This window comes from Zea mays, chromosome 5 (assembly GCF_902167145.1).
Source record: "Zea mays cultivar B73 chromosome 5, Zm-B73-REFERENCE-NAM-5.0, whole genome shotgun sequence".
Lineage (NCBI taxonomy): Eukaryota > Viridiplantae > Streptophyta > Magnoliopsida > Poales > Poaceae > Zea > Zea mays.
The window spans coordinates 29251831-29323919 of NC_050100.1; the positions used below are offsets into that span (position 1 = coordinate 29251831).

General features: G+C 47.5%; 2 protein-coding genes and 1 long non-coding RNA gene across 5 annotated transcripts; 2 read left to right on the forward strand and 1 right to left on the reverse strand.

Annotated features, from left to right (window-relative positions):
* The first annotated feature begins 5402 nt into the window (after window positions 1-5402).
* On the forward strand, window positions 5403-6924 carry LOC103628099 (uncharacterized). Its single transcript, NR_157257.1, is given in 2 exon segments — window positions 5403-5584; window positions 6509-6924. It is a non-coding gene; the product is annotated as an uncharacterized lncRNA (long non-coding RNA).
* Window positions 6749-14362, reverse strand: LOC100278729 (uncharacterized). 3 transcript variants are annotated; one of them, XR_002262214.3, is made up of 4 exons: window positions 13947-14362; window positions 13777-13865; window positions 9339-12244; window positions 6749-9229 (listed from the first exon to the last, which is right to left on the reverse strand). XR_002262214.3 is itself a non-coding variant. In XM_008646554.4 (3 exons), the coding sequence occupies exons 1-2, from the start codon at window positions 14136-14138 to the stop codon at window positions 13800-13802; spliced, it is 258 nt and encodes an 85-aa protein (XP_008644776.1). In that variant the 5' UTR covers window positions 14139-14355; the 3' UTR covers window positions 11863-12244; window positions 13777-13799. The 3 variants fall into 3 exon arrangements, 2 of the variants coding, with proteins under 2 accessions (XP_008644776.1, XP_008644777.1); XM_008646554.4 differs by lacking the exon at window positions 6749-9229 and having other exon boundaries at window positions 11863-12244; window positions 13947-14355; XM_008646555.4 differs by lacking the exon at window positions 6749-9229 and having other exon boundaries at window positions 11863-12244; window positions 13772-13865; window positions 13947-14355.
* A 5102-nt stretch (window positions 14363-19464) lies between these two features.
* Window positions 19465-22144, forward strand: LOC100382117 (uncharacterized). The gene is made up of 2 exons (NM_001174878.1): window positions 19465-19565; window positions 20204-22144. Exon 2 carries the CDS (start codon window positions 20504-20506, stop codon window positions 21866-21868), a length of 1365 nt encoding a protein of 454 aa, NP_001168349.1. The 5' UTR covers window positions 19465-19565; window positions 20204-20503; the 3' UTR covers window positions 21869-22144.
* Window positions 22145-72089: the final 49945 nt, after the last annotated feature.

The window sequence follows — 72089 nt, forward strand, 5'->3', positions numbered from 1 at the left end:
GTTTTGGTAATCATAAAATTATTCTCCTATATTTTAGACAGCATGAATCTTTCAAGTGCTTAGATTTTTTAAAGCTCTAGGGGATGTTTTAGTGGCTAAAATTAGTTAGAAACATTCAAACATCATAGCTAAAATTAGTTTTTTTAGCACTTCCAACTTTGTATTGTCGTTATAACGTTTAGCTGTGAACTCCGATTTCAATGATTTTGTACTTTTTGGAAAACTGGTAAATTTCTCTACATCTCAGAGTTGAATCCATGTCAGTTTGAATAGATTTTAAATTGTGAAACACTTCAAATTTAGTCAACTCTTTCTCTCAACTTTGTCAACTTCACTTTTGTTTTGTGGCTTTGCATCCCACTTCTACTTCTTCATATGTTGGACTCTTAGTATGTATAAAGTGTCTTCAATATAACTTTGTAATGTATTCTTTGAGTCTTATAATGTCTTCTTTGAGGTGTTACTTCCTTAGTGCCCCAGTCCAAATCACTTTGCATCCTATAAACTACAAACACAAACACTAGCAAACACATTAGTCCACAGGTTATGTTAATCATCAAACACCAAAATCTATTTTCCTTACAGAAATGATTGAGCCAATGCTTTGATCTTGATTACCTGCAAGAATTTTTTTAAGTGCCTAACTTTTGAGAAAGTAAAGGGATTTAAATTTTAGAATACAATTAAGTTATTTGTTGATATACTGCCGTCACAATTGCAGGAATCTGGTGTCAGAAAAAAGTTAATACAATTTGGAAAATAAAATAATGGAACAACATCGATGGAAAAAAACATATGGTATATGATATGTGATTTTCATTTTACAAAAACATATAGGATTTAGTTGAAGGACATGTTTAGCTTTATTAAAAATTTCATAATATTCTCTATAGATATACACAAGCAATCTCTACCTAATAAACATAATTTTGCTAAAAGAGTTCATACTGTAGGCAGATCTAGCTCACCCCGCTACAACAACAATGGGTTTGAACATTATTTATTTAGAGGTTCTATTCTTGTTCAATTGTAAATCAATGCAAGAAAAACAACAAATTTGTAGTGCTCATTTATGATCTTATTGAAAAGTTGAGTGTTCATCATCTTCTTAATCGACTGCATTTGTGGCGTGAACAAAAAAAGATGAAAGTTTTGTGAGAGATACTCAATTAGGTACTGGGGCCTACAATTCATAAATATGTCACACTTTGCACGATTTTGAAGCATATATTTAAACCAGTATTGAGAGGTTCTATTCTTATATTCAATTGTAAATCAATGCAAGGAAAACAACAAATTTGTACTGCTCATTTATGATCGTATTGAAAAGTTGAGTGTTCAGTATCTTCTTAATCGATTGCATTTGTGGTGTGAACACAAATAAGGATGAAATTTTTGTGAAAGATACTGAATTAGGTACTAGGACCTACAATTCATAAATATGTCACACTTTACTTTACACGATTTTCAAGCATATATTTAAACCACTATTGAGTGTTTCTTGATCTCCAAGTCTTTGCAAATCCAAAAATAGATAGAACCAACTACTGGAGACATTCAATATCATGATTCCATGGAATGGAAGTAGCTTCTCAACTGGCAGGTTTATAGGTGTCTACTTTTAGGAGCTAAATTATGTTCAAAGTGTTAGTTACAAGGTCTACCCAATTTGTGGCTATATGTTTGATAGAATAGAATATCCATTCAAGAAATTTATAAATTATATCTACCGAAAAGGCTTGAAGCAAAGAAAAAGCGGGGAAACGTTTTAGATTTCATTCACACTAGAAAACGACGTGTGGTGTTGTCGCGCCGCCATGCATCTGGTAAGATGATCCAGTGTAAAAAAAGATGACGTTAGATATTAAATCACATACATGGCACCTTAGTAGGTCATTTGCAAAATATTAACGATCTGATTTAGAGTTTACTACTTATGTCTTGCTGGTTTAGAATGTAAGATCAACACCATAGCTATATGCTTATATACATCAAAAGATGTATCGTTATTGGTGTTACATGTTTATATACATCAAAAGATGTAGCGCTATCAATGTTTAACGAAATAGAAAATATAGAGATATTACCCTAGTTAAGACCTTCTAAAGTCTACTACTTTATTTTGTCTTCTTGGTTTATCCTGCAACATTTTTGCTTTTCCCTTCGGAGTGGGTACTCCTGATTTTCTTCTGTTGTGGAAGATCACCATTGTCATTAGTTGTTCCATGTTAAGAAAGACTTTTGTTAGTCATAATAACCTAATGAGATTATGAACGGAGACAAGCCAAATAAAACTGTTGGCAAGAATAATTTTTATTTTGAAGGATGTTTACTTGTGGCATGGTGCCCAAGGGGGATGACAATATAAAAAACAACTATTATTAGATATTCTCTTTTTGAATATATGACGATCACATTGGACCATTACAATCTTTTTGGCATGCTATTGTGCTCTGGATAACTGGCAAATTGAAAGTGTATTATTAGTCCTATGAGCATTACAATTAAAATTTTGCAATTTACATATATCCTGCATATCCATTTTTAATAAGATAAAATATAGCTACAGATCTATGATATTATTAAGAGTTTACCGCAAAACCATATAGATTATTTACAGTGCAAGAAAGCTAATTTGCAAATCTCTAAAACGATTGTTCTGACAAAAAAAATCTATGTGATGATATTAACCGTACTACTGTATCTGGACATGAGATATGTTCACTTTGATAAGGCTAAGGAGCATACCTCTTTGTCATAGTCGGAAGCCGCAGTGGTGTTGGACGCCGGAGCACCACCGCTGGTGATGGGGCGACGATTAATGAAGAGGAGAGGCCGAGAGAATCACTTACCATGTGTTTGGTTGTCTTCCCTATGAGTGCAACTGTATCTGTATATACAAAATATATTGTTTGTTTGGTTCGCTGTATTGGGAGAGACAGTCTAGCATGAACCTTAAGGCCTTGTTCGTTTCCGTCGGATTACAACCGAAATTGTTCTAGCTAATTAAAGTTTATATAAATTAGAGAAGCAATTCGGTCAGAAATCGTTCCAACCCATCAATTCGGCAGGCCTAAGGCCTTGTTCGTTTCCGTCGGATTGCACCCGGAATCGTTTCAGCTAATCAAAGTTTATATAAATTAGAGAAGCAATCCGGTTAGGAATCGTTCCGACCCACCAATCCGACAGAAACGAACAAGCCCTAAAGCGTCGCGAGCCAGGCTCGGCGGAAACGCCCGGCGCGGTCCCACACGCGCGGCCAGGCTTAGGTGAGCCGCTGTTTACTCAGGCACGCAAATCAAGATGTTGATTTTGTTGGTTTTTTTGTTATATCTTGTAATTAAAAGATTTAATTACCGAACCGATTTCATATATGTGTTTCTGATATTTTTACGAACGAAACTAGACCCCACATGCTATGTATATTTTAAATAAAAAAATTTACGTGATTAAGATTAGTATATAATTAGTGTTTATTAACATGTAGTTAGCGTCTATTAAATAATTTTAACATATAATTACTGTCTATTAATATAATTTTCATTTATTTAATAACATTTTTAACTCATACAACAAACATTCATACCAACAATCAAACAACATCTCTCATAAATCAGACTGATCGTATGCAGACAACCAAACACAAGTGTGTCTAGTCAGACCAGTCAGAGTAAGCCTCACTAGATATGAGACATGCTTAGCCAGGTTAGCAGATAACCATGCAGGTAACCACGAACTCACCGAGGTAGTACGGTAGCAGGATGGAGATCTGGATCTCCTGTAGAACAGCGAGAACCTACAGGAGTCTTCTTTTTTCGATATCTTTGTTTATGTGGCTTGGCTTATACCGAAAGTCTCTGGATATTGATTGAGATCGGACAATTAAATCATCGTACCATATTTCTTGTTGCCTCCATGCATCGGACATTAGAGTTTTTATGGTTGACGCGGCCTGGCTATCTTTCAAGGAAACCCACGCGTTTTAGATTGTTGAGATTCACCATTTTATTTATTAGTTTTCTATATATATTTTTGAAATAAAAAAATACATATTACCGATCCTATGTGTAATAGCCATTATAAAAAAAACCTAAAATTCAGGCGAGGCACCTGGATTTCAGCAACGCGTGCGTGTGCCTCTACTTGCCTCCGATCCGTTGCGTTGTGATTAGGGGCGTGTTCGGCTGGCTACAAGCCGACACTGTTGCAGCTGTTTGGATTGCTGCAGCTGCAATCCATAGAGAGAAAAATACTGTAGAAGCCGCAGCCGCAGCCGGATTGCAGCCGCAGCAAGCCGCAGCGAACAAGCTGTAGGGCAGGATGAAATGCTCGTGGCTCACTGACTCGCTCGGTATATGGTCAGTTCGGCTCGTTTGAATTTTTTCACAAGCTGAGCTGACATCCTAGCTTGGTTCGTTAACGAGCCAGCTCGCGAGCTAAACGAGCTACCATATTCTAGCAAAACAAAACTATACATATCATTTACAGAATAATTGATGAACATGTTATATATATGTGAGGTGTCTATGCCCTATAAATTAACATGTTATATATATGTGAGGTGTCTATGGCCTATGAATTAAACTAATGATTAATGAACTATGTCTATGTTTTAATTTGGTCTATGCAAATATAATTATGGGTTAAACTGATGAACATGTATGTGAATTGTGAATTAATGAATGATGAATTATGCTAATTTGGTGTTACATTGACATGGTTTGTGAAACTATAAGTATAATTACTATTTTCTATTGTTAAATTAGTTTAAAATTAACTAAAAATAATTATTATGTATATATTATTTTTTTCTGCTCTGGCTCGCGAGCTAAACGAGCCAGCTCGAGCTCGTAAACGAGCCGAGCCTAGCTGACTCTGTGGCTTGTTACCTTAACGAGCCGAGCCAAGCTGGCTCGTTATCCACCCTAGTTGCGATTTGGATATTGATTGGTTTTAATTTGGTCCTTTCATGTCCTTTTCCTTCTTTTTTTTCCTTTCGACTCCAGAGACATCAGACACCATTGAGTGAGTGTGTGGACGCTGTGCATGTCTGCACTAGCTTGTCTTCGTAACTAAGCAACTAGTATAGATTTATCAGGCCGTGGAGTTTTGGTCTGTCCGCAGATATCTGTGGGTAACCCTCGTGGCCGTTCACTGATGGAGTGACGAAATGGGCTATAGCTACCGCTGGCTGTCTTTCATCAATCATTCAATCTCACTGTGAACTGGACTGTGAAGCAAAGCAGCAGTGAGCACCGTCCTCCAGCTAGACTCGAGGCGCCACTGGGCCACGTGGCACGCGTAAACGCGTTTTGGCTTTGCTTGCCTGGCCGATTAGAATTTAATAATAAATAATAACGGGCTCTCGGCTCTCCTCCCCCCCCCCACACCTGCCGCAGCCGCACACCACCCCACCGGTCGGTCATCGGCCATCGCCTTCGCGTTCGCTTTATCGGCTCTGGCATCTTCTCGCCCAGCTCTTCCGCCAGCTCCATCGCAGTCCCCATTACTGCACTGCGCTCTGTCGCCTCCTCTCTTCCCCACCTCGCTGCTCCGATCCAGCAAGAGCTCCATCCGCGCGCAGGTACTGGTCCGATCCTTCCACTCTCTGCCCCTCTCGCCCGCCGATTACTTTCCAGTCCGTTCGCGGGCTCTGCGGGGCCCCCTCAGCAGTCTCAGGGGCTCCGCGCTCGATCCTGTATGGATCAGGTATCAAGGTCGTCATCGTTCATGATCTGGTGCGCCCCCACGCATGGAATCTGGGGTTTGTAGCCGCGGCTTCTCCCTCCGACATGCATGCTCTGCTCTTGTTGTCGCGACAAATTCGATCACCATTCGATCTTATGGCGACTCTAGCTAGCTTAGTAGTCCGGCCTGCGACGCTGAATCGCTGATGCCTACGTATGCCGTCCTCGCTAGATCAACGCTGGTACGCGATCTCATGAACTTTACATCGATTTGAGTAGCTTTTTCAGCAGAAACCAAAGCAGTTGTTTTCAGCACAGCAGCATATTATTTTTTTATCGCCTTTAGGCTTTAGGTTAGGAAAATGGAGTAGTTGAGGGAGCACGCCAACTGTGCCTCGCTGGTATTCTGGACGAAGCTCCAGACGCAAGAGTCATCTGTTGATGTTGACTAAGGTGAGTGATCTAGACGAGACTGACTTGGTGTCCATGTTTGACTGCATCCAACTACTCGCAATCGCAGTAGTGAACCAGCACCACCTACATACAGCCTCTCTTCTGGGAAATCCAAAGGCAGGTTATTAGTTTGACCCAAAGCGCCACACTGATCAGGAATCGATTCGTATATAGTGGCCAGCGTGATCAAGAACTAACACGGATGCCGTTCTGAATACAATAGTACGTACAACCCATTGTGCTACCGCTACCTGCAAATTGTATAGTCTGGCCAGTCTGCTGCACTACTGTAACATGCTAAAACCACCATATATGTGCAGATAGATATGGCGGCGTTTTTACTATTTTCCATCTCTCGTTTTTTGCAGGGAGGTCGTCAGATGGAGTTCGTGCTCATCATCTCGCTGCCGCTGCTCATACTCATCATCATCGTCGCCGTCGTCCTCTGCATCATCTGCCGCTAGGCTCGCTGAACGTCCACAGAGAAGAAGAAGAAGGTTCAGCCCCGTCCGTCTCTGCAGTCTGCACTCTGCTAGCTGTGATCCTACCATACCATGTGTTAGTGCTGATTTGACATTGTACGTACAGCATGACCTGATAAACCCTCCTCTCTCTCTCTCTCTCTCTCTCTCTCTCTCTCTCTCTCTCTCTCTCTCTCTCTCTCTCTCTCTCTTGTCTGCATTGCCGTACGTGAGATTAATCCGCTGTAGCTCTCTATACGTTGTTTCTTTTCTTCATCTCTCTTTTCCTAAAAGAAAAAAAAAAAGAAACGGCCGTTTGTGCAGAGCAACAAGCAAACACAAGGAGAAGCCGCTTTCCGCGTGTGATCAACTGCTGATGCTCCAGTCATGCAACAACGCGTTGCCGACACTTTTGCAGTAGTGTACCGAGCTATAGGCTGCCACATGGCGTGATACAGCCAGAGCCAGGCACATACGGCACATGGCTCTTGATATATATGACGGCTATGGATCTGGAACTGAAGATTAAACGGGGGAACATCCATGTCAAGGCACTCGCCTTTCGGGGTCCAATGTGCTAACAGCGAGCACCTAAACATATTATATATAGAGATCCAAATATGTCACCCGCTAAAAAGGCACTTTTTTATGTGCTCCTTATATATGACCTTATAAATAGAGCATGTCTAGGTTTTGGGTGAGCATTATGGCTTCCTAACTTGATATACAACCTAGTAAACCCAAAAATATCTTTGGCTCACTTCTAATGGTAGTGATTCATCCATAAAGAGATTGAAAGTGATATCTAGTGATTCACATTGAATTGTTGCATTTAGTAGTACTAGTGATCATATTGAGTCGTGTGGTTCATGTTACTCCTGGTGGTTGTTGCTACCTAAATGGCTTCGAGGCACCAGATGATTGTTGAGTGGCTTTGGTGATTATTGAGAGCACCTAGAGGGAGGTGAATATGTGATCCTGCAAAATAGTCACTAAAAACACAAACTTGGTCTAGAAATGAGAGTTCACACAAAGGAATTTTGTTTCTTTGAGCTCCATGACACCAGAGACCTCCCTAAAAAATGACATGTCCCCGATATGCTCTGCCTATCTACCTTGCACCCGACATAATCGAAATCCGAATATCCAGTTAGGTCCAAGGTAGACCCCTTAGGATACCATAGCTTGAAGTGAGGCGTATGAACGAACTAGCTAGATAGCTTAGAATTCGCTTCACTGCCACAATGTGACATTCCTTGGGGTCGGATTGACATCTAGCACATAAACATATGGAAAGCACAATATCCAGTCTACTTGCACATAAATAAAGAAACCTATCATAAACTGGTATACCTTTTGATCTACGGACTTACCTCCCGCGTTGAGATCCAAGTGTCCATTCATTCCCATCGGCGTCTTGATGGGCTTTGCATCCTTCATCCCGAACTTCTTAAGGATGCCTTATGTATACTTCGTTTGGGAGATGAAGATGCCTTATTTAAGCTATTTACTTGAAAGTCGAGGAAGTAGGTCAGCTCACCCATCATCGACATCTCGAATTTCTGCATCATCGCCTTGCTAAACTCCTCATAAAACTTGATTAGTAGAACCAAATAGTATATCATCGACATATATTTAGCATATACACAAGTCACCATTATAAGTCTTAGTGAAAAGAGTTGGATCAACTTTCTCGACTTTAAAAGCATTTGAAATGAGAAAATATCTAAGTCACCCATACCATGCTCACCGATGGAGAACCGATCTCTGCCCAAGGGAACGAGGGCCGACGGCGGACCCTGCCTCGACATCGGCCGGGAAAGCAACATGGTCAGGGTGGTGCCCACCCGACCAACTTTGTTTGAAGGCCCCAACACCGCATCGGAGGCCCTCAGCGCCCTCAGCCTCACACCGCATGAGCAACATGGAGGTCCCATGGTTGAAGTCGGAAAGGTCGCTTGACGCGATGCTTCCGGCGAAGCATGTAAAGCCAAGCACGAGGGAGGCTCATTGTGGCCAAGGCATGCTGCGTGCCCCACGAATCCTATCATTGTCAGCGAACAATATTCAAACGATCAACCGTGTTCTGGTTTCGAGATCGTTTAAGGGAAAAGTCACTCTCAAGGCGCTGGTAGGCACAGGCGAGTGTGAGGAGTCTCATATGACACAAGGAGAGAAAGGCCCTCTTTCTTCTCCGGTAGTCATCACGAAGGCGAGGGCCACCTTGGCTCCCCCAGGTAGAGCACTCTCGAGTAGGGCTGCACCAAGCTCACAAGCGGAAGGCTGTTGAGCCTTCACCGTGCCGGCAAAGTCTGAATCGCTCCAAGCGTCGCAATAGCCTTTGCTCAACTCCTTCAGCTTGATCCCCCTTCATAGTGAGACATTACGACGGCGAAAGCCTGGCAGATCCCATGGCAGAAGGATTCCTTCTCGAGCTCCTAGAACCAACCGACGAGGCCCTCAAGGTGGGAGACGACCGATTTTGACTCAGGCGTGGGAAGCACCCTGAAGCGTCCCTGCATCGCATTCACCACCTCCGATAAGAGAAGCTTCTCCCTCTCCGGTTCCTCCGAGCGGTGCTACATCACGAGGAAGTCCCTTCGGTGGCGTCAGATTTCCCTTGCATGTCTGAATGAACAAAATATAAGCCGTAAGAAGAAGGGAGTTGACGACGAATGTCTCACCCCAGGAGAAATCATTACAAGAGGCTACCCTATAGAGAGGTCATGAGCTTCACCTCTTTCTTGGTTCGGCCATTCAACTCTTCTTCCAGGGCCACGACCCCAGGCCTTGGCAACCGCTTTTCCTCACTCCAGGATGCGAAGATGAGAGTTCGCCTTTGCTCTTTCAAGGCAGGCGAGGGTCGCCGACTACATGTCCCTACTCGTCGCACCGACCAGGTTTTCGTAAGCATTCTAGATCAACGTAGCCACGAGCGCGGGCTTCGGTGGCCTCGCTTCTCGCTACCAGAATATCGCTAGTGGAACGCTCCCTTGCCACATTTTGGTCCAGTAGGAGGCGGAGCCTGTCTGCCAGCATCCCCGCGAACGATTGAAAACGTGAAAGTCGGATGACAGGGGATTAGCAGGAGGAACGTTTCCCGCACCCAGCTACCCACACACGGCTTACCACAAGTTTTCGGTACGTGGTTGAAAGTTGATCGAGGTTGTCTCACAACGCCCTCTCACACGCATCGCCCTCCTCACACAAATCTCTGCACAGGGCTAGGGGGTCGTTGCCCTCAGTAGAGAGATCTAGAGCAAGTCGGACGCAGCTCGATCATCAAGCCCCGACGACACAATCTGAGGCTCCCCGCGAGTAAGGAGAGACAATCTCCCCCTTCGGTCTCCATCGTGCCGGCGAGGTCGGCTAAACAGAGGGAGAGAAAATAGAAAGGTAAAGCTCGATCGCCCTCGTGCTAAGCCCAAGTAGCTCGGGGGTGCCAAGCGAAACAAACCTAGGGTCTTGACCCTAGGGGCGCCTTGCGGAAACATTGGTAGGGAAGAACTTGACGGCACCACCGCACTCCCTGACGGTGGGCACTATCCTCCTCTTGGAAATCACCTTTCGCACGCACGATAGTAAGGCGATAGGCTGGGGACTGTTAAAAAAGAGAAAAATGAAGGAGACCAGGAGTTATGACGACATAAGAAATCAAATCGCTGGGACCGATAAGTCCCCGCCCGACTGATCACGCGCCCACGAACCTCTGCCCCACGGAAGGCACCGTGCCTCTGGGGCATCTGGGCGGAGCGATGGTCCCACTGCCTGCTTCAGAAGTAGGAGCAGACATCTCCAGAGGTGCGCCAGCTAGAGTCGCCGACGGACCCGAGGCAGTCAAGCTCCCCGTGCAAGCAGCCCCGGATGGACGGTCGACCAGAGGATCGGCGGGTAAGGAAACGAGTGCCATCGAAGCCATCGACCCAAAGAATAGGGCGGGGAGTTCCGGGAAGTCGTCTTCCTCCATGATTGGGAAGTCGCTTGTCGCCCCGCCTAAAAAGGCCGAGACGGAATCCGGTGTCGATGCAGCAAGGGACGTATCCGGAATGGCCCAGAATTCGGAGCCTGCACTCGCGTCATCATCCTCGTCCTCGTCGGCCGAGTCAGTCTCGGCACCACGGTCCCTGTGCATCTGATGTGCGGTCCTCCTACGTTTCTTCTCCACCCTGTCTTTCTTGTCCTTCTGCTGCTGCTTCGCCCACGCGCGAGCTACCTCCTCCACCGTGCTCTTCGGCAGTGGAACGAGGTCATATCACAACACTAGAGAAGAGGGCTGGTGGAAGGGGGAAGGTGGGGTCGGAGGTTGCGAAACTAAAAATGGAAGAGAGGGAGGGTGGAACCTGACAAACTGGCTACCTAAGCATATGAGGACTGGGGCCTTTAGTGCCCTAGGACCTCAAAGGTTGAAATATAATGTCCCCAAAGCGCCTTGTTTCGTGGGGTACTAGCTAGAGAATAAGTCCTCGAGGTACTACTTAACCTTTCAAACTAAGATCTCCTTCTTGGGTACTACTTGACCCTCCAAATCGGCGTCTCCTTTCTTATACCTTTGTGTAGTAGCACTAAAATCGCATCTCATGTATTTAATTTTAGTTCTGCTAAGCTTAAAACCTTTAAACTCTAAAGTCCCCTACAAGAACTCTAATTTATAGTTACTCATATTAGGTTTTCATCAAGTACCACTTTATCATCCGAAATTATATACCCCTTTGACCTCATCTATCACCAAGACAAAAAGATAAGGGCTCAAAACTGATCTTTGATATAGTCTTACTCTAATACGAAAGTCATCAGTGTCCCATCACTTGTTGAATATTGGTCACAATATTATTAATGAGTTCAACATACTTCATTAAAACTTTATGATTATCTAAAGCCCACTACATAACATTTTTTAGTATTTTGTCATAAGCTCTCTCTAAATTGATGAAAATCATACATATAGGTCCTTGTCCCTATACCTCATTGCTTATCTTACTAAGGGCATGTTTTTATAATTCCAAACAAACACCCCTAAGACTATCTCCAGCAGCTTACCCATCCTAATACCTATATTTAAACTCAACTCTACGAATAATACAGTCTATAATACAATACATTGTTTTAGATGATCACATAGGTGAACTATTGGACACGGTCTAACTCTCCATACACCTCCACCACTTATCTTATTAAGAAAATGACTTCTATGGTTTATCTTTCAAGCATAAAACCAAATTAGTTTATATAGATCCTTATTATTTCTCTTAGACGATATTCGATAGCTCTCTCTCATAACATTATAGTATGCCTCGTTAACTTAATTGCCCAGTAATAAAATGCTGCTCATGAATTACAAAAGCCCACCAGGCCACAACATATGAAACGGCACATCTGTCTAGCTACTGTTCTTTACACGGAGAGGTCGAGAGATGTCAAACCTATCCAGCAACCGAAAACTATTTATGCTCAAAAGGGCCTCCTTCCACATATCAGCTATTCAGCTATCGTCACTTTTGACACCAACATCTGAACAAACCATTGGATAAGATCGGTTCCCTGTCCTAGTTCTTTCAGGAACTTTCCACGCCATCATCTGACGTTGGAAGGTTGGAGATCAACAAGCCAAGGATGCAGGACTGAAATAACAAACTGGTTTCAAGCCTGTAAACAAAATGGACGGAATAGGTCAATCCCAAAAGGTTACTGGAGATGTTTGAGAGGCTGTCCGATGTTGCATTACTCAAGCACTAAGCAAATTTGGAGCAAACTAAGACGCCGATTTGCTGTTCTATGGTAAAATGGACTGCAAGCTTAATATATAAAAAAAGAACGGACACAGTTTTCTCAGCCCCTCCTGTTGACCTCTTCTAAAGAAGACAATGTAGAAGAACAGAACACAGTGACTTTAGCATTAAGGTGAAAACAGGCAATGCAACATGCTCTCGGTTACTGCTCGACTGATGTTATACTCATTCAAGTAACGGAATAATGTTGGGTACACCACGGATTTGTGATGTTTGATTATTTAAATACCAACATGACTCCATCATAGAAGTAAGCATGAAAGTTAAAATATATGTTAACAATGGGTTCTGCCTGTTATCCAACCTAAGAATGCAACAGACCAAACATCGAACTTTGCAAAGGAGTTTTTTTCTCCGAATCATCAAACAGAATTTGATTAGAAACATAAAAAAAAAATTGAGGATAGAGAGGAAAATCAACTTATCTTACAACAGCATAATGCATACCAAATGCAAGAATAACGACCGGGAGCATATGAAGCACTCATAAGATCAAACACTTCTCTTCAAAACATGAATATAACATAAACATGTTTATGCCTCCACAGTTTAGACAAACAAACCCCATGTTTAGCAGGATAACTTGATAAATAACTTAACAAATCAGTTACCGATAAAAAGAAGATACATAAATGAGCAGGGTTCAATAATTGTTCTCCTAAAAAGGGTTCAATAATTGCAGTCTGAAGTTGAAACGAAGAAAGCAATCCTAATCCACCAACCGTACCATCCCAAAAGTATCACCATCTGATGTATACACTGCATCTATATCCAAATCCGAGGGACCCCCAAATATATATCAGATATGTTCAGTCTTACCTTTTTTATTCAACAAGTGCTCAACAAGCAAGGTACCAAACCTAAAATGAATTATCCGTAAAGAAGAAAGTTAAATTGGACTAAAGCACCAAACCAATCGCCACCAAAAGAATCTGGAAAAAAGTAGCACACCCTCCGTTCCAAATTATAGTTATAAATTTATAGGTCGTTTTAGCTTACATTGATTTGGCTATGCATCTAGATATATGATAGGTATAAATATATAATAAAAGTTATGCATCTAGAAAAGCTCAAACGACCTATAAACAAAAGAACAGACGGAGTAAAAAATCGCTTTTGAGATGAACGAACTAGTGCTGATGTGATACATGAGTAAAAGATCAAAAAATGTGCGGATCGGAGTTAGCACCCAACATGCTAATTGTCAAGGATAACTAAATTCCCTATTCTCAACGTAGCATTTCGGCAATCAGCATCTCGAGCACCTGCCGGAGCCTAGCGGGCACCAGGCAGCAAGCAATAGCGTAATCAGGAATTCCTCGCTCTCCGATAATTAACATTCACTGAAAGCACCAGAGCTCATGAGAGACAAGATGTGAATTGCCTTACATCCGGCCGCGGGCGCCGTCCCCTTAGTGCTTCTTGCTCCGCGCGGGCTGCCTGGACCCGTCCGTGGCGAGCCTGTAGATCCAGTAACCCTGCAACGGGAAGCTAAATTCATAACCCCAATCTTATCCGGCAGGTGGCAATAACAGGAGAGCTAGGGGAGGAGGACGCACGAGGGCGAGGACGTGGGCGGCGATGAGGAGGACGACGAGGAGCGGGAGGAGGTCAACGATCCAGGGGCGGAGCGCTGGCACGGATGTGGCGGTGGCGTCGCGCGCCATGGCGACGCGACGGGAGAAGGAGAACGCGCCGGGGTGGCGGAGGAAGGAAGAAAGGGGGTCGGCCGCCGGGTCGCCCGAGCCCATCCGCGTGGTGGTCCGGAACACCAGTTTCTCGCGGGACGCTTGCTCAGTCCTCTCTCGGCCTCAGGCTTCCTCGCGGCGTGGGCTGGGCTGCCTGCGTTTCTGAGCCGATTACTCTGCGCGTGCACGAGGGTCGGGGGGCAATGGGGAGTGGATCACGGCACGGACGCGGTAGTTGCGCCCGGTGCGGTGCCGCTGTCTTCTGGTGCACCTAAACCGGGCCGCACGGCACTGGGCCCAGACCGCGCGGATTTGTAGTCCCGCGTCACGTCCCGTCCGCCGCCGCTCGCCTCAACCAGAAAGTGTGTCGTGCAAAAAAAATTTAAAAAAAACCCCGAGAATCCGAGATGTCTGATTATCCCAAACTTGTGATCTAAATAATCCCGAGAAGTCTAATTATCCTAAACTTTTGACCCAATTTTTGATGTCAATTCAGGGACGGACTGAAAAAGCAATAAGAAAAAAATGACTTTCATATGTGTATGAGGTGGTGGACTTCGAAATCTATGAGCGGGTTGCTTAGGTTGTCTCCAACGACGTTCTCTAAATTTTATCCCCTAAAAAAATATTCTCTGTACTTTACAGCACCCTCTAAAAGATTCTGTCTTCTATATCTTCCTCATCTCCAACAATATCCTCTAAATTTGATCCTCTATATCAACAGTGATAACTAAATTCCTAATTCAATTTAGTTTGTATCAACATTGCATTGTCTGTCAACTGTAAAATATTATGTATGTATCCAGATTAAATTTAAATTAAGTATTTAAAATTCGAAATTAGTGGTCTGGTAAATTAATTAAGATAACACAATATAGGAAATTGCATTGTCTAGCTAAACTTTGTATTATTTTTTTTCTATCGGATGTATAGGAAAACAAAATAGGAAAGTTTTCTAAATAAACTTTGTATTGCACATATTTTTTATATCAAACTATCGAACGTACACGAAAACCAAACAGGCAACACTTCTTGACCAGTGCGCGCGACCGTACGTAAGCAACAGTGTATAGCGGATTAGCGGGTGGCCGTGGAACTCTACATTTAGTGTCTGTGGAAGCGTGTGCTAAATTTACAGGAGTCTATAGCAGTCCTTGCTGGAGACGTACCGGACGAAAATATCCGCTATATGTAGCGAACAGGCCGCTTTAGCGGATCTGCTGGAGCCAGCCTTATAATTTATCTGACTTATCTGGTACTCGGATACGATCCTGCAAAAAAGAGTAGAGGGGTCGAGGTGACCGAATTTTTTGTATTTTGGCCATTTTTTGGAAAAAAAACACATTTAGACCCTAGAAAATTTTAATTACATTTTTGGACCCTTTCCTCGGCGCCATAGCCTATGCGCGCCGAGGTAACACAGCTCGGCGCCATAGGTTATGGCGCCGAGGTACGTGCTGCGTTGGCACAAACTGGACGCCGTGGCGTTGACGTGGCACTGAGCTCGGCGCCACAGATCTTGGCGCCGAGCTCGGTTGTGTTATCAACAGTTTTGTTGCAAAGAAATGGCACCAAGCCATCTAGCTCAGTTGGTGGAGCACAAGGTTTTAAACCATGAAGTTGGGGGTTCGAGCCCTATAACTTGCCTAGATTTTTTTTTATCTTTTAAATAACTCGCCCAGATTTTTTTAAACCAGTCTCCTCAAATAATGTAAAGTTGGGGTTCGAATTGGGGAAAAAAATAACACCCAACGGCTGTTAATATTGTAAATGGATCGGAGACGAAGGTGCCAAAGGTGTGTGTATCATCTGGATCGACAGACGACGACGACCACTGGTCTGATTGTTTCAGCACTTTAATCATGTCCAAATGTTATATATGCCTTGCATTATTGCATCCAACCTTTTGCGTCATATGCCACGCTGGAAAAGCATCTTGGGGATATTATTTTTTAAAGAAAAATTAGGACTAGCTAGCAGCTAGCGTCGTGTATTGGCTGGACATGTTTGAATCCTTTTGGAGTTCCTTAATTAGGTTATCCTGCGCCTGTAGCTAGCAAATAATACTCACGCCTGATCGACAATATTCCTTGCTATACACTCACACACATGTGCTATACGTAATTATGTAGCAAAAAACCCGGGTAACGAGATCATCAACAGGCTGAATAAAACCCGGGTAGAACGCCGGGCGCCAGACTTGAAAGGTGCTTAATTACTAACACACAGATACGCTGATCTGCCCATGCACGTACGCCGTGCATATCATGCTTAATTATTATCAGTTGATTAATAATCTTTCTCCCCTCGCGCTCGTGTGCAGCCGAGAAAGAGGCATCAAATGCAGCAGAAAAGGCCGAGAGGAAGATGCAGCTGAAAGAGAAGATATACTCAGTTAACATTGCTGACAGCGCGGCCATGCATCTAACGACGGTCATCACTGATTGGATTGGCAGAAACGGAAGGAGGAGATGGAAAGGCTGGAGAAGGAGAAATGGGCGGAGATACGGAGCTACAAGGGCCTCATGGTGGCCGAGAAGATGACGTCCAACAGCCAGATTTTAAAAAAATGAGTTATTTAAAAGATAAAAAAATCTAGATGAGTGTAGGGCTCGAACCCCCAAACCTCGTGGTTTAAAACCTTGTGCTCCACCAACTGAGCTAAATGGCTTGGTGCTATTTTTTTGCAACAAAACAGTTGATAACACAACCGAGCTCGGCGCCAAGATCTGTGGCGCCGAGCTCGGTGCCACGTCAACGCCACGGCGTCCAGTTTGTGCCAACGCAGCACGTACCTCGGCGCCATAGGCTATGGCGCCGAGCAAAGGGTCCAAAAATGCAATTAAAATTTTCTAGGATCCAAACGTGTTTTTTTTCCGAAAAAGGGCCAAAATACAAAAAAAATCGGTCGAGGTGACAGTGGCGCGTGAGGGGAGAGTTTGATGGTATCAGTGGCACGAGTGAGTGTAAGGGCCGACAACGACGCGGGGAGAGGGCATTAGGGGAGGTTGACGATGCAGTATCATGGGGGAAGGCTAGGGATAAGGGATGAATGATGGTCTAAATAATCTTGTCCATGGATTTGAGTAAGTTAGGAATAGTGGGTTATTCAGCGATGAATCGTTGATTTTGATAGTGTGTTAAGTCGAGGTGCACTTTATTTGATGGATTTAGTAGAGGTTATAGGTGTGGCGGTAATTTGGTTGAGTGGGTTTCGAAAAGTTTAAAATGGTAGATTATATAGTGGTATAGATACGAGTGTTGTTAAAAAATCCTACGAAAGACTAAGTAGGCTAATATTAAACGTACCGCTGAGAAACTCTAGTAGCCGTCGTTAAACCAGGCGGTTTGCCGAAACCGTTGGTCACCGGGTTCGTTTTCTCACCAGTAATTTTTCAAATTTTGTCCAAAATTTAAAAAATGGAAAATATAAAAAGTTATATATATATATATATATATATGATAGAAAAACTACATTGTATCAATTGAAGGGTAATACACGTTGACTCGTCTCTTTTCATTTAACCGGACACTTCTTTCTTCGGAATCGTATCCGACTGAAGGGGAATACCCATTGGGCCACCTCTTCATGCCAGTCAGGCAGTCACCTTTGGCGCTCCAGACAACTACTGGACCAAGTTCCTACGCTTCGAGGTAGCTCGGTTCGACTGCAGATACAATGCCATCATCGAGAGGGCAAGGCTGGCCAAATTCATGGTAATCCCACACTATCCGTACATGATACTCAACATGCCTGGATCCCAGGGTATCATCACCGTATGAGCTGGCTTCTAGGGAGCTGTAGAATACTTTCCAGGAGCCATCCAGACAGCACTTGCAGCTGGACCCTCAATGGCACCCACGACGCCGAGTGACGACACACCAAGAGGCGATAACCTCACAATCCCCACAAACGAAGCATCCACTGCAACCACTATGCGGTCGTCCGAAGAAACCAAGAGGGCTAACCTTGGTTTCTCCGACGAGCGCAAGACAATAATCATCAGTTTCTGCCTCACTGCCAAATAGGAAAGTGCGCTCGTCCATTTCATGCAAGACAACCGAGACGTATTCACATGGCAACCCGCAGATATGCCCCGAATCCCAAGAGGGCTGGCAGAGCACCAACTAAAGGTATATCCTCAAGCAAAACCGATCCGTCAAAAGCTATGTCGTTTCACACGTGACAAGAGAGAAGCTATACGAGCCGAATTGGCCCGCCTAGTAGCAGCAGACTTTATATTAGAGAAGTGCTACACCCCGAGTGGCTTGCAAATCCTGTTCTTATACTCAAAATGAATAAAGTTAATTAGCGCATGTGCGTCGACTATACCGATCTCAACAAACATTGTCCAAAGGATCCATTCGGACTCCCTAAAATAGACGAACCAGAAGACCCGGAGGATCACAGAGACCGGAGCCGAGGAGCAAACCACCACGACAAGCAGAGAGCTCTAGTCCCGTAGTCCTTAGGTCTAGCCACACATTAGAAACTTGGGAGCTCTTCTATCCTCTCTCGCCCGCTTGTAACTTCTACTATGAGTATTGAGCAACAACATTGTCGATAGCGTGAGCCACCGAAGACTGGATGTAGAGACGTTTTGTTCGAACCGGTATAAACCTCGTGCCCTCTGTGCACAACATCCGGAACCCAAAATACGCACAAACAAATTTACTCGTTAAAGTTAGATTCGAAACACCGACAACAGTGATTGGGAATGCATTCACCTGCAAAAGACAAAGTCCACAGGCAAAGTGTTACTCGTGTGCTGATATTTATGTATAATTCTTGCTGGCACCGATTGAAGAGGGCCCATAACAGTTGGACACTTGGACGAGAAAATGACTCCTTACGTTGTAAAGCACCACACAAACAAATAAGTTGAGCGAGTGCGGAGTAGGGATTGCGATGGGTCAACGAATCTCCAGCACCGAGATGGACGGACAACAGGAGCGCCAGGGAACTGACGCCGGAGTTGAGGAAGAAGATGTATGGCGGTGGGGAGGAGAGAGGAGACAGCAGGGAAAGAGTTGAACAGATAGAGGAGAGCACTCGGCACCTAACGGACGGTGGCGAGGGACATAACTAACAGGGGCACTATGGGAACGACAAGTCCCATAATGACGATTAGTGAAGCCAATGCCAAATGTTCAAACCTGCCAGCATTACAATGGCAATATGACAATTGCTTGGTTGGACTTGGAGCCCGTTGTAATCTCAGAAGGAACACGCGAGATAGTGGTGGTTTAACAGCTCGCCTCGAGATTCGTGCGACGGTAGGATTCCGCTTTGGATGGAACTCCCCCTGCCCTTCCTCTTAACCTACCCATGCCCTCCTACTAATTCCCCTCCAACCAAACGAGCTGCTAGCCCTTCTAACCTTGCTCGACCCTTGCCCGCCGCCTGAACTCGCCTCCCCCGCGGCCGGTCCCCTGCATCTGTTCGCCGCGCCGCAACCCGGAGGAGACTACGACTACGAGCACCACCAGGTATTCCCTCCCCCTGGTCCTCCCTTCCTGCTGTGCGATGCCGTCCGCCCCTGATCCAGAGCGTGGTTTCGGATCTAGACAAGATTTGGGTATTCCTGAGGAACCTTGACTAGGTTTTAATTGGGGTTTGTTTGGTAACACCACCTAGGGTTTGGGTATCCGTAAGGAATCTAACTGGATTTAATTAGGGTTTGCTGGGTAACACGCAACACACGTATTCGTTTTTTTTGTCAGATTTTGGTTTATTTATGCGGATTATTTTTTCCCCAACTGTGCATGTATAACAGATTTGTTTATATTCGCATTTTGGGTATGTTTGGATAGATAGATACACTTTTCTTAGTTGGTGCAAAATAAGATGAAATAGATGAAAGATATGATCTCCATGTATCCTTTGAACCAAATCATATTATCTTTGTTTGCAAGTTATTTGGGTAGGGGTAGGTACATGAAAGTTCTGTTATGGGTGATATCGTTGAATTGCTCATTTGCTCACACTTCATATTACTAGTTATTCTGCCATATGATGTTATATGTTGTCCGTCCTACAATTGAACTTTCACAGCTTGGATGTTCTCATCCACATTGGTTCTGTATGATCTCTTTCTGATATTATATCCTCTATTTGTGCTTACCAGGTAGCAGCAACTGTTTTGCTGCAATCTGACAAAGTGGAGGGTTTAAGAGTCGCTGCTTCTTTTATGTCTGAACAATCTTTGCTTTATTTGGGATTGCTGGGAGAGTATTCTTGCGCGACGAGGAAAAGGCACAAGTTTCTGCTCCACTGCATGCATCAAGAGCCCATCCGGTTTCCTTGTTCTGAGGTGTCATTCGCTAGTGCTCAGAGCCGGCTTGGTTTTCTCGAAAGATCAGCAGCCACTCTTGATTCAGGACTTTGTCACACCTGATAGCATCTAGTTAATACATCTTTATCCAAGATGGCACTGCAAAACATTGGTGCTTCAAACAGGGATGATGCCTTCTACAGGTACAAGATGCCCAGAATGATTACCAAGATAGAAGGTCGTGGTAATGGTATCAAGACAAATATTGTGAACATGGTTGACATAGCAAAAGCACTTGCCAGGCCTGCTTCCTATACAACCAAATACTTTGGATGTGAGCTTGGTGCACAGTCCAAATTTGATGAGAAGACAGGGATTTCCTTGGTTAATGGGGCTCATGATACTGCAAAGCTGGCTGGTCTCCTTGAGGTATTCATCAAGAAGTATGTCCAGTGTTATGGGTGTGGGAATCCTGAGACTGAGATTCTCATATCAAAGACTCAGATGCTATCACTGAAATGTGCAGCCTGTGGGTTTGTCTCAGATGTTGACATGAGGGACAAGCTCACAACCTTCATCCTGAAAAACCCACCAGAACAGAAGAAGGGAGGAAAAGACAAGAAGAAGGCCATGAGGAGAGCTGAGAAGGAACGCCTGAAGGAAGGTGAGGCTGCTGATGAGGAGCAGAAGAAACTGAAGAAGGATGCAAAGAAGAAGGGTGCATCTTCCAAGGAGTCTACTGCCAAGGGTTCAAAGAAGAAGGCTACTGCTGGTGGCTCTGATGAGGACCACTCAACCTCTCCAACTCGCAGCCGTGATGGTGACCATGCAGCTGCGGACGAGGAAGAGGATGATGATGATGTCCAGTGGCAGACTGACACTTCTATTGAGGCTGCGAAGCAGCGTATGCAGGAGCAGCTGAGTGCAGCAACCGCTGAAATGGTGATGCTGTCCACTGAGGAGACTGAGAAGAAGAAACATGCAACCCACAAAGATGGCACTGCTAATGGTTCAGCAAAAGAAATACCTGATGAAAAGCCTGCCGTCACTAAGCCTAGTCCCTATAAAGAACTGATTGGAGACATCAAGGCTAGCCTGGGAAGTGCTCCCACACCTACCCAGCTCAAGGCTATGCTGGCCTCCTCGACCCTTCCTTCCCAGGACGTGATGAATGCTCTCCTCGAGGCTCTCTTTGACGGTGTGGGCAAGGGATTTGCAAAGGAGGTCGTGAAGAACAAGAAGTACCTTGCAGTTGCTGTGCCAGATGAGGGTGCCCAGACCCTGCTGGTTCAAGCCATCGAGGCTTTTGGCAGCAAGTGCAACCCCGAGGCGCTGAAGGAGGTCCCAGTTGTCCTGAAAGCCCTGTACGACGGAGATATCCTGGAGGAGGAAACCGTTGTGGACTGGTACAACGCTGCTGTCGCAGCTGGAAAGGACTCCCAGGTCGTCAAGAATGCCAAGCCGTTTGTCGAGTGGCTCCAGAGCGCCGAGTCTGACGACGAGGATGGCGATGAATGAAGAGGCGATGCTGCTCTACTGTTCATGGCTTCACTTGATAATATTAATTCAATAAGTTTATTTTGCTTGTCTGGTGTCATCGATGTCAGTCTTCGTTTGGTGTCAGTCGGTCTGGTGTCGATGTCTAAAAACTGTTATTGTCGTGCCGCGCAGCATACCCTATGTGGTTGGCTGCGTTTGGTGTCAGTCCGTTTTGTGTTTGGATGTCACGGTTTATTATGTTCCTGTGGGCTGCCACTATATATTATAGTTGCTTGGGATGTGTTTTTTATAACCTTTTGGGGTGTTGCACTTTCTTATTGCATTGTTTTATAGTATTTTAAGGGTTGATGAGATTTTATATCAAACTTATATGGAATCCTTATCATGTGTTGGTACTGGTGAGTCTTCTGTTCTCATAACGGAAGATGCATGTGGCGATGTTTTGATTGAGCTAGAAGTCTGAGTGTCTCTTCAGATAGGGACGGCCGAGTCCCATTCCTGCAAATCCTGCCTGCAGGCTGCAAGTATTGTTGTTTTACTGCGTGCTGGGCTGCCGAAATTGAGCAAGTCTATTCGTTGTTAGGGAAAATTTCTGTCCTTCAATCCTGATATATTTTAGAAGGTGTACTCTTGCCATTGCCAAGGTACCAAGGGCTTCTTTGGATTACGGCAAGATACTAAGGGCTTCTTTAGATTATATGATTCTTTTTTATTTTTTGTGTTTCTTCTTGCAAAAACAAACCAATTTCTCATAAAATTCTTACACAAATCCAGTGAAATTCTCGCGTTCCAAAGTGGCCTTAGATTCAACTAAGGGTTCCTTTCTGTTTTTTTGTGTGTTTTTCCTGCAAAAATAAACTAATATCTCATGAAGTTCCTACACAAATCTAGCAAATTTGTTGTGCTCCGAAGTGGCCTTAAATTCGACTAAGGGGGTGTTTGATTGCACCAACTACTTTTCAGTAACATTAAATATTAATTATTTATAAAATTAATTACATAGATGGACGCTACTTACAATATATATATTTATTAAGGTTAATTAATCCATCATTAGTGCATGTTTACTATAGCATTACATTGTCAAATCTTGGACTATGTAGTCTTAAAAATTCGTCTCGCACAACATCGTCTATCTATACAATTAATTATTTTTTGTTTATATTTAATACTCCATACATGTGCGCAAACATGTGATGTGACAGAGACTGGCTTTTAGCCCGGCATGCACAACCACCCATAGCTCTGTACACGCCCGCAACATCATCTTCCCCCCAACATCTTCCCCGTGTTGGACATCTCCCTCGCCGCCTCCTAGTCCTCGCCTCGAGCACCTCCCATCGCCCCCACGACCACCGTGGACCTAGGTCGCCGAATCTCTAATGAGGCCCTACCATGCCGCCTAGGTCGCCGGATCTCTAGTGAGGCCCTACCGTGCCGCGGCGGGCTCCCCCTTCCCCTCTCTCCTCTCGATCGCTGGCTTCCTTCTCTCCGGCAATTGAGCTCGCCGCCATGTTCCATAACTTCGGCGATCGAGCTCCCCTACCCTTACCTTCCCGGTTGCCTCCACTACCGCCAGGACCCCAAAGCCACCCCTCTATCCCCACCGCTTGACCGACCTTCCATAATGTGTTCCCAACTGTTGTGTTGTTGGAACTAACTGCATCTGGGGATCTTGAGTGGTCAACTGTTGAACATACATTGCACTCGCCAATTGCTGCATCATTTCAGGAGCAGGATTGGATAGCATTTGAGTCATCATTTCTTTAAAGTCTTTCTTTGTAACACCCTAGGTGTTTATCTCCCATTCGACAGCGACTCTCGATTTAAGTACGAGATATCGGTGATAATTACGGTCTCTATGTCTTAATCTTTTTCGTCTATCTTGAGTTCGACATCATTTTCATCTTTATCTATCTGGGCTAATTCAAATGTTTCAAAGTTCAGACTTTAGTAATCTTTCGAAATGTTGAGTCCAGTGATGTTCTGGTTGATCGAGTATGTGAATGCGATTTCAGAAAGAGTTCGAGTTTATAAATCCGATCACGTTCCATATATAAGAAAAACAAGACGTAAAATTTTTAGTTGAGTTGTTTTCTAGACGAATGTTCGGGTAGCGGCGAAATTCGTCTAGGCTCGACTAAATCAAATGTCGATTTCAAATATTGAGTTCAATCTCATTTTGGTTTGCCTTGTTTGCATTCCGCTTGGATTCAAATCCTAGAATTTTCTTACACGTGTATTTTCTTTTGGTCAAAAGTTAGAGAAGGAACATAAATCTGAAATCTTCTTTATCTCGTCACACCCTAGTTTCTTCTCAAAATCTCTCTTAGGTACAACCGTCGCCCCCTCCGGCCCTCCCTTACAGGGGCGAAGCTAGGATTCAAATCTAGAAGAGACAAATCAGATTAAGAGAGGCTACTAGAAGTTATTTTACACTATTTACATGGTAACCAGCTAAGAAAATTAAAACTATCTCCAGCAACGTCCCATAAATTCCATCATCTAAAGGAATATTCTGTGTCCTTTACAGTACCCTCTAAAAAATTTCATCATCTATATTTTCTTCATCTCTAACAACGTTCCCTAAATTCGTTCCTCTATATCTACAGTGTTAACAAAATTCATTAACTATATTATTTTGTTTGCTATTTCACATGAAATCGTAATTTTAATTTCTTTTGCGTTCAAAATTTAGATTGTAAATTGTGTTTTGAACTAGTAATTAGTAACCGTACATATAAAAAAATACTTAAACTCGTTTCTTTCAATTACAAACAAAAAAGTAGGCCTGTTACCCAACTGTTTCTCTCCTTCCTCTCACATCGTGTAGGCTCCAATCCTCCTTCCTTGCGAGTAGAGTTCCATCGAGTCAGGTGTAGGTCGATGAAGGCCCCCTATGCCAGGAACTTCGGGCGACCGCGGCTTAGATGACCGTGGCAAATTTCAAGAAGCTGAATGCTACATGTTTGAGATCCTAGTGACAGTCAAAGCGGTTGTTTGGGCCTTCACCACCACCTTCTTGCTTCCCATGTCGCCGACGGTGCCTGTGCAACACATGACACGACGGTGCAGCCACATCTCCGTGGCCAAAGAGGAGCAGATGCGATGACAAGCGGATGATGGCGGCGGATGGTGCTATGGCTGGCCCAAAGTCGTCAACTACCACGACACGGAAGTCTCCGAGTGACGCGGGAGCGAGGGGCGGACGCAGATAGCGGACGGAAGGTCGGCCGCTAGATTTAGGTCTTTGTGTTGTGATGTGGTGGGGAGAAAGTCCTGAATAACCGCTGCTCGCACACCACGACCCCCGTCCCACGCGCCTTGCTCGGGCTTCAAGTGAAGGCCTTGGACCTCCAGCGCCCCCGCTCCACATTTGCACTATCCCTGTCCGTTTTCCCCACCCTAAGCACCAGCAGCGCCGCCACCGTCGGAAGGCCATTCCGCTATCGTCGTTGAGCCTCTAATGTCGCCTTTGTCATGGTGAGCTCCGCCTGAGTGCGATGCACCGGGAAGCCGCCTCGGTTTCCCCTTTTCCCGACCTCTCCGCCATGTTCTCACTTAATCTATTCCCTGTGCAGTCCCGGAGCCGTCGCCATCGTTCCAAGCCACCACCCTCTTGTTGCCGCTTCCAAGGGGATCCTGAGTCTTGCCTTGAGGTAAGGAACTTCCCTACTCCCTCTGGTCCCCTCCCTTGCTCCCTGTCATGCGCAATTGCTTGTCGGAGCTGCTAGCACCACCGCCTTACCGCCTCATCGTAGATCTCTAACATCTGGTGCTCCCACCGCGGTTTGGTCCTCGCCACTAAATTCCCCGAACCCTCCCCAACCTCCCTAGACCACCCCGACTACCCTAAGACCCCTGGAACCTCCGCTTCCTTTGTCTTCGGCGAGTTACCCACCGCGATCGCGGGCAGAGCCGTCTCGGATGGCCGTGGGAGAACGCTGGAGCCGGCTGCCTCGATCCCTGCCATTCACCCTAGATCCAACATTTGGATTTTAATTAACCGAGCCTAAACCTAACCACCCGCCCAAGATTTAACGGCCCAGCCACCGCGCCTGCGCCCGCATCCTTGCCCCTGGGCCCCACACCATGCCCTCGGGCGATGCAAGAAGTTGTCAGCCGTCCGGGCCCCGCATTACGCCCTCGGGCGAGGCGTAGAATCCATCATCCGCCCGTGCCTGCCCTGCGCACTCGGCCGAGACGAGAATCCCCGTTGTCTAACCCCCCATATCCATTTCTTCTCTATGCTCAGTGTGGTGGTGCCCGCCCTCGGCATGTTGTGTCCACCCTCGGCACGACTGTGCTCGTCCCGGCGCGGCCAACCCACGTGTCCCAGTGCGGCCTAGCCACCTAGCTTGATCCCGCCAACGCGCCTATAGCCCTTGATAACTAATTTTATATAATGAGGCTAAAATACAGACTTAGTTAATGAACATAGGAAACCCCTTAGCTACTGTTACTTCTGTTGAACCTGTGATTACTCTGTTGTGTATGTTTGTTGTATTGTTCATTTGCTATTCCCCAAGTGTATTGAATGAATGATTGTTTCACGTAGACAATGAGCAGTCTGCGTTTCCTGAGGGAGTTGCAGGAGAAGTCCCCGAGCAGGAGCTTGGTGAAGGCAAGTGTCCTCTAACCCATTATGTCCTACTTACTTTATAATTCACTCTCCTGCATACTATGATCAACCTAAGGATTTACTAGAATCTGCTTATCTTGTCCTTGATTACCTTTTCGGGATTGGGCTATTATGATCAATATCATGCTAGTGCTTTACCTTAATCAATGAACATGATGAGAAATACTTTATGATATGATGATTTAGGGCCTGTTTGTTTACCCCCATGGATTATATAATCTGGATTATTTTTGGAGGATTATATAATCTGGATTATATAATATGAGTAGTCCTGTTTGTTTACCCAGATTATTTGAGTTGTTAATATGATTCTTTTGTATGAGGAAGACAAGAATGCCCTCTATATTTGTACTAGGTCGAACCAGACAAGGGCACCTGGAGCCTGGCGGCTAGGGTTAGGAGGAGTCGAGGAGGAATTATGCTGGATTTGCTGGTCGCTATGCCGGATAGGCGCAAAAACGATTCGGTGGATTATAATGGCATTGGTGGGTAATTTCTAGGAAACTTGAAAGGGTAGTGGGGAAGTGGGAAAAAAATAATCTGAAATAAGCACCTCCTCACTTGCTTATGGATTATCATAATCCAAGGGGTTAGATTATATAATCTAGGCAAATAAGCTGGACTATTTATTTGCCTCTTAGGATTATTTAATCAAGATTATATAATCTGGGGGGTAAACAAGCAGGCCCTTATTCTGGATATGACGATGAACTTGTGACACTTTAAGGGGCTCGGGCTGTTTCCCGATTACCTCTCCGTAAGTACTTGTTCGTTGAGAGGTAACCCGGGAAAACAGTGCAACCATGAGGGTGGTATGGGACACCCTTAGCTAATTAATTATAGGAATCTGGACTGTAGTTTACTTTGTCATTGTGCCGTCAATGGGGGTTGGGGCATAGTGCTTGCTTTGCTAAGGGTGGGCTGCTGGGTTCATTCGATTTGGTTTTGTTAGTCACCCCTTAGGGAGGAGTACTATGTTTGTACAACTGGCGAAACCTAATTAGCGGCTACACATCAGGGGAATCTTTGTAAATGTTACATAGTGAAACCTTGCCGACTCACCTTGGGAGTGTTTAAGGGCTTGATCGACCTATGGCAAAAAGGGATCATGACTCATGGGTAAAGTGTGCGACCTTTGCAGAGGGTTAGAAACTGGTATATCAGTCGTGCTCACGGTTAAGAGCAGCCTTGGGATCATCTTTGATTAGAGATACTCTAGATAATTTATGATGATGGTTTAATGATGATGGCTATACTTATGGTTTCTGGTATTTTTCTCTTTGAGGAGGTGTTTTTTGGGATAACAACTTGGGTTCTATGATAAAAGTTCACTTATACTGATAATAAATTCCTGACGAACTAAAAAAACTGTTTTGAACCTAACCTCATACAGCTAGTCCACTTCAGCCAAACGAGACATTTGCTGAGTACGTTGATGTGTAGTCACCCTTGCTTAAACACAAAACACCAGGTTATCCACATTGTAACCACTGCCCAGGAGAAGATGATGGCAATGCGGAGGACTTTTAGGAGTTTCACGACTTCGAGGAGTTCTAGACTAGATTAGTGGCAACCCCTAGTCAGCTTCCTGTGAAGGCCTTATCTTTACAGCGTTTTGCTTTATCACTTTGATTACTCGTTAAGTTGATGATTGTGGATGTCTCTGACATCATGATGTAATAAATTAATACTTCTTTATGTTATTATTCGAGCACTGTGCAATGATGTACATTTATGTAATCGCTGTGTACATGAATTTCTGATCATGACATATACATGGTTCACATTCGGTTTGCCTTTTGAAACCGGGTGTGACAACATGGGCATTAAACGAGGCCTGGCCTCGCCCATGTCAAACTTTTTCAGGATGTCCCTTGTGTACTTGCCTTGATGCAAAATGGTCCCTTCTTGGGTCTGCTTGATTTGCAACCCGAGGAAGTTTAGCTCGCCCATCATGCTCATCTCAAATTCCCTACTCATAAGATCTAAAAACGTGGGAATAAGAGCATGATAAGTGCCAACAAAGATAATATCATCCACGTATATCTAGACTAAAAGGGTACCACTACCATGCTTGAGGAGAAAAAGGGTTTTGTCCGCAGAGTCCATTTTAAAACCCTTTATAAGCAAGGAAGATTTCAAATGCTCATACCAGGCTCTAGGGGCTTGTTTCAAACCATACAGAGTTTTTTGGAGTTTAAAAACATGGTTTGAATACTTGGAACTCTCAAAACTAGGGGGTTGCCTCGCATAGACCTTTTCCTCTATATACCCATTCAAAAAGGCACTTTTGTAATCCATTTGAAAAAGATTAAAACCCTTTGAAGCAGCAAAGGCTAAAAGGATTCTAATGGCTTCTAAACGAGCAACAGGGGCAAAGGTCTCGTCATAACCTATACCCTCTTTTTGGCAAAACCCTTGGGCTACCAATCTTGCCTTGTTTCTCACTACCAACCCATACTCACTCTCTGTCTTTGAAAACCCATTTTTTACCTATGGGATGGCAGTTTGAAGGAGGTGTAACCAAAACCCAAACCTGATTTCTCTCAAAATTTTCAAGCTCCTCATGCATAACATTGACCCAGTTAGGATCAGACAAAGCGTGTCCAACATCCCGGGGCTCAAAAGAAGCAACAAAAGCTGAGTGAGTAAAATGAGACATCTGTTGATATATGGAATGAGTGACTTGCTCATCAATCTCATAAATCATCTGTTGAGGAGGGTGATTGCGCTAAACATGTTATGGAGCCATCCTCGAAGAGGTAGCCTCCCCCTCAACATCAACCTCAGCTCCTCTAGTCTCAGCAGGAGCTAGCTCGAGCGGACCCCAAGTGGTGGAAGAAGCAGGGTCGGGTCGTTCAGCCGAAGTAGTGGAAGCAAGCTCGACTGGGACAACCGGTGGAGTCAGCTTGGGATCACCCTAGTTTGCGTCGTCATGCTCCTCCTCCACAAAGATAGTTTGTCCCATCTGATCTGGACCTGCAGTCTCAAAGACAGGGGATATATAAGTGAAAGAGAAATGTGCCCTTGGGCCATTTCAAGTATATTTTGGTGATTAAGTGTCCAACACATATTAAGTGTGTTATTATATGCCAAATGATGAATGAAGTGCAAATCAACAAGAAGGTATGATTCTAGACTTAGTACATTGGTTTTTGTGTACTAATATATTTGTATAAGTGCTAGAATCAGAGAAAAGAAAAGAAGAGAAGAACTTGGCTTGAAGCAGCCAAGACTCTGCTCAGTCTGGCACACCGGACTATCCGGTGGTGCACCGGACAGTGTCCGGTGCGCCAGGCTGGCTTCCAGTGAACTGGCTGCTCTCGGGAGTTTTTGGCGGCGTACGACTATAATTCACCGGACTGTCCGGTGGCACACCGGACAGTCCGGTGAGCCAACGGCCGCCAGCGCAGCGGTCGACCGCCAAATCCGCGGGCGACGCGTGGCCCACTCCAACAGTCGGCAGAGGGCACCGAACTGTCCGGTGTACACCGGACAGTGTCCGGTGCGCCAACCAGCCCGAAGTTTAGGGCTGGATATCGAGCCAGCTCGGCTCGGCTCGTTCGAGCTCGAGCTGGCTCGTTAAGCTAACGAGCTGGCTCGACTCGGCTCGTTAAGGTAGCGAGCCACAGAGTCAGCTCGGCTCGACTCGTTTACGAGCTCGAGCTGGCTCGTTTAGCTCGCGAGCCAGAGCAGAAAAAAATAATATGTGTATAATAATCAATTTCTAGTTAATTTCAAACTAATTTAAAACAGAAAATAGTAATTATACTCATAGTTTCACAGACCATATCAATATAACACCAAATTAACACATCTCATCACTCATCAATTCACTATTCACACACATATTCAGCAGTTTAACCCACACTTATATTCGTATAGACCAATTTCATACATAGACATAATTCATCAATCATTAGTTTAATTTATAGGTTATAGACACCACACATACATATAACATATTCATCAATTGTTACGTAAATGATATGTATATAGTTTTGTTTTGCTGAAATGTGATAGCTCGTTTAGCTCACGAGCTGGCTCGTTAACAAACCGAGCTGGCTCGTTAACGAACCGAGCTAGGATGTTAGCTCAGCTCGCGAAAAAATTCAAACGAGCCGATCCGAGCCGAGCCGAGCTGGCCACGAACCGAGCGAGACGACGAGCCGCGAGCATTTTGTCCAGCCCTACCGAAGTTCCAACGATCGGCTGCGCCAGGAATGGAAGGAGATCCGCACCGGACATGCTACAGTGGCTGTCTGGTGGTGCACCGGACTGTCTGGTGCGCCACCCGACAGAAGGCAAAAATTGCCTTCCTTGTTGGGTTCCAACGGCTCCTAGCTGCCTTGGGGCTATAAAAGGGACCCCTATGCGCATGGAGGAGACACCCAAGCATTCCTTGATCATTCCTAATCACCAAGACTCCATTCTCGCGCATTCGATTCTTTGAGATAGTGACTTGAGCCCCATTTGAGTAGAGAACTCCTCGAGTTGTGTTGTGAGCTCAAGTTGTGGCTTGTGTGCGTGATTGTGCTCTTGTTTTGAGTCTTGTGTGTGTTGCTCTCCCCTCCCTTACTTCCGTGCTTCTTTGTGATCATCAATTGTAAGGGCGAGAGGCTCCAAAGTGTGGAGATTCCTCGCGAACGGGAGAAAGTATAAGAAAGGAAAACACCGTGGTATTCAAGTTGATCATTGGATCACTTGAAAGGGGTTGAGTGCAACCCTCGTCCATTGGGACGCCACAACATGGAGTAGGCAAGTGTTATACTTGGCCGAACCACGGGATAAATCACCGTGTCTTTTGTGCCGTCTTTCTTTGTGACCATTGTGTTTCACAAAAGCTTGGTCCTTAGCCACTTGGTCCTAGTGCACTAACACTTAACCAAGTTTTTGTGGCTACAAGTATTTGATTTTTACAGGATCACCTATTCACCCCCCTCTAGGTGCTCTCAATTGGTATCGGAGCCGTTCTCTTCACGAAAGGGACTAATCGCCCGAAGAGATGGATCCTAAGGGAAAGGGGATGGTGGTCAACGATAAGGAGAGGAAGTCCATCTTCAACGAGCCAAGAGACGATAAGCCCACTGATTCTGGCTCGAGTCACAAGAAGAAGGACAGGAAGAAGAAGAGGCGCATCAAGAAGATTGTCTACTACGACAGTGACGAGTCTTCTTCTTCCCCAAGAGATGATGACTACGACGAGAAAAATAATCCGGTTAACTCAAACTTTTCATTTGATTATTCTCGTATTCCGTATAATTCCAATGCCCATTTGCTTTCTATTCCTCTTGGTAAACCTCCACACTTTGATGGAGAGGACTACGCTTTTTGGAGTCACAAAATGAGTAGTCACCTTTTCTCTCTTCATCCTTGTATTTGGGAGGTAGTTGAGAACAGAATGCATTTTGATAGTACTGACAACCCCATTTTCATTAATGAGCAAATCCATAAAAATGCACAAGCTACCACTGTTTTGCTAGCATCCTTGTGCAGGGACGAGTACAATAAGGTGAGCGGCTTGGACAACGCCAAGCAAATCTGGGACACCCTCAAGATTTCTCATGAGCGGAACGACGCCACCATGATCACCAAGATGGAGTTGGTGGAAGGCGAGCTAGGAAGGTTCGCAATGATCAGGGGAGAAGAGCCAACACAAACGTACAACAGGCTCAAGACCCTGGTAAACAAGATCAGGAGCTATGGAAGCACGAGATGGACGGACCACGACGTCGTCTGACTTATGCTCAGGTCCTTCACTGTTATTGATCCTCATCTTGTGAACCTCATCTGTGAAAATCCTAGGTACACAAAGATGACTCCCGAGGAGATTCTTGGGAAATTTGTGAGCGGGCGGATGATGGTGAAGGAAGCGCGATACGTTGATGATGCTCTCAATGGCCCTCTACCCGTCTACGAGCCTCAACCGGTTGTTCTCAAAGCAACAAGCAGCAGGGAGGCGCTACCTAGCAAGGTGGCACAAGTTGAGGCGGTCGGGCTAAACGAGGATGAGATGGCCCTAATCATAAAGCGCTTCAAGACCACATTGAAAGGACGCTAGGAGTACCCTAACAAGAACAAGGCAAAGGGAAAGCACTCCTGCTTCAAATGCGGTAAGACTGGTCATTTTATAGCAAATTGTCCCGATAACTCTAGTGACCAGGAACAAGGAAAGGGTGGGAAGAAAGAGAAGAAAAAGAGCTATAGGAAGGCAAAGGGCGAGGCACACATCGGAAAGGAATGGGACTCGGACTGCTCATCTTCCGATTCCGACGACTAAGGACTCGCTGCCTCAGCCTTCAACAAGTCCTCTCTCTTCCCCAACGAACGCCATACCTACCTAATGGCAAAGGAGAAAAAGGTAAGCGTTCGAGAAACTCCTAAGTATACTACTTCAAGTGATGATGACTCTAGCGATGATGAAGTAGATTATACCGATTTATTTAAAGGTTTAGATAGAGCAAAGGTAGATAAAATTAATGAATTAATTGATGCCTTAAATGAAAAAGGATAGACTTTTAGAGAAGCAAGAAGACATTTTGTATGAAGAGCATGACAAATTTGTTAGTGTACAAAAATCTCTTGCTTTAGAAACTAAAAGAAATGAAATTCTATCTTCTGAAATATCTGCCTGTCATGAGTCTATTTCTAGCTTAAAGAGTGTTAATAATGAATTAAATGCTAAGCTAGAAGTAGCTAATAAATCTAGTTCATGTGTAGAACATGTTGTAATTTGCAATAGATGCAAGGATTTTAATGTTGATGCTTGTGATGAACATTTAGTTTCCATTTCTAAATTAAATGATGAAGTAGCAAGTCTTAATGCTCAACTTAAGACTTGCAAAAGTGACTTTGATAAATTAAAATTTGCTAGGGATGCCTACACTGTTGGTAGACACCCCTCAATTAAGGATGGGCTTGGCTTTCGCAAGGAAGCCAAGAACTTAACAGGCCAAAGGGCTCCCATTTCCAACAAGGAGAAAGGGAAGGCCCCTATGGCTAGTAGCACTCAAAGGAATCATGCATTCATTTATGATAGAAAATTTTCTAGGAATGCTCATTATAATAGGAGTTATGATGCTTATGATTCACATGCTATGATTGCTTCAAGTTCTACTTTTGTGCATGGTAGAAGTAGGCCTAGGAAGGGAAATGTTATTCATCATGTGCCTAGGAAAATGCATAATGAATCTGCTACTGTTTTCCATGCTTGCAATACTGCTTTTGTACTTTCATGTAAAAATAAGAAAGCGGTTGCTAGGAAATTGGGGGCCAAATGCAAGGGAGAAAAAGACTTGCATTTGGGTCCCAAAGGATGTTGTAACTAACCTTGTAGGACCCAACAAGAGTTGGGTACCTAAGCCCCAAGCCTAAATTGCTTTGCAGGTTTATGCATCTGGGGGCTCAAGCTGGATTATCGACAGCGGATGCACAAACCACATGACGGGGGAGAAGAAGATGTTCACCTCCTACGTCAAGAGCAAAGATTTCCAAGATTCAATCATCTTTGGAGATGGAAACCAAGGCAAGGTTAAAGGTCTAGGAAAGATAGCTATTTCATCCGAGCATTCCATATCTAATGTGTTCTTAGTTGAATCGCTCGGATACAACTTATTGTCTGTTAGTCAACTATGTAATATGGGATATAATTATCTATTTACCAATGTAGATGTGTCTGTCTTTAGAAGGAGTGATGGTTCATTAGCGTTTAAGGGTGTACTAGACGACAAACTCTATTTAGTTGATTTTTCGAAAGAGGAGGCTGATCTAGATGCATGCTTAATTGCTAAGACTAACATGGGCTGGCTGTGGCATCGCCGTCTAGCACATGTTGGGATGAAGAACCTTCATAAACTTCTAAAGGGAGAACATGTGTTAGGTCTAACCAATGTATCTTTCGAAAAAGATAGACCTTGTGCAGCTTGTCAAGCAGGTAATTAGGTGGGAAGTACTCATCACAACAAGAACGTGATGACCACGTCAAGACCTCTGGAGCTACTTCATATGGACCTCTTCGGACCCGTCGCCTATCTCAGCATCGGGGGAAGTAAGTATGGTCTTGTTATTGTTGATGATTTTCCCGCTTCACTTGGGTATTCTTTTTGCAGGATAAATCAGAAACCCAAGGGACCCTAAAGCGCTTTCTAAGGAGAGCTCAAAATGAATTTGAGCTCAAGGTGAAAAAGATAAGAAGCGACAACGGGTCCGAGTTCAAGAACTTACAAGTGGAGGAGTACCTTGAGGAGGAAGGAATCAAGCACGAGTTCTCCGCTCCCTACACACCACAGCAAAACGGTGTGGTAGAGAGGAAGAACATGACACTTATTGACATGGCGAGGACGATGCTTGGAGAATTCAAGACGCCCAGGCGGTTTTGGTCGGAAGCTGTGAACATAGCTTGCCACGCCATAAATAGGGTCTACCTTCATCGCCTCCTCAAGAAGACCTCGTATGAACTTCTAACCTGTAACAAACCCAACGTTTCATACTTTAGTGTATTTAGGAGTAAATGTTATATTCTAGTGAAGAAAGGTAGAAACTCTAAATTTGCTCCCAAAGCTGTAGAAGGGTTTTTGCTAGGTTATGACTCAAATACAAAGGCGTATAGAGTCTTCAACAAATCATCGGGTTTGGTTGAAGTCTCTAGCGACGTTGTATTTGATGAAACTAATGGCTGTCCAAGAGAGCAAGCTGATCTTGATGATGTAGATGAAGATGATGTTCCAACAGACGCAATTCGCACCATGGCAATTGGAGATGTGTGACCACAGGAACAACAAGAGCAAGATCAACCTTCTTCCTCAATGATGGTGCATCCCCCAACTCAAGAAGATGAACAGGTTCATCAAGAAGAGGCATGTGATCAAGGGGGAGCACAAGATGATCAAGTTATGGAGGAAGATGCATTACGGGCCCCTCTAACTCAAATCCGAGCGACGATTCAAAGGAATCATCCTGTCGACCAGATTCTGGGTGATATAAGCAAGGGAGTAACTACTCGCTCAAGACTAGCTAACTTTTGTGAGCATTACTCATTTGTCTCTTCTATTGAGCCTTTCAGGGTAGAAGAGGCCTTGCAAGATCCGGATTAGGTGTTGGCCATGTAGGAAGAGCTCAACAACTTCAAGAGGAATGAAGTTTGGAGCCTGGTGCCACGTCCCAAGCAAAACATTGTAGGAACCAAGTGGGTGTTCCGCAACAAGCAAGACGAGCACGGAGTGGTGACAAGGAACAAGGCTCGACTTGTGGCAAAAGGTTATGACTTTTGCTCCTGTGGCTAGGCTAGAGTCTATTCGCATTCTATTAGCCTATGCTGCTCACCACTCTTTCAGGTTGTTCCAAATGGATGTAAAGAGCACTTTCCTCAACGGGCCAATCAAGGAGGAGGTGTACTTGGAGCAACCCCCTGGCTTTGAGGATGAACGGTACCCCGACCATGTTTGTAAGCTCTCTAAGGCGCTCTATGGACTTAAGCAAGCCCCAAGAGCATGGTATGGAAGCCTTAGAGATTTCCTAATTGCTAATGCTTTCAAGGTTGGGAAAGCCGATCCAACTCTTTTCACTAAGACTTGTGATGGTGACCTATTCGTGTGCCAAATTTATGTCGATGACATAATATTTGGTTCTACTAACCAAAAGTCTTGTGAGGAGTTTAGCAGGGTGATGACACAGAAATTTGAGATGTCAATAATGGGTGAGTTGAACTACTTCCTCGGGTTTCAAGTGAAGCAACTCAAGGACGACACCTTCATCTCCCAAATGAAGTACACGCAAGACTTGCTCAAGCAGTTCGGGATGAAGGACGCCAAGCCCGCGAAGACACCAATGGGCACCGACGGACATGTGGACCTCAACAAAGGAGGTAAGTCCATTGATCAAAAGGCATACCGGTCTATGATAAGATCCTTGCTTTATTTATGTGCTAGTAGACCGGATATTATGCTTAGCGTATGCATGTGTGCTAGATTTCAATCTGATCCAAGGGAGTGTCACCTTGTGGCCGTTAAGCGAATTCTTAGATATTTAGTTGCTACGCCTTGCTTTGGGATCTGGTATCCAAAGGGGTCAACCTTTGACTTGATTGGATACTCAGACTCCGATTATGCTGGATGCAAGGTTGATAGGAAGAGTATATCAGGGACGTGCCAATTCCTAGGAAGGTCCCTGGTGTCTTGGAGTTCAAAGAAACAGACTTCCATTGCCCTATCCACCACTGAGGCCGAGTACGTTGTCGCAGGACAGTGTGGCGTGCAACTACTTTGGATGAGGCAAACCCTCCGGGACTTTGGCTACAATTTGAGCGAAGTCCCACTCCTATGTGACAATGAGAGTGCAATCCGCATGGCAGATAATCCTGTTGAACACAGCCGCACTAAGCACATAGACATCCGGCATCACTTTTTGAGAGACCACCAGCAAAAGGGAGATATCGAAGTGTTTTATGTTAGCACCGAGAACCAGCTAGCCGATATCTTTACCAAGCCTTTAGATGAGAAGACCTTTTGCAGGCTGCGTAGTGAGCTAAATGTCTTAGATTCGCGTAACTTGGATTGATCTATAGCATACATGTGTTTTATGCCTTTGATCATGTTACTTTATGCATTTTTAAGATTTGTTGTTTATTTATGGTGCTCAAGTTGTGCAAGGGATCCCCGGACCTCACAAGTCCATGTGTGAGTAATGCACATATTTAGGGGGAGAAGTGCTACAACTTGATCATTTGAGACTAACATTTGTGTTGAGTTTACTTAATATAGCCTCAAAGGTGAACTGAAAGGGAAATGTGAACTTGGACGAGGCAAAGACTTCCACTACACTCCGGTATTAACTCCAAGTTCATATCTATGCTCCTATTGCCTTTTTGCTCTAAATTGACAATTTTGGCGAGGCAATGGGGTTAAAGGGCCAAGATTGATTCTGTTTTGGTGCTTAATGCCAAAGGGGGAGAAAATAAGGCCAAAGCAATTGGATCAGCTACCACTTGAAATTTTTTAAAAAGAGTAGAGTAGAACTTTTGATTTGTCAAAATACTCTTACTATCAAAATTTGGTCGCTTGTGGGGAGAATGTTTGACTATGGGAAAAGGGGGAGTTTTTGGCTCTTAATCATTTTTACTCTTGGATTATCTCTCCTTGTGCCTAAACATGTGTGTTCGACTTAGAGATAGGAAAATGAATTTGATTTGCAAAAACAAACCAAGTGGTGACAAAGAACGATCCAAATATGTCAAATCTTGTAAAAGACTATTTTTGTTCTCAATTGCATTGATGTTGCGCTTCTATTTGTTGCTTTTTGATATGTTGGCATAAATCACCAAAAAGGGGGAGATTGAAAGGGAAATGTGCCCTTGGGCCATTTCAAGTATATTTTGGTGATTAAGTGTCCAACACATATTAAGTGTGTTATTATATGCCAAATGATGAATGAAGTCCAAATCAACAAGAAGGTTGATTCTAGACTTACTATATTGGTTTTTGTGTACTAATATATTTGTCTAAGTGCTAGAATCAGAGAAAAGAAAAGAAGAGAAGAACTTGGCTTGAAGCAGCCAAGACTTTGCTCAGTCTGGCACACCGGACTGTCCGGTGGTGCACCGGACAGTTTCCAGTGCGCCAGGTTGGCTTCCGGCGAACTGGCTGCTCTTGGGAGTTTTTGGCGGCGTACGACTATAATTCACCGGACTGTCCGGTGAGCCAGCAGCCACCAGCGCAACGGTCGGCCGCCAAATCCGCGGGCGACGTGTGGCCCACACCAACGGTCGACAGAGGGCACCGGACAGGGTCCGGTGCGCCAACCAGCCCGAAGTTCCAACGGTCGGCTGCGCCAGGAATGGAAGGAGATCCGCACCGGACATGCTACAGTGGCTGTCCGGTGCGCCACCCGACAGAAGGCAAGAATTGCCTTCCTTGTTGGGTTCCAACGGCTCCTAGCTGCCTTGGGGCTATAAAAGGGACCCCTAGGCGCATGGAGGAGACACCCAAGCATTCCTTGATCATTCCTAATCACCAAGACTCCATTCTCGCGCATTCAATTCTTTGAGATAGTGACTTGAGCCCCATTTGAGTAGAGAACTCCTCGAGTTGTGTTGTGAGCTCAAGTTGTGGCTTGTGTGCGTGATTGTGCTCTTGTTTTGAGTCTTGTGTGTGTTGCTCTCCCCTCCCTTACTTCCGTGTTTCTTTGTGATCATCAATTGTAAGGGCGAGAGGCTCCAAAGTTTGGAGATTCCTCGCGAACGGGAGAAAGTATAAGAAAGGAAAACACCGTGGTATTCAAGTTGATCATTGGATCACTTGAAAGGGGTTGAGTGCAACCCTCGTCCATTGGGACGCCACAACGTGGAGTAGGCAAGTGTTATACTTGGCCGAACCACGGGATAAATCACCGTGTCTTTTGTGCCGCCTTTCTTTGTGACCATTGTGTTTCACAAAAGCTCGATCCTTAGCCACTTGGTCCTAGTGCACTAACACTTAACCAAGTTTTTGTGGCTACAAGTATTTGATTTTTACAGGATCACCTATTCACCCCCCTCTAGGTGCTCTCAATAAGGTGTAGTCTCATAGAATGTAACTTCACATGTCTCCATAATGCGGTTAGTCTCCAGGTTAAGAACACGATAAGCACGAGAATGTAATGCATAGCCTAGGAAAACCTCATCAGAAGACCGAGAACCAAATTTGTCCAAATTGCCCTATTTCAGCACACAACATTTACAGTCAAACACCCTGAAATGACTAACCTTGGGTGGCCGTCCAAACCGAAGCTCATATCAAGTCTTGTTTAAGAAAGCTCAAAGAAAGATGTGGTTCGACCCATGGCAAGCAGTGTTGATCGCTTTAGCCCAAAAACGCTTAGGAGTCGTATGCCCATCGAGCATTGTCCCAGCCATCTCAACAAGGTTCTGATTCTTGCATTCAACAATACCATTCCGCCGAGGCACATACGGAGAGGAAAACTAATGCTCAAGTCCCAAAGAAGCACAAAAAGTCTCAAAATGAGTATTTTTGAATTCTTGCCATTGTCATTGCGTATAGCTCTCATGACTTTTTTGGGAAACTCATTTTGCAACCTAAGAATCAAATCTCTAGCATGAGTAAAAGCCTCACCCTTCGCCTTCATGAAGAACACCCAAGAATAGCGAGAAAAATCGTCAATGACCACAAGCACATATCACATCCCCCAAAAGAGCAAACCTGAGCTAGACCAACAGTGTTCATGTGAAGTAATTCGCCAGGCTGCAAGGTCATCACCTTAGTGACCGGTGAATGGGAAGCAACAACCATCTTGCTGTGACGACAAGGGTGATATACAAGATCATTCTCGGATTTCAATTTGGGCAATCCTTGGATCAGGTCAAGTGAGCTTAGTCTAGACAAAAGATCGAAGCTCAAATGACCTAGCCTCCTATGCCACTTCCAAAGCAAAGAAGAGGATCCTACCAGGAAACATCGAGAAGAGCTAGAAGAATGTGAAAAATCAGCACTAAAACTCGACCAAAAGGGGAAATCCGACAAACAAGATCCCCCTAGTCATCCAAAATCCAAGACAAGCCCTTTTAATGCACACTTCATAGTCATCCTCAAGAAGTTACAAAACAGAAAGCAGATTAAAATGTAATTCGAAATCAAAGAAACACCTCGAGGACAAAACTCTCGTTCACTCGAACAGAGCCATGTGAGACAACCTTACCTCTCGACTTATCCCCGAATGTAATGTATTCCTTACCAATCACGGGGTCAAGGCTGGAGAACCATTTGTTGCTTTCGGTCATGTGGTGCAAACAACCGAAATCCATGAGCCATATGTTCTCCAGACCTCTGTTTTGCATCAACAGAAAGACATGGGGTGAGCAAATGGCACAACACTAGGGTTAGGATACTGAGAATAATACTAGTGCTATGGCATCTGCCCATAAGGAAACTGTGGTCCGCTAGCGAAGTAAGAACCAAAGCCACCGACATAGGGTCCTTAGCCATATGGCACACGACCATCACCCTGTCGAGCATGACCACCATGTGGTCTCTCCTCCAAAGGCCTAACAGCAAGAGGCAAATCACCTCTAGGCCTCGTAGGACATCACTAAACAAGCTGAACATGAACACCATGAGAGGGGCAATTCATGTTCTTCCTGGTCGACTCAGAAACCTGCCGCTCATCTCTCTTCCTCCTAAAGAAAAAATCAACCAGATGCCCATCCCTCTCATAATACTCACAATGGAACCTCACCTCTCTCTTAGTTGGAATTTTCTTGTGTGAGGATGATTTCTTTTTGGATGGCTAAGGGGCTCTAGGAAGGGGATCACTAGAGATGTCGAGAAGGGTGTCAAGTGTGTTCCTGAGATGATTTGGTTTTGGGAACCCACACTTGTTCCTGAGGAGTGGCTCTCAAAGGCTCCTCAATCACACCATCTCTCACAGAGGTGATAGGCTTAGGTTGAACGATTTTGATAAGCTTGGGAGTGGTTGAAGGTTTCTCTGATGGTTTCAATCCACTCCACTAACCAACCTTTCCAAAGCAAGCAACACTCCCATCCTTAGCAGCAAAGCCTAACCCCGGACCGCTAGTTCCCCTCTTGAACTGACTGACCACCATGCCCAATTGGGGCTCACTGCACGACACCCAACTCAAGACTGACCAAAGGTATGCATTTTCTTCCTCGATCTAGGTCTCGTCGTGTCTGCAGGACTCAAGAGCAGACTACAAACTCTCATAAAGTGCACACTATGTAGGTACAAGGGCACTCACTGAGCTAGCCTTCTCAAGCAAGGCTATCCTAGTGTCTCTGTCTGCTAGTATGCAAGCTAGGACAAGTAGTACACACACCTAACAAGCTCGACCTAGATCTCAACTTGTCGCACTCATCTAGCAAGGTGGTGTACTTGGTCTGCAAAGTTGTGATGTTTGACATGTTTAGAGCGCACTCATCACATTCGGTCCCGTCAGATACCAAAACTAAAGCTCTCACAGACCAAGCTCCCTAAGCGTGCTATCATATTTCAATTTAAAATCTTTCCTCTCACGAGCAGCAAGCCTATGCAATTTGTCCATACTAGCCAAAGTAGCCATCAACTTCTCTACCTCAGCGGCTAGATCATCGGCGGAATGTGATACCTCAGTCGTAGAGGCATCATCGATGTCCTGGTTGTCGCCGCCCACTGCATCATCACCAAGGGCTATGGTGTAAAGGCCGCCTGCGGTGTTAGCGAGGAAAAAGATTCCGTTCAACTTATCCTCGACTCAACTATCGGTCTCCTCGTCGCTCGAGGAAGACACTACGTCATTGGAGTTATGGTCGAGGGCGCTGAGGGAGGCAAGGAAGCCACACTCCTTGATCTTGGCCTTCTGTAGGTACTTCTTCTTGAGTGCCTCCTTGTCGAATCCTCCCTAGGACTGGTGCATGCCGGAGGTGTACTCCCACTTGCTCTTGCGCTGATTAGAGTGGTCGAGCAGGCCAACATCAAACTTGCCCTTCTTGGGGCAACTGGCGACGAAGTGGTCGGGTCGCCACAGTTGAAGCATCCATCCTTTGACCTGCCACACTGCTTGTTTTGGTGGTTGTTATGGAATCGCGTGAATCGACTGGCCACCAACGCCAGCTCCTCATCCCTAAGGCTCTCCATCCGCTCCTCTGTGATAGACAACAAAGAAGAGCAGGTGAGGGGTTAGAGGAGGAACCACCTCTAGAGACCAAGGCTATGGTGGGTGCACTAGGGTTCTCAATCTTGTCTCGGATCTGGTAGTCAATCTCTATGGACTTGAGCTTGCTGAACAGCTCGTTTGTAGTGAGAGACTCATAGCTGGGTGACTCAATGATCGTTGAGACCTTCACTTCCAAAACCCTCCAATCCAGAGCATGAAGTAGCTTGAGCGCTCTCTCATGATCATCATAGGGTAACTTTGCCATGTTGGCACACATCTTGTTCATGATGGATTGGAACCGAGAAAACATAGTGTCTATGGTCTCTCTAGCCAACTGAATGAAGTTCTCGTGCTCTCACCGATACGTCTCAAAGAGTTCGATCTTCACATGATCATTGCCCTCATGGAATTTTCTCGAGGGTAGATCAGATCTTGTCAGCCGTAGTCAAATGTCCATCTCACTCAAACTCACCTAGCGAGAGGAACGAGAACAAAGCGTTGCGAGCTTTGTTGTTCGAATAATGAAACTCCACTTGAATTGGAGTGATTTGTTCACTTGCAACATTGAACACAACATCAAAGCAAATCTCCCAAACTTTGTACCCTATACTCTAAAGATATGCCGACATGCGGATCTTCTAGTATGGGTAGTTAGTCCCATCGAATAATGGTGGCTTGCCAACACCATGTTCCATAATGTTGCCTTTGCGGATTTCGAACCGGTTAGGGAAGGGAAAGCCTTAACCGGCTTCGATACTAATTATAGGACCGATGAGGCAACAATAGGGGGGTAGGTGAATGGGAGCCACTAAAAATTCTTGACTAGCGAGCACGTGACTTTGATCCCAAAGATCAATCCAGAAGCCCTCTAGGGACACAAAATAGCAGATCAGAGTGCAGCATAGACTAGTGTTATTTGTATGCACCAAAAACCCTAAGAACTACAGACTTAGATTCCTGCAAAATATCAGAGTAAAAACACTATATCAGAGTAAAAACACTAGAAAGTCGAGGCAGCGGTGTCGGCCTTAGGTCCGACAATGACGCGCACACGGGCGGCAGTGCCAGTCACTAAACAATTCCCAAAATAATCTCAGACTTCACAAAAAGTTTGCATGGGGTAGAAGATGTATAGTGGTGAGAACCAGAACAAATAAAAAATTGAAGGGCGGATCAGTAAACCTGAGAGGGCTGGGGTTTTGTTGGGGTTTTCTCAAAACGAACTCAAATGAGAATCAACTCGGATCACGTCCAAGAACAACACCGTGAGGGTATGTAGTGATCCAAAAAGTTTATCCCTACCCAAATCAATCTTAAATAGCCCATGTCACAAGAACTCGAAGGTTCTCCACAAATCCACAAGAGAAGGGGAAGGCAGGATCCAAGAACACAGGACTTCAGAATTTCAGCAAGGATCAAAACTGAGATTCAGAAGTGACCAAAACTTATGGGCTATACTGGTGACCCTTCCTCGGATTAAACTTGCAAATAAAAAACACAGTCAACAGGTACAAAACCATTGCGGATCCCTCGGGCCTCAGCTGAACTGGTGACTACCTAGAGAGAAAACTATGAGTTCTAAAACAAGAAGGCTAAACAAATGGCAGCCAAGAGATGGCTGTAACATCAGCTATCACCTCTCTATATAGTGGGTTATTCCCATTTCCTAAACTATCTATATTTACATAGAGCATATCCACTCCACCGGGGCCAAAATGGAACAACTCCTAGGTTTTCGATCCGACGGCCACACGCTCCACACAAATTTGCTTTGCCTTGACACGCCCTTCGCTATGATGCCACATGTCGCCCACTGATTCCCACTAGAATCACCGCCGTTGAGTTTTGAGGCCCAAACTCAGCAAAACCCACCATCCACAACATTAGGTGGTTTTGAGACCCAAACGACAAAACTGATGTCCACGTGCGCGTCCCCCACGTCTTGGACATGTGTCCCACCAGTCCTCGACCACGCTGTCAACACAACCCACTCCGCCATGTCCTTGTGAGAGTGTGTGTTCTAGGTGTCAGCCACCATGGCTGGTCACCCGGCTGCTCTAGTTCGTCAGCCAAGACCCAGCACTCGTCCTTCACCACTCCCGATCCATCAGCCCGAGCCCGCATAACCTTCACCTCAGCCGTCGACCACCGTCCCTGTGCTCCACACCTGCACACCACAAGCTGACAAACATGGTTGCACATACACATAACTCACACTCTGGTCAGTCCACTGACTAATCCAGAGTGCTACCCATTGACAATCACTTATCATCAACCCAAACCATAAGGGACAACTCAACCTTGTGTTTGCATAGCGAGGTTGAGGCTCATGAAAAGATAATTAGAAAGGAGCTTGAGAAGCAAGATCTGCTGAACATAAAGGTTTTCCTTAGTTACACTAAGAAAGTTCATGCTACCTTCCATGATGCATTGCTAATCTTGTGTTCGCATAGGGAGGTTGTGGCTCATGAAAAGATAATTAGAAAGGAGCTTGAGAAGCAAGATTTACTGAACATAAAGGTTTTCCTTAGTTACACTAAGAAAGTTCATGCTACCTTCCATGATGCATTGCTAATCTTTTTTGTATTTTTGCAGAGAGAAGAACAAATGCGGAGGGAAATGGAGAGTCAAGATCATGAGATATGTAAGGAAGAGGATATATTGATGCGTGGAAGGCAAAGGGAACAAGAGAAAATCCACTAGGAACAAAGGCGTGAACACAAGCATATGGAGAAGTGTATGCAGAAACAATCTATATGATACCAAAAAAATGTTGATGCCTCTCTTCTATTGAGGGAAATTGGGATATCATTCACTGCTATGGATTTAATTTTGTTCAGCAAACGTTATATAATTTTGTACCATTGTGATGCACGGACATCATACTAGTTAGCCCACAAGGAGCGAAACGGGCTAAACCCAAACCTTTCCACCATATGCCCTCACGTTGTGCCCTTTCCACATGAACCTCTCCCTCCCCATTCCCCTCTGTCGCCGCTGTCGTAGTCCCCGTTCGTGCCCTCCCCTCCTCCTCTACCCCATCATCGCTTCTGAGTCCACCTTCTTTTCTTGACACCGGATCCGCCTTGGATGAACAAGATGGTGGCTTACATGATTTCTTTTCTCAAGGGGGCTCTTCGTTGTTGTTTGCCCATTTCCATGGTTCTGCTACATGGAAATTGCTAACGACTTATAAACCCCGTCTACTTGCATTATTTTGCACTAGTTGACTTGCCCAAATTCCAAAGTCTCCAATGAGAGAGACAGAAACCTCACCATGTTGGCTGAGAAAATTTTGACACACCTAATCCCTTATATATATATATATATATATATATATTGGGAACTTAGGGCTTCCAATAGTTACATGAAGCTCCAGCCGCCTCCCTACCACCGAACCAGTCTGGCCGCTAGCCCCCTCCCGCACGTGTCACATTCCTTGCATGCACGCAGTTTGTTTCCATTTGTATGCGCGAGAAATTAGTAAGCATATCCGTTAACTATTGCATGCATGGAAACAAAAAAAATCTGATTCGAATGCTTTATTTCAGATATAAATATAGAATCTCTATAATAGCCATGCAGATAGACTCGTTAGAAACATTTTATGAAATATACTGCTACTAACTATGCTACACTGTGTAGTTATTTATGCAATACGGTACACTGCGTAAAAATCAGTTTTCTGCTGTTTGTGCACAAATTTAAGATGACAATAATGTGCGTTGAGAGAAAATGGATTGACATGCATGTAAACAAAAAAATGATTTTAATGCTTTATTTCGTCCATAAAAATACGATCTCTATAACAGCAATGTAGCTAGACTCATTGGAACCAGTTTATGACATATACTGATACAAATTATGCTACATTGTGTAGATATTTATGCAGTGTGGTATATCACGTATATACCCACATATTTAGGATGACAAAAATGTGCGTTGAAAAGGAAATGAATTGACATGCTGAAAATAAAAAAAACTGATTTAAACGCTTAATTTCTTCCATAAATATAGAATCTCTCCAACAATCATGTATCTAGGCTTGTTAGAATCAGTTTATGATATATACTGATACTAATTATACTACACGGTGAAGGTATTTATGCACTTTGGTAGACTGCGTAAAAAATCTATTTTATGCTGCATGCGCACAAATTTAGAATGGCAAAAACGTGAGTTGAAAGGAAATTGATTGACATGCATGGAAACAAAAAAAATCTGATTTTCAATGCTTTATTTTGTCTATAAATATAGGATCTCTTCAATAGCCATACATCTATGCTAGTTAGAAACAATTTATGATATATACTGATACTAATTATGCTACATGTCGAAGGTATTTATGTATTGCGGTACACTACATAAAAATCAACAAACGTTTAGATAAAACGTGAATAGAAATATCATAAACATACAAAATATGGAAGGAGAGCCATGAACTGACAATGTATCATAAAATCTTATTGACGTTGGCATAAATATGTATACAAAATAGCATAAAAATAGGGTCGCTGATCCGCACCACTCGCGCCTAGAGAAGTCTGTCGTCTTCGCTCTTGCCTAGGGAGAGCCGACGTTATCGCGGGAGGTGGGACGCCAGTGTGCGCCACTTCGGAGTGCGCCCCACCGAGGAGCCGACGTCGCACACACGCCTCTAGGAAGCCATCGACACCGCGCCTCCAGATCAGAGAGTCGTTGTCGCTGTGCATCCGGATCGAGGAAATGTCGTCGCCATGCCATCAGATCGGGGAGCCGCCGTCGTTGAGCCTTTAGATCGAGAAACCGTCGTCGCACCGCCGGGGAGCTACCGCCGCCGTGCCGTCGGATCAGGGAGCCACTGTCGTCGCGACTCCGGATCAAAGAGCCGCCACCGTCACACCTTCTGATCGGGGAGCCGCCGCCTTCGTGCTTCGGATTTGGGATCGATCGTCGGTCGCGCGACCGGAGGCCACCGCCGCCTCGTGCTCTCATGGAACCACCGCCGCCGCGCACGCCTAGATGGGCGTCCAACACTCGTGCATCGTGGTAGAACGTCAAAAACTGAACCCTAGCGGTCTGAGGCTCTTTTTATAAACACCGGGACCTGATTCGACTGAATTAAATGGCAGCATTAGGACATGACTTATCCTAGGTATTGGAAGGCTCGTAATATATATATATATATATATAGATTGTATATTAGGAGCCCTGGCTTCCTTTAGTTATTGGAAGCCCAGGCCAGACAGTGCAATCCGGTCGAGCCGGACCAGGTCCAGACGTCTATAAAAGAAAGTCCGTAGTGCTAGGGATCAGTTTTTACGTCCCATCTCGATTCATTAGCGACGGTTGCCAGGCCCGCGGCGGTTCCCAGGCCGACGGTGGCGGCCCCCGGTCCAGAGGGCGAGCGGCGGCGACAGCGCCCTTATGCGGTGGCGGCGGTTTCCAGGCCGGCAGTGGCGGCCCCCGATCCAGAGGGCGAGCGGCGGCAACGCCCTTGTGCGGTGGCGGCGATTCCCAGGCCGGTGGCCGCAACTCCATTACCTCGACGCGCGGTGGCGGAGGTTTCTCGATCCGCAGCGAGGCCCTTGTGCAGGCAAGCGGCGGCGTCCCCGAAGCCCCGAGGAGGCGGCACTTCCAAGGCCGGCGAGCAAGCGACGCCCGTCGACGTGCGAGTAGCGACGGCGACGCATGAGGCGCGATGTTCGAGCGAGCAACGTCACGGAAGGGGCGAGATGCGCGCAGCGATGATCGCGCGTGACATCCTCTGATCCAGCGCATTTTTCTTTTCGTTTATTGTGTTTTATGCCTACCACATGTATTATTTACGCTAAAAACTGTATGTTTTTATGCTTTAACACAGAGTTCGTATATCAGTTTACTGCATGCAATGGAAACTCCCACGATTTGAAAGGAAATTCTTTGATTTATGCTGTTCTTAATTTGCGCGCATGCAATGGAAACTCCCACGATTTTGCCATAATTTTGGATCTGTATAAAAATAGAAACCACATGCATGCGGCTGCCATGTTTTTCGGATCTGTCATAAAAATAGGATCGTAATAACAACCTACTAAAGCTATCAACCTCTAATTGACTCGGTATTTACGCTTATAATTGAGGGATTTTATGATCAAAACTTAAGGTTTTTACGCTCCACCCGGAGATGCGTCCACCAGTGAACAACATGCCAGATTTTTTACGCAGTGTAAGGAATTGCATAAATACCTACACCGTGTAGTATAATTTGTTTCAGTATACATCATAAACTAGTTCTAATGCGTTTAGTTGCATGGCTGTTGGAGGGATCCTATATTTATGAAGGAAATAAAACATTAAATGTGATTTTTTGTTTCTATGCATGCAATTCATTTCCTTTCATTGCATATTCTTTCCATCATAAATTCGTGTGCATGCAGCCTGTAGCAGATTTTTACGCAGTATACCGAATTGCATAATTATCTACACAGTGTAGCATATTTAGTATCAGTATATAGCATAAAATGGTCATTACGAGTTTTAGTTGCATGTCTGTTTCAGCGATCCTAAATTTATGGAGGAAATAAAGCATTTAAAATAGAAACCACCACACATATCTTTCCTAAATTTACGCGCATGCAAGGGAACGTGATTGACTCATGCATGCATTTTGCCATAATTTTAGGATCTGTATAACCGCATGCATGCGGCTGCCATGTTTTTCGGATCTGCCATAAAAATAGGATCGTAATAACAACCTACTAGAGCTATCAACCTCTCACATTGGCTCGGTATATACGCTTATAATTGAGGGATTTTATGCTCAAAACTTAAGGTTATTACGCTCCAACCCGGAGGTGCGTCCACCAGTGAACAAAATGCCAGATTTTTTACGCAGTGTAACGAATTGCATAAATACCTACACCATGTAGTATAATTTGTATCAATATATATCATAAACTAGATTTAATGTGTTTTAGCTGCATGGCTGTTGAAGGGATCTTATATTTATGAAGGAAATAAAACATTAAATACGATTTTTTGTTTCTATGCGTGTAATTCATTTCCTTTCATTGCACATTATTTTTATCATAAATTTGTGTGCATGCAGCTGATAACAGATTTTTACGCAGTATATCGAATTGCATAATTATTAACACAGTGTAGCATATTTAGTCTCAGTATATATCATAAAATGGTCCTTACGCGTCTAGCTGCATGGCTGTTACAGCGATCCTAAATTTATGGAGGAAATAAAGGATTTTAAAAACAGAAACTGCCGCACATATCTTTCCTAAATTTATGCGCATACATTGGATCGTGTTTGACTCATGCATGCATTCTTTTTTTGCGCTAACAAACGTGGGGCAGGTGGCGCACCCGACAGCCTGTTTGGGCGCGCTGGTTGAACCAGTTTGCAGGGGTGGTCGGCCTGGGCTTCTTTTAACTATTGGAAGCCCAGGGCTCCCGTTATACCTACCCTATATATATATATATATATATATATATATATATATATATATATATATATATATATATATATATATATATATATATATATATATATATATATATATATATAGACACACGTGTGCACTCGAATGATTCTTCTGTATTTGTAGCTAAATTTAGTTGTTGTTGCGATCTTTCGTATCGTCTCTTGATCTCCTATTTGCCGTTTCAGGCCGATCAAAGGCAGGGCAAGGCTAGTATACGATGATGAATTGGAGCATGCATTGATGCATGGATAGATTCTCCTCACTCCTTGACAAGGGTGAAGGACGGACCTACTCTAGAGTGTTTGAGACCATGGGCCATAACTGGTATATATGCTCTTTTGAACAACATCGTAAAGTTCCTTTAATCACAGTTGGTTCTGCTGATTCTCAGCACTCCATTTGCTTCTTTGCAGGTGTTTGGCACCAAAATGAGCGTGCGGACGGTCCGACCCTGAGGCCGGACAGTCCGCGGTCCGGACAGTCCGCGCCTGTGGGCCGGACGGTCCGCGCGTGCGCAGAGCAAATTAGGGTTCCGAGTTTTGTGCTACGGTTGTTAGCTAGATTCGCGGAATTAACTCAGAAATCAGTTGTGTAAAGGGTCCAGTCCCCCTCCTCTATAAATAGAGAGGTATACGGCCGATTTGTAATAACCAATCGAATCAAAACACTTCTATTTCACATTTATTTCCTAGGAGTAGTTCTAGCCTAGTTCTAGTTTAGCCTTCCGATCCCCAAATTCTTCGCTTTTCTTCGACTCTACGTCGATTAGGGGAGTCTAGGTCGGTCTGCCCGAGCCTAGACAACTCCTAGGATCTCTCCTCCCCGACGGGGTCCCTCCCAGGAGCGAGATCCAGGCGCCGCCGGCGATCTTCCGCCGCCCCTGCGCACGCGCGGACCGTCCGACCCTAGGGCGCGGACCGTCCGGCCGTCAGGCAGGAACCCTAGCCTCACACCAGGCCACGGACCGTCCGGCCCCTGCGCGCGGACCGTCCGCCCCTATGCAGAGAGCACCGCCGCTGGTTCGTGTTGAGTGTTTGGCGCCCTAAAAAGGTGTCAACATACTTTTTGGCGACTCCGCTGGGGACAACAAATATAGACTCATCAAATCGGCCCTCAATGGCCGGTTCAAGGGATAGCTCTGATATTTCCCCAAGCAACATCATAGAGCCGACTTGGGAGACCTTGCCGGCTAACAAACAGCTCCAGTTCGAGGAGCACAAGGAGCAGATGATCCAGGAGGCAAAAGCAAAGTTCTTGGTCAACTTCAAAGTGGACAGAAACAACAAGGTCGTCCGACATCGGGCGACGGATCTGGCTTCGCTCCGACCCACACCAGATATCCCCAATGTAAGTAATACAAACGAGCTGCAATCTCTTAAGAATTATGTAGATGAGCAGCAAGAACAAATGCAAAATATCATAGGGGGTATGCAAAACGACTATAGGTGACTAGCACGTGCATTTGATAAATCTAGCATCACAAATTTTCATTCACACGAGGTTGAGTTAGGAGGTAACACACGTAATACATCGGCTGTAGGTTGTCACGACCAACCCCTTTATGGGATGCCGATGGACACGTACCCTGAGCAACCGCAAATCGGCAGTAATCAGCCGATCTGCACATGTCCGGACCGTCCGCCCGTGATCGCGGACCGTCCGGGCCAGTCTCAGCCGGGCCCATTTTTAATGAGTTACCCAGACATGCACCTGAGCCACCACATATGGCACATAATCCGAACTATCCAGTTGGACGGTCCGCATACAACGACGGACAGTCCGCATATAATCACGGACGGTCCAGGCCAATGTCCGGACAGTCCGCACATGACCTTTTTGAGGAGGATTGTTACCTGAATCCTCACCCGTCCCAGCAACACTTCCCATCACACTATGCAATGCATCAGACCATTAATTCAAGATCCAGAGCCCAGGAAAGCTTTCCAGCTCCACCTAGAAGGTCGGAAAGGAACGATCAAACCTATGAACCATATAGGGCAAGTGGCAATGCACCACATAACCAGTGGGGGGAAGACAACACGCTAATTTCCAGCCAACCCCACCTATTTTTGACCAGAGAGCCGGTGGTCTTGCACCGGCTGCCATTGATATAGTAAGGAAGGAAATAGCCGGGGCGTTCCGAGATAAGCTCGGAGTAAGCATAGTCTCTGGGGGGCATATCAGAAACCTTATGACAGCCGATTTGATCACCACCCATACCCACAGGGAACCAGGATACCCGAATTTGCAAAATTTTCGGGTGACCAAGGAAAAAACACGCGCGAACACATAGGCCAGTTTTAGCACAGTTAGAGGAATTGGCCGACACAGAAGCATTTCGTGTACGTTTATTTTCATTGTCTTTAACAGGAACCTCGTTCGCGTGGTACGCCACTTTACCTCCTAATTCTATTTCGTCATGGGGGGTTTAGAACAAAAATTTCATGACCACTTTTTCTCCGGTGACTACGAGTTAGATTTGGTAGATTTAGTGGCCCTGCGGCAGGGGAAGGATGAATCAGTTATTGAATATATCCGGAGGTTCCGAGATACAAGAAACCGATGCTTCCAAATACACTTAGCAAAAAAACAGCTAGCAGGATTAGCCTTTAATGGACTGCGATATTATTTAAAAGAAAGATTAGAATGCATCCAATTTTTCACGTTAGCACAATTACACCAGAGAGCTTTGGCCTGTGAAAGCCGAAGCAAAGAGACTGCCAAAACCATTCGTCACAATGTTCATATAGTAGAGTGCGACCAAAGTAGCTCGGACGACGAATCAACAGAAATATATGTTGCTGAAATGGTTTGGCCAAAGCAGGCCAAATCTTCGGCTTATTCCTCCTTGCAGTCGGTTCAGAAAAAAGGCAAGAGGAAGTTAAGTTTACATTTAATGTTGGTAAATGTGATAGAATATTTGATGAATTACTCAAAAATGGCAACATTAAAATAAATCACACTATTCCATCCGCTGACGAGCTAAAACGTAGGGCATACTGCAAGTGGCATAACTCATTTTCTCATGTCACTAATGATTGTAATGTATTCCGTCGACAGATTCAATCGGCCATTAACGAGGGACGATTGAAATTTCAGGAAATGCAGGTGGATACAGAGCCCTTTCCAATGAACATGATCGACTTTGAGGGCAAGAAAGTCCTGGTTCGTCCAAACACAGCCGATAAAGGCAAAGGCAAGGAGATAGTCATCGGCAATGCAAGAGAAGCCGATGAGAATCATAAAATTTCTTGCAGGAAAGTGGTGGCAGAGAAGACTCCCGATGGAGGGGAAACTCTTAAGGTGACCATCACGACCTCCGGCACTGGAGGGCAGGCACAGACCAAGGAGCAGGAACCCGTGCTGCGCATTCCGGATGGTCCGACACACAGGCGTGGACGGTCCGGGACCACGCCGGACGGTCCGGAGGATTCCAGCGGACGGTCTGGCCCCACTCAAGACTCGCAACGGCCACGTACCTTCAAACCACGACGACCAGAGATAGGTACGTGGAAAACAAATGCATTTAAAGCAGTTGGTCGGCTGGTCAAATCCGACCCGACTTTCGATCAATTGTTGTCCAAATATGTGAAAAAGAAGGCCGACCCCAGTGACCGGCCAACAAAGCGACCCCGCTCACCCATTCATGAGCAACATCAGGTCAGGCCGATTGGACCACCCCACCAATCGGAAGAAATAAAAGGTCATACTGTACAAGTGAGACCTAACATACCTGCATGGACACCTCCACCTCCATATCCACCTATGCCATATCCATACACATACATGCCTCCACCTCATGTTCCAAATCAAATGTGGGGCATGCCACCATATTCGTTTGGGATGCCACAGTACCCCGCTTGGGGGGCACCCCAAACATTCGTATTCAACAGGTTGGCACCACCAGTACAAGACCGATTTAGCGCCGCTCAATCCGGTCACCAGGCACAGACCCAACAAGATTGCTGGACTACTCGGCCTCCAAGGCCGACCAATCCGACCGGGGGGCATATGCTTGCAGCAACTGAAAGAACAACAAAAAAGGACATCATCAAAATAGGTACTGTAGATATTATCATACAGGAAGATAATAAAGGGCCGATGATTTTTGGTGAATCGGCCAACACAACCAAAAAAGAAGATACGACTACCATCAAAACAGCTGATCCAAAATACTCCATGCCTCGATGGTGCCCAGCGGGATTGACACGGTCCCAAAAGCGGAAATTACAGCGCCTAAGAGCAAAGGATAGCCAGGAGGTGGTGGAAAAGATATTCAATGACACACATCCATAGTACCCGCCACCACAAAAGAAATGGAGACCAAAGGCCGTTGAAGAAAAAACAAACGGCCACAAAAATAGAGAATAAAACAACACTTGTGCAGCACCCTACAGGTATGGCAGATAGCTTGGCCAACAAGGCCGGACAATCTGCACCAGGCGCGGACCATCTGCCCTCGGAGTCCGGACCGTCCGCCCCACACCAGGAAGCCTCCAACGACATGCCAACATCAATGGAAGAAGACGACCTACTCGGAGAAGACCTGGTCGACTACGAGGCTTCTCCACAATGCCCAGGTATGGACGTAAATGTTATTACATTTTCCGCCGATTGTACTATTGTTGGCGACGATGAACCTATTGTTGCCCAGTTTGATTTTGGTCCTAAAGAAGCCGCCTTTACTAAACCAAAGGAACCGGTAAATCATTTAAAGCCGCTCTTCGTGCGCGGTCACATTGATGGGATACCGATTGCTAAAATGTTGGTAGATGGAGGGGCGACTATAAATCTAATGCCTTATTCATTATACAGAAAATTAGGTAAACAAGATGACGAACTTGTCAAGACCAACATGACCCTCAGCGGTGTTGGAACTGATAGTTCGATCAAAGCCAGGGGAGTCACGTCTGTTGAATTAACCATCGGGACTAAGAACCTTGCTGCTGCGTTCTTCGTCGCTGATGTAGAAGGAAATTACAGTTTAATCCTAGGTAGAGATTGGATTCATGCCAATCAATGTATACCTTCTACATTACATCAAATGTTAATACAATGGGTAGGCGATGATGTAGAACAAGTACATGCTGATGTATCGGCCTGTATCGCTGTGGCCGATGCCCCTGTACTCTGGACTTATGAGACTGCTACATGTCTCATAGGAGTAGATTTTTCTGATTATCAGTTCATAAGTATAGATAAGAAGGGTTTCATTCCTGTAATGCTAGAGCCGATGGAGAATCGACTAAATCCTAAATAAAGTTTAAATGATGAGTACACACAAAGTTCATGAGTCATTGGTCACAAATAGTTCGGCTTCTAAGGCCGGATGGTCTGGTCTTTCACAAAACAGTTCGGACTTTAAGACCGAACATCTACCGTAGTGTAAAGACAGTGTTACGGATGATTCGGTCCCCGAGACCGGAAAGCTCGCCATCACACAAAGATCATCTGATTCCTCTGTGGGGGACATGATAGAGGAATTCAGAGATCTTGATAAACTAGGACAGGGGTTTATATCGGCTGATCCTTTAGAGGAGATTGACATAGGAGATGGTAAAACTCCAAGGCCGACTTTTGTAAACAAGACCCTGGAGACCGATCCTAGAAATGAGATGATCGGTCTATTGAAGGAATATTCAGATTGCTTTGCTTGGAATTACACTGAGATGCCTGGATTAAGCCGAGAGATCGTAGAGCATCGGCTGCCTATTAAGTCCGGTTTCAGACCTTTCAAGCAGAAAGCTAGAACATTTTGTCCAGACCTTCTCCCACGGATCAAGGACGAAATCCACCGGCTGCTAGAAGCTGATTTTATTAGACCTTGCAGATACGCAGAATGGGTCTCCAATATTGTCGGCGTTTCGAGACCGGGGGGTCCCTGGGCCGACGAGTGAAATGTCGCCGCGTGCCCCAGCCCAGATGGGTCGGCGCGAGGCCGAGCGCGAAGGGGGGAAAAGGCGGCCGGAGACAGGCGTGAGAGAGAGGTGGAAATCTCGCGACCTTCGTGTTCGTCCCGCGCCTAGGTCGGGTGCGCTTGCAGTAGGGGATTACAAGCATCCACGCGGGAGAGGGAGCGAGCGGCCTCACGCGAGAGCCTGTCCCATCCTCTTCCCCGCGCGGCCAACCCTCTGTAAGAGGGCCCTGGTCCTTCCTTTTATAGGCGTAAGGAGAGGATCCAGGTGTACAATGGGGGGTGTAGCAAAGTGCTACGTGTCTAGCGGAGGAGAGCTAGCGCCCTAAGTACATGCCATCGTGGCACCCGGAGAGGTTTTGGCACCCGGTTCGTGTGGTGTCGTGGCCGTTGGAGGAGCGCTGGAGCCTGGAGGAAGGACAGCTGTCGGGGCTGTCGAGTCCTTGCTGACGTCCTCTTGCTTCCGTAAGGGGGCTGAGAGCCGCCGTCGTCACAGAGCGTGCGGGGCGCCATCATTGCCTATCTGGCGGAGCGAGCCAGATGGGACGCCGGTCTTGTTCCCCGTAGCCTGAGTCAGCTTGGAGTAGGGTAATGATGGCGCCTCCTGTTGACGTGGTCGGTCCGCGCCCTAGGTTGGGCTATGTGGAGGCTCCTCCGAGGTCGAGGTCGAGTCTGTCTTCCGTGGCCGAGGTCGAGTCCGAGCCCCTGGGTCGGGCGAGGCGGAGACCGTCGGCTGAGGCCAGGGCTGAGTCCGAGCCCTGGGGTCGGGCGAAGCAGAGTTCGTCGTCTTCAGGGGCTGAGCCCGAGTCCGAGCCCTGGGTCGGGCGGAGCGGAGTTCGCCGTCTTCAGGGGCTGAGCCCGAGTCCGAGCCCTGGGTCGGGCGGAGCGGAGTTCGCCGTCTTCCGGGGCTTAGCCCGAGTCCGAGCCCTAGGTCGGGCGGAGCGGAGTTCGCCGTCTTCCAGGGCTTAGCCCGAGTCCGAGCCCTAGGTCGGGTGGAGCGGAGTTCACCGTCTTCAGGGGCTGAGCCCGAGTCCGAGCCCTGAGTCGGGCGGAGCGGAGTTTCCTATGGTGCCTGAGGCCGGGCCTGACTGCCTGTCAGCCTCACTCTGTCGAGCGGCACAGCAGTCGGAGCGGCGCAGGCGGCGCTGTCCTTCTGTCAGGCCGGTCAGTGGAGCGGCGAAGTGACTGCGGTCACTCCGGCTCTGTCGACTGAAGGGCTCGCGTCAGGATAAAGGTCTCAGGCCACCTTTGCATTAAATGCTCCTGCGATTTGGTCGGTTGGCGCGGCGATTTGGTCATGGTTGCTTCTTGGCGAAGACTGGGCCTCGGGCGAGCCGGAAGTATGTTCGTCACTGGAGGGGGCCTCGGGCGAGACGGAGATCCTCCGGGGTCGGCTGCCCTTGCCCGAGGCTGGGCTCGGGCGAGGCGTGATCGAGTCCCTCGAATGGACCGATCCCTGACTTAGTCGCACCCATCAGGCCTTTGCAGCTTTATGCTGATGGGGGTTACCAGCTGAGAATTAGGAGTCTTGAGGGTACCCCTAATTATGGTCCCCGACAGTAGCCCCCGAGCCTCGAAGGGAGTGTTAACACTCGCTTGGAGGCTTTTGTCGCACTTTTTTGCAAGGGGACCAGCCTTTCTCGGTTGCGTTTTGTTCCGGTGGGTGCGCGCGAGCGCACCCGCCGGGTGTAGCCCCCGAGGCCTCGGATGAGTGGTTTGACTCCTCCGAGGTCTTAATGCCTTGCGCAATGCTTCGGCTGGTCTGGTCGTTCCCTCATGCGAGCTGGCCGTAGCCCGGGTGCACGGTCGGGTCCCAAGTTCTCGGGCTGGTATGTTGACGCTGTCAACGGTTTGGCCGGAGCCGGGTTTGCGAGAGCAGCCCCCGAGCCTCTGCACAGGGCGAGAGGACGGTCAGGGTCAGACTCGACTTTTTTTACATACGCCCCTGCGTCGCCTTTCCGCAAGGAGGAGGGGGGAGAGCGCCATGTTGCCCTCGGAGGGCGCCGAACATGGTGTCTCCGGTGAGCTACTGGCGGGTAATCCGAGCGGACGTCTGTGCCCCATTTGTTAGGGGTCGGCTAGAGGCCCAGAGGCGCGCCCAAAAGTACCTGCGGGTGATCTACCGGACCCGGTCCCCTGTCGACGGGGTCCGAGGGCTCGATGCCTCCCTCTGATGGGATTCCGTTACAAGATCGTTCCCGCTGGTCTCGGAAATGTCCTAGGGTACCTCGGGAGCGTAGCCCGAGCCTCGGTTATGTATCGAACGTACCCAGGGTCATCCCTCGCTCTATGTCTGAGGCGACTGTGAACCCTTCGAGGGTCAGCCTTCGAACCCCTGATCAGTAGTGGGCGCGGAGCCTGAGTGGCCTGAGGCAGCCGTGGAACCCTTCCGAGGGGCCGGCCTTCGAACCTCTGACCAGTAGTGGGTGTGGAGCCCACGCGCTCTGAGGCGGCTGTTGAACCCCTCCGAGGGGCCAGCCTTCGAACCTCTGATCAGTAGGGAGGCTCGGAGCCTGTTTCCTTCACGGAGAAGGATCCTTTTCGGGGTATCCCCCTTTCCCGGTCCCTGTTGTAAGAGAGAGAAAGAGGAAAAGGAAAAGGACACAAAATCGAATGACGTGGCGTACCTTTTTTGAGGCGGTCATTATGGCGAAGGCGAAGCGTCGCTCGCTTCCCCTGCCAGAGGCGCCGCCTGTCCCGCCGCGGAGTTAATGCGACGGGGCGAGTGGTTCGCGGGGCGACCATTGCGCGTGCGCGAGCCGTTCGAGGAACGGAACACGGGCGCGTCGTCTTCACACCATGAGAGAGGGTTCTCTCGCTGCCCCAGGATGGGACGTAAGCTTGGCTGACGACGTGACCGCTGCTCCTGCCCGCCTGCCACCGCCATTACTGCCGGCCCATTTTTGGCCGCATTGACCGTCGCGCCTGGCTGGCGCTGCTGGGTCGTGCGCTGGGTCGCCTCGAGTCGCGGTACTGGTTCCGCAGTCGAGGAGGCGCGGCAGTGGTGCGAGTGGCGGTGCAGTTGCTTGCACGTAGCGACCGGTGCGCCGGTTGCATGACACGTGGGCCCCCATGCTGGAAGCGTTGGAAGTCGGAGGGGCGCGCCCACTTGGCGCGGTTGCATGCCGCCTGCATGGCTGCCCGCCCTTTCATCCGCTGGTCTGGGCGAAAGTGGAGGGGCGCTTGTAACCGCTGGGCGGTTGCATGCACCGCGCGCGGCGGTTTGGCTTCTTCTACCCTGGGCCAGCTTGCAGGACGTGTGGGACCCAGCCCCCGCGCCGTAGGGGGAGGACCTTGGAGCGTGCTGGAGAAGACTCAGCCCACGACGGCTGGGGACGCAGGCAGGGAGAGTCGCCTTTAAAAGGAGGGTGACCCCCTTGAAAGGCGACCATGTCTTCGTGCTCCCTTATGCACCGTGTCTTTCCACCTTCCGAGCCCCCGGATGGGGGACACCCGCAGTCCTTCCGCCTTGTCGTTGGAGGAACGCAACTCCGTGGGAGTTGGTACCTTTCAGCCATCGTTCGGCTTCAAGGATTTTCATCATGCAGCCTGGCTGCACCCCTCCGCCGGCGGTCACCCAAGACGGTGACCTCCAGTTCGATGGCGGGGGAAAGCAAGCCGGGCTGCGGCCTATGCCCCTCCCTCAGCCTCAAGGATTTTCATCACCGGTGCTGGGGAGGGGAGTGTGCCGAGTTGGGGTCGGCCCCTGCGCGGGCGGTGGCCCGCTCCTTCCCTTAGTGATCGGGGGGAAGGGCGCTCGCCGTTCATGGCGCTGGCAGCTACCGCGTGCCTGGCTCTCGGATCCGAGTGGCTTCGGAGCCGCTCCCGGTGCCGCCTTCCGCCACGGCAGCTGGAAGAGGTTCTTCCACCGACGAGATAGCCGGGGCCACCCACGGACCGACCTCCAACTCTACGGCCTTCTGCCCGTCCTTGCCTCACGAGTTTGGGCACGGGCGGGGGCCTCCTGGCAGCAGCATCCGCCCTGAGGTCATCGCTGCTGCTGTTTGGCCCCCCGGAGCAGAAGTCGTCGTCGTCGCCGCTGCTGGAGCGGGCGACGGCGAGCCGTTCATCGGTCTTCCGTTGCTCCGCATGCCCCCCAATCGAGTGGGGTTGTTCGTACCTGCGGAGGTGGAACCGGAGTTCCGTTTATAATGGCGCCTTGAATGCCGGTCTTTTCGTTCATTGTGGCTGTCGGGGCCTGAACGTGTATTTATTTTTGGCACGGAGCCGTGTTTTTTCCTCATTTTCGAGCACTAAGACTCGCCTGTTGGTTGTCTGAACCGCTGCACCAAGCGTGAGTCGCCCCGTGCAAAGGTGACGAGTGAGGTATCCGTATCCCGGAGGCGTAGGAATACCTCGGCTCGGTCGGCCTTGCTGTCCGAGGCTTCTCTTGCTTAGTTAAAGGAACCCCTCGGCCGCTCTTCGATGAGCCGAAGCCAGGGGTAGCGGTGTCAGCACGGACAGAGGCAGAATTGGCTCGGAAAGAAGACTTGGTCGACCGGAGCCTGGCCGGGTCGTCCGTTAGCGGGACCGACGCCGGAGTCGATCTGCCGAGGCCTCGGGCCGGGCTGATGTCTTCGGGGGACAGCTGGCCGAGGCCTCGGGGTGATCAGCTGAGCCGCCTGCTCGAGCCGGATTTTTGGAGGAGACCCTGGCGGCGATGGCCCGGGCGTGATGATGAAGTCGTCCTTCAGAGTGGAGATCCTCGGACCGCGTCGTCGTCCGAGGCTAGGTCGGACCTCGCCGAAGGTGAAGTTGACGTCGAGGGTGCTGCTGCTCCCTTCAACCGTCAAGATCCGAGCCTGCAGGATCGGATTATCTTGTAGCGTGTGTTTTCTGCGGCCGCCGAGGCCCAAACACATCCTCGCCGTGTTGTAAAGCTGCACTTCTTTTCCTCTTGTTTCGAGTATCTGGACTTTTTCGTCGGTAACAAAATTGTCTGTGCGAGCGAGAGTTGCTTTTCACGGAAGGTGATGAGTGAGGTATCCGTATCCTGGAGGCGTAGGAATCCCTCGGCTCGGTCGGCCTTGCCGCTTACGCGCGCTCTTGCCCGTCCATGGGGTTCTGTCATCGACGCAGTCAAGAAGGCCCGAAGAATCGCTTCGGCAGAAGAGCTTTCGAACATGAAGACTTGCTCGGTCCGCGGAATCACTTATCCGAACGTGAGTTACTTATCGCAGAAGGTGATGAGTGAGGTATCCATACCCCGGAGGCGTAGGAGTCCCTTGGCTCGGTCAGCCTTGGCTGCTTACGTGTACTCCGTCGTTTTCAGGATCCACTTTCGAAGTAGTCGAAAAGCACGAAAGACATTCTGGCAGAAAGGATCTTTTTTCGAGGAAAATTTCGACGCAGAGGGGGTACCCCCCTTTTAGCCCCCGAGGGAGGGTCGGGCTTTGCCGAGGCAAGGCTGACCCTTCCTTGATGACTAAACTTTGCGTGGTAGCAAGGTATATGAACAACTTGAAAACATCTTAAGGGTAGAAGCGACGTAGCTGTTGGATGTTCCAAGCGTTGCTGTAGACCTCGCCTTGACTGTTGGCCAGCTTGTACGTTCCGGGCTTCAGAACTTTGGCGATGACGAACGGCCCTTCCCAGGGAGGCGTGAGCTTGTGCCGCCCTCGGGCGTCCTTTCGCAGCCGAAGCACCAGGTCGCCCACCTGGAGGTCTCGGGACCGGACCCCTCGGGCGTGGTAGCATCGCAGGGATTGCTGGTACCGCGCCGAGTGTAGTAAGGCCAGGTCCCGAGCCTCTTCCAGCTGGTCCAGCGAGTCTTCTCGACTAGCTTGGTTGCTTTGGTCGGCGTAGGCCCTCGTCCTCGGGGAACCGTATTCTAAGTCTGTGGGCAAGATGGCCTCGACCCCATAGACTAGAAAGAACGGCGTGAAGCCCGTGGCTCGGCTCGGTGTTGTCCTCAGACTCCAGACCACCGAGGGGAGTTCCTTCATCCATCGCTTGCCGAACTTGTTGAGGTCGTTGTAGATCCGAGGCTTGAGTCCTTGTAGAATCATGCCGTTGGCACGCTCTACTTGCCCATTCGTCATGGGGTGAGCCACGGCGGCCCAGTCCACCCGGATGTGGTGATCCTCGCAGAAGTCCAGGAACTTTCTGCCGGTGAACTGGGTGCCGTTGTCGGTGATGATGGAGTTCGGGACCCCAAAGCGATGGATGATGTTGGTGAAGAACGCCACCGCCTGTTCGGACCTGATGCTGTTTAGGGATCGGACCTCGATCCACTTGGAGAATTTGTCGATGGCGACCAGCAGGTGCGTGTAGCCGCCGGGTGCCTTCTGCAAGGGGCCGACGAGGTCCAGATCCCACACGGCAAAAGGCCAGGTGATGGGTATCGTCTGCAGAGCCTGAGCGGGCAGGTGGATTTGCCTCGCGTAGAACTGACACCCTTCGCAGGTGCGGACAATTCTAGTGGCGTCGGCCACCGCCGTCGGCCAGTAGAAACCTTGTCGTAAGGCGTTTCCGACAAGGGCTCGAGGTGCTGCGTGATGGCCGCAAGCCCTCGAGTGTATGTCTCGTAGGAGTTCCTGACCTTCGGCGATGGAAATGCATCGCTGGAGGATGCCTGAGGGGCTGCAGTGGTAGAGCTCCTTCCCATCTCCCAGCAAGACGAACGACTTGGCGCGTAGCGCCAACCACCGAGCTTTGGCTTGGTCGAGGGGTAGCTCTCCTCGGTGGAGATATTGCAGGTACGGGGTCTGCCAGTTTTGATCAGGCGTGACCCCGCTTCGCTCCTCCTCAACGCGCAGTGCCTCACCCTCGGGGGCCAAGGGTACCTCAGGCTGAGCCGAGGATGCCTCGGGCCGAGCTGAGGGTGCCTCGGGTTGGGCCGAGGGCACCTCGGACTGAGTCGAGGGTGCCTCGGACTGAGCCGAGGGTACCCCGGGCTGAGCCGAGGGTGCCTCGGGCTCAGACGTGTCGTCGATCTTGACGGAGGGTTGATGCAGGTCTCAGGAGAAGACGTCCGGGGGAACCGTTGTTCGCCCCGAGGCTATTTTAGCTAGCTCATCCGCAGTCTCGTTGTAGCGCCGGGCGATGTGGTTGAGCTCGAGCCCGTAGAACTTGTCTTCCAGGCGCCGAACCTCATTGCAGTAGGCCTCCATCTTCGGGTCGCGGCAGTGGGAGTTCTTCATGACTTGGTCGATGACGAGCTGCGAGTCACCGCGAGCATCGAGGCGTCGGACCCCTAGCTCGATGGCGATCCGCAACCCGTTGACCAGAGCCTCGTACTCAGCCACATTGTTGGACGCCGGGAAGTGGAGGCGTAGCACGTAGCGTAGATGCTTTCCGAGGGGCGAGATGAAGAGCAGGCTTGCGCCCGCTCCTGTCTTCATCAGTGACCCGTCGAAGAACATGGTCCAGAGTTCCGGCTGGATCGGAACTGTTGGGAGCTGGGTGTCGACCCATTCAGCCACGAAGTCCGCCAAGACCTGGGACTTGATGGCCTTCCGAGGGGCGAACAAGATTGTTTCGCCCATGATTTCCACTGCCCACTTCGCGATCCTACCCGAGGCCTCTTGGCACTGGATGATCTTTCCCAGCGGGAAGGATGACACCGCAGTTACCGGATGAGACTCGAAGTAGTGTCGCAACTTCCGCCGCGTCAGGGTCACCGCGTACAGCAACTTCTGAATTTGTGGGTAGCGGATCTTGGTTTCGGACAGTACCTCGCTGATGAAGTAGACTGGCCTCTGGACGGGCAATGCATGCCCCTCTTCTCGTCTCTCAACCACAATCGCGGTGCTAACCACCTGAGTGGTCGCGGCGACGTAGATCAAGAGCGTTTCTCCGGCAGCGGGGGGCACCAAGATGGGCGTGTTCGTGAGGAGCGCCTTCAGGTTCCCGAGGGCTTCCTCGGCCTCGAGGGTCCAAGTGAAGCACTCGGCCTTCCTTAAGAGGCGGTACAGAGGCAGGCCTCTTTCGCCGAGGCATGAGATGAAGCGGCTCAGAGCCGCAAGGCATCCCATGACTCTCTGTACGCCTTTTAAGTCCTTGATGGGCCCCATGCTGGTGATGGCTGCGATCTTCTCCGGGTTGGCTTCGATGCCCCGCTCGGAGACGATGAACCCCAAGAGCATGCCTCGGGGCACCCCGAAGACACACTTTTCGGGATTGAGCTTCACGCCTTTCGCCTTGAGACATCGGAATGTCACTTCAAGGTCGGAAAGGAGGTCAGAGGCTTTCCTCGTCTTGACTACGATGTCATCGACGTAGGCCTCGACCATCCGGCCAATGTGTTGGCCGAACACATGGTTCATGAACCGCTGGTACGTCGCACCCGCATTCCTTAAGCCGAACGACATGGCGACATAGTAGTACATGCCGAAGGGCGTGATGAAAGAAGTCACGAGCTGGTCGGACTCCTTCATCCTGATTTGGTGATACCCTGAGTAGGCATCAAGGAAAGACAGGGTTTCGCACCCAGCAGTGGAATCCACGATTTGATCGATGCGAGGCAGAGGGTAGGGAACCTTCGGACATGCTTTGTTTAGACCAGTGTAGTCTACACACATCCGCCATTTCCCTCCTTTCTTTCTCACAAGCACAGGGTTGGCAAGCCATTCGGGATGAAATACCTCTTTGATGAACCCTGCCGCCATTAGCTTGTGGATCTCCTCGCCTATGGCTCTGCGCTTTTCTTCGTCGAATCGGCGCAGAGACTGCTTGACAGGTCGGGCTCCGGCTCGGATATCGAGCGAGTGCTCGGCGACATCCCTCGGTATGCCGGGCATGTCCGAGGGACTCTACGCGAAAACGTCGGCGTTTGCGCGGAGAAAGTCGATGAGCACTGCTTCCTATTTGGGATCGAGCTCGGAGCCGATCCGGATCTGCTTGGAGGCATCGCTGCTGGGGTCGAGGGGGACGGACTTAACCGTCTCCGCTGGCTCGAAGTTGCCGGTGTGACGCTTCACGTCTGGCACCTCCTTAGAGAGGCTTTCTAGGTCGGCGATGAGGGCCTCGGACTCGGCGAGGGCCTCGGCGTACTCCATGCACTCCACGTCGCATTCGAACGCGTGTTTGTACATGGGGCCGACGGTGATGACCCCGTTGGGGCCCGGCATCTTGAGCTTGAGGTAGGTGTAGTTGGGGACGGCCATGAACTTCGCGTAGCATGGCCTCCCCAGCACCGCGTGGTAGGTTCCTCGGAACCCGACCACCTCGAACGTGAGGGTCTCCCTTCGGAAGTTGGAGGGCATTCCGAAGCAGACGGGAAGGTCGAGTTGTCCGAGGGGCTGGACGCGCTTCCCGGGGATGATCCCGTGGAAAGGCGCAGCGCCTGCTCGGACCAAGGACAGATCAACACGCAAGAGCCTGAGGGTCTCGGCGTAGATGATGTTGAGGCTGCTGCCTCCGTCCATGAGGACCTTGGTGAGCCTGATGTTGCCGATGACGGGGTCGACGACGAGCGGGTATTTCCCCGGGCTCGGCACGTGGTCGGGGTGGTCGGCTTGGTCGAAGGTGATGGGCTTGTCGGACCAGTCTAGGTAGACTGGCGCCGCCACCTTCACCGAACAGACCTCCCGACGCTCTTGCTTGCGGTGCCGAGCCAAGGCGTTCGCCGCTTGCCCACCGTAGATCATGAAGCAGTCGCGGACCTCGGGAACTCTCCTGCCTGGTGATCTTCCTTCTTGTCGTCGTCGCGAGCCCTGCCACCCTCCGCGGGTGGCCCGGCCCTGTGGAAGTGGCGCCGAAGCATGGCGCACTCCTCAAGGGTGTGCTTGATGGGCCCCTGGTGATAGGGGCACGGCTCATTGAGCATCTTGTCGAAGAGGTTGGCACCTCCGAGGGGTTTCCGAGGGTTCTTGTACTCGGCGGCGGCGACAAGGTCCGCGTCGACGGCGTCGCGTTTCGCTTGCGACTTCTTCTTGCCCTTCTTCTTGGCGCCGCGCTGAGTTGACGCCTCGGGGGCATCTTCCGGTGGGCGGCCCTGGGGCTGCTTGTCCTTCCGGAAGATAGCCTCAACCGCCTCCTGGCCAGAGGCGAACTTAGTGGCGATGTCCATGAAAGGGAAATGTGCCCTTGGGCCATTTCTAAGTATTTTGGTGATTGGGTGCCAACACAAGTGCTTAAATGTGAATTTGTGCTCATGGATGGACAAAGTGCAAATCAAGAGTAAAGGTATGTTTCTAAGCCTTAGTACATTGGTTTTGTGTACTAATATACTTGTCTAAGTGTTAGAAACGGAAAGAAGAAGAAAAGAAAAGAGGTGAAAAAGGTTTGGCTGTGTACAGCCAAGACTCAGCTCAGTCTGGCACACCGGACTGTCCGGTGGTGCACCGGACAGTGTCCGGTGCGCCAGGCTGACTCGGCGTGAAGTGGCCGCTCTCGGGAATTCGCCGACAGCGTATGGCTAAAATTCACCGGACTGTCCGGTGTGCACCGGACTGTCCGGTGAGCCAACGGTCGGCCGGGCCAACGGTCGGCCGCGCGATCTGCGCGGGACACGTGGCCGAACCAACGGCTAGAAGGGGGCACCGGACTGTCCGGTGTGCACCGGACATGTCCGGTGCGCCAACGGCTTCAAATCCGCCAACGGTCGGCTTCACTATTTAAGGAAGGGAATCGGGCACCGGACAATGTCCGGTGTGCACCGGACTGTCCGGTGCGCCCGACGACAGAAGGCAAGGATGGCCTTCCAGATTTGTTCTCAACGGCTCCTAGCTGCCTTGGGGCTATAAAAGGGACCCCTAGGCGCATGGAGGAGTACACCAAGCAACCTTAGAGCATTCTTGATCATCCACACTCAGTCTTTGCGCATTCGTTTGTCATTCTCAGTGATTCGAGCTCCGTTCTAGTGAGAACTTTGATATAGTCTTTTGAGCTCGATTCTTGGCCGTGTGTGTTGAATTTCTTGTGGTTATCGTATTGTGCAAGATCTTCTCTCTAGCCACTTGGCATTAACTGTGCTAACGCTTAATCAAAGTTTTGTGGCTTAAGTTTTTAAGTTTCACAGGATCACCTATTCACCCCCCCTCTAGGTGCTCTCAATTGGTATCAGAGCCGTTCTCTTCAAGAAAGGGACTAACCGCCCGAAGAGATGGATCCTAAGGGCAAGGGGATGGTGATCAACGACAAGGAGAAGGAGACCTTCGTCAACGAGCTCAATGATGACAAGCCCACCGACTCAGGCTCGGGCCACAAAAGAAAAGACGGGAGGAAGAAGAAGACAAGGCGCATCAAGGAAATTGTCTACTACAACAGCGACGAATCTTCCTCCTCCCAAAAGGACAACGACGGCCACGATAGACGAAAGACGGTTAACTCAAACTTTTCTTTCGATTATTCGCGCATCCCGCATAGTTCAAATGCTCAATTGCTTCCCATTCCACTTGGCAAGCCCCCTCACTTTGATGGAGAGGACTACGGATTTTGGAGCCACAAAATGCGTACTCACCTGTTTTCTCTCCATCCAAGCATTTGGGAGATTGTGGAAAGTGGAATGAAATTTGATAGCTCGGATAGTTCTGTGTTTATTAATGAACAGATTCATAAAAATGCACAAGCTACTACTGTGTTGCTAGCCTCTTTGTGCAGGGACGAGTATCACAAGGTGAGCGGCTTGGACAATGCCAAGCAGATCTGGGACACCCTCAAGATCTCTCATGAGGGAAACGACGTCACCTTGCTCACCAAAATGGAGTTGGTGGAAGGCGAGCTTGGACGGTTCGCGATGATAAGGGGCGAGGAGCCGACACAAACATACAACCGGCTCAAGACCCTTATCAACAAAATAAGGAGCTACGGGAGCACACGATGGACGGACCACGACGTCGTCCGCCTAATGCTAAGGTCATTTACTGTTCTTGATCCTCATTTAGTGAACAATATTCGTGAAAATCCCAGGTACACCAAGATGTCGCCCGAAGAAGTTCTTGGGAAATTCGTTAGCGGGCGAATGATGATCAAGGAGGCGAGATACGTGGACGACGCCTTGAATGGTCCGATCAACGAGCCGCAACCTCTTGCTCTCAAGGCAACACGAAGCAAGGAGGCGCTACCTAGCAAGGTGGCACAGATTGAGGCGGCCGGACTTAATGATGAAGAGATGGCTCTCATCATCAAAAGATTCAAGACGGTGCTTAAAGGTCACAAGGGACAGCCAAGCAAGACCAAAGCCAAGGGGAAGCGCTCATGCTTCAAATGCGGTAAGCTTGGTCATTTTATTGCTAACTGTCCCGACAATGATAGTGATCAGGATCAAGGGAACAAGAGGGAGAAAAAGAAGAACTATAAGAAGGCAAAGGGCGAGGCTCATCTTGGCAAGGAGTGGGATTCGGACTGCTCCTCGTCTGACTCCGACAATGAGGGACTCGCCGCCACTGCCTTCAACAAGTCATCCCTCTTCCCCAACGAGCGTCACACTTGCCTCATGGCAAGGGAGAAGAAAGTAAGCACTCCTAATACTAGTACTTATGCTTCTTCAAGTGAGGATGAGTCTAGTGATGATGATGAGATAGATTACTCATGCTTATTCAAGGGATTAGATAGAACTAAGGTAGACAAAGTTAATGAATTGATTGATGCCTTGAATGATAGGAATATACTGTTAGAAAAGTAAGAGGATTTGTTGTATGAAGAACATGATAAATTTGTAGAAGCTCAGAAATCTCTTGCTCTAGAAATTAAGAGGAATGAAATGCTCTCTAGTGAATTATCTTCTTGTCATGAAACTATTGCTAAGCTAAAAAGTTTTAATGATGATTTAAATGCTAAACTAGAAGTAGCTAGTAAATCTAATTCTTGTGTAGAAATTGTTGAAACTTGTAATAGGTGTAAAGATTTTGACATTTATGCTTGTAGTGATCATTTAGTTTCAATTTCTAAATTAAATGAGGAATTAGCTAGTCTTAATGCCCAACTTAAGACTAGCAAGAATGAATTTGACAAGCTAAAATTTGCAAGGGATGCCTACACGATTGGTAGACACCCCTCAATTAAGGATGGACTTGGCTACAAGAGGGAAGCCAAGAACTTGACAAGCCATAAGGCCCCCATCTCCGCCAAGGAGAAAGGAAAGGCCCCTATGGCTAGTAGTGTGCAAAAGAACCATGCTTTTATGTACCATGATAGGAGACAATCTAGAAATGCTTATAGGAATTGTAATGCATATAATGCCTTTGATTCTCATGCCATGATTGCTTCTAGTTCTTCTTATGTGCATGATAGAAATGTTGGTAGGAGAAATGTTGTTCATAATTTGCCTAGGAGAAATGTTGTTAATGTTCCTAGGAAAGTAAATGAACCTTCTACAATATATCATGCTTTAAATGCTTCTTTTGCTATTTGTAGAAAAGATAGGAAGATAGTTGCTAGAAAATTAGGGGCAAGATGCAAGGGAGACAAAACTTGCATTTGGGTCCCTAAGGATATTTGTGCTAACCTTGCAGGACCCAACATGAGTTGGGTACCTAAGACCCAAGCCTAAATTTGCCTTGCAGGTTTATGCATCCGGGGGTTCAAGCTGGATTATCGACAGCGGATGCACAAACCATATGACGGGGGAGAAGAAGATGTTCACCTCCTACGTCAAAAACAAAGATTCCCAAGATTCAATAATATTCGGTGATGGAATCAAGGCAAGGTAAAAGGGTTAGGTAAAATTGCAATCTCAAATGAGCACTCTATCTCTAATGTGTTTTTAGTAGAGTCTCTTGGATATAATTTGCTATCTGTTAGTCAATTATGCAATATGGGATATAATTGTCTATTTACAAATGTAGATGTGTCTGTCTTTAGAAGAATTGATGGTTCACTAGCGTTTAAGGGTGTATTAGACGGCAAACTTTACTTAGTTGATTTTGCAAAAGAGGAGGCCGGTCTAGATGCATGCTTAATAGCTAAGACTAGCATGGGCTCGCTGTGGCATCGCCGCTTAGCACATGTGGGGATGAAGAACCTTCACAAGCTTCTAAAGGGAGAACACGTGATAGGTTTGACTAACGTGCAATTCGAAAAAGATAGACCTTGTGCAGCTTGTCAAGCAGGTAAACAGGTGGGAGGATCTCATCACACCAAAAATGTGATGACAACATCAAGACCCCTGGAGCTGCTACATATGGACCTCTTCGGACCCGTCGCCTATCTGAGCATAGGAGGAAGTAAGTATGGTCTAGTTATTGTTGATGACTTTTCCCGCTTCACTTGGGTGTTCTTTTTGCAGGATAAGTCTGAAACCCAAGGGACCCTCAAGCGCTTCCTAAGGAGAGCTCAAAATGAGTTTGACCTCAAGGTGAAGAAGATAAGGAGCGACAATGGGTCCGAATTCAAGAACCTTCAAGTGGAAGAGTTCCTTGAGGAGGAGGGGATCAAGCACGAGTTCTCCGCTCCCTACACACCTCAGCAAAATGGTGTGGTAGAGAGGAAGAACAGGACGCTCATAGATATGGCGAGGACTATGCTTGGAGAATTCAAGACCCCCGAGTGTTTTTGGTCGGAAGCCGTGAACACGGCTTGCCACGCCATCAACAGGGTCTACCTTCATCGCCTCCTCAAGAAGACTTCGTATGAGCTTCTAACCGGTAACAAACCCAATGTATCGTACTTTCGTGTATTTGGGAGTAAATGCTACATTCTAGTGAAGAAAGGTAGGAATTCCAAATTTGCTCCCAAAGCTGTAGAAGGGTTTTTGTTAGGTTATGATTCAAATACAAAGGCGTATAGGGTCTTCAACAAATCATCGGGTTTGGTTGAAGTCTCTAGCGACGTTGTATTTGATGAGACTAATGGCTCTCCAAAAGAGCAAGTTGTTGATCTTGATGATGTAGATGAAGAAGACATTCCAACGGCCGCAATACGCACCATGGCGATTGGAGAAGTGCGGCCACAGGAACAAGATGAACGAGATCAACCTTCTTCCTCAACAACGGTGCATCCCCCAACTCAAGACGATGAACAGGTTCATCAAAAGGAGGCGTGTGATCAAGGGGGAGCACAAGATGATCACGTGATGGAGGAAAAAGCGCAACCGGCACCTCCAACCCAAGTTCGAGCGGTGATTCAAAGGGATCATCCCGTCGACCAAATTTTGGGTGACATTAGCAAGGGAGTAACTACTCGATCTCGATTAGTTAATTTTTGTGAGCATTACTCCTTTGTCTCTTCTATTGAGCCTTTCAGGGTAGAGGAGGCCTTGCTAGATCCGGATTGGGTATTGGCCATGCAGGAGGAACTCAACAACTTCAAGCGCAATGAAGTTTGGACACTGGTGCCTCGTCCAAAGCAAAATGTTGTGGGAACCAAGTGGGTGTTCCGCAACAAACAGGACGAGCACGGGGTGGTGACGAGGAACAAGGCTCGACTTGTGGCAAAAGGTTATGCCCAAGTCGCAGGTTTGGACTTTGAGGAGACGTTTGCTCCTGTGGCTAGGCTAGAATCAATTCGTATCTTGCTAGCATATGCCGCTCACCATTCTTTCAGGTTGTACCAAATGGATGTGAAGAGCGCTTTCCTCAATGGGCCAATCAAGGAGGAGGTGTACGTGGAGCAACCCCCTGGCTTCGAGGATGAACGGTACCCCGACCACGTGTGTAAGCTCTCTAAGGCGCTCTATGGACTTAAGCAAGCCCCAAGAGCATGGTATGAATGCCTTAGAGACTTCTTAATTGCTAATGCTTTCAAGGTTGGGAAAGCCGATCCAACTCTTTTCACTAAGACTTGTGACGGTGATCTTTTTGTGTGCCAAATTTATGTCGATGACATAATATTTGGTTCTACTAATAAAAAGTCTTGTGAGGAGTTTAGCAGGGTGATGACGCAGAAATTCGAGATGTCGATGATGGGCGAGTTGAACTACTTCCTTGGGTTCCAAGTGAAGCAACTCAAGGATGGCACCTTCATCTCTCAAACGAAGTACACGCAAGACTTGCTGAAGCGGTTTGGGATGAAGGACACCAAGCCCGCAAAGACTCCGATGGGAACCGACGGACACACTGACCTCAACAAAGGAGGTAAGTCCGTTGATCAAAAGGCATACCGGTCAATGATAGGGTCATTACTTTACTTATGTGCTAGTAGACCGGATATTATGCTTAGCGTATGCATGTGTGCTAGATTTCAATCCGATCCTAAGGAGTGTCACTTAGTGGCAGTGAAGCGAATCCTTAGATATTTAGTTGCTACGCCTTGCTTCGGGCTCTGGTATCCACAGGGGTCTACCTTTGACTTGGTTGGATACTCAGATTCCGGCTATGCTGGATGTAAGGTCGATAGGAAGAGTACATCGGGGACATGCCAATTCTTAGGAAGGTCCCTGGTGTCATGGAACTCTAAGAAACAAACCTCCGTTGCCCTATCCACCGCTGAGGCAGAGTATGTTGCCGCAGGACAGTGTTGCGCGCAACTACTTTGGATGAGGCAAACCCTCAGGGACTTTGGCTACAATCTGAGCAAAGTCCCACTCCTATGTGATAATGAGAGTGCTATCCGCATGGCGGAAAATCCTGTTGAACACAGCCGCACAAAGCACATAGACATCCGGCATCACTTTTTGAGAGACCACCAGCAAAAGGGAGATATCGAAGTGTTTCATGTTAACACCGAGAACCAGCTAGCCGATATCTTTACCAAGCCTCTAGATGAGA

Bases quoted from the DNA above. Each gene is read 5' to 3' on its own strand.
- LOC100278729 (XM_008646554.4), bottom strand. From the start codon at position 14,138: ATGGGCTCGGGCGACCCGGCGGCCGACCCCCTTTCTTCCTTCCTCCGC. The intron at 13,866-13,946 runs GTGCGTCCTCCT...TTCCCGTTGCAG, and splicing joins CCGCCCACGTCCTCGCCCTC to GGTTACTGGATCTACAGGCT.
- LOC100382117 (NM_001174878.1), top strand. From the start codon at position 20,504: ATGGCACTGCAAAACATTGGTGCTTCAAACAGGGATGATGCCTTCTAC.